General features: G+C 36.8%; 4 non-coding genes across 4 annotated transcripts; all 4 read left to right on the top strand.

Annotated features, from left to right (window-relative positions):
• The first annotated feature begins 37,253 nt into the window (after positions 1–37,253).
• On the top strand, positions 37,254–37,326 carry TRNAF-GAA. Its single transcript has one exon. It is a non-coding gene; the product is annotated as a tRNA-Phe (tRNA).
• Positions 37,327–43,480: 6,154 nt separating this feature from the next.
• Positions 43,481–43,553, top strand: TRNAF-GAA. Its single transcript has one exon. It is a non-coding gene; the product is annotated as a tRNA-Phe (tRNA).
• A 9,279-nt stretch (positions 43,554–52,832) lies between these two features.
• TRNAF-GAA lies at positions 52,833–52,905 on the top strand. Its single transcript has one exon. It is a non-coding gene; the product is annotated as a tRNA-Phe (tRNA).
• Positions 52,906–65,986: 13,081 nt separating this feature from the next.
• On the top strand, positions 65,987–66,059 carry TRNAF-GAA. The gene has a single exon. It is a non-coding gene; the product is annotated as a tRNA-Phe (tRNA).
• The last annotated feature ends 6,030 nt before the right edge of the window (positions 66,060–72,089 follow it).

Here is a 72,089-nt window from a genome sequence, read left to right as displayed (position 1 = left end):
CGGGTGCCCGGAACTTCAAGTTTATCATTATCGGCGTAGACTTTAACCGACGCGCCAGGATAGAATTCTATCCCACTCCAAGCATCTAGAACTCTTCTAGGCGCCCCGATCAAGGCTATAAATGCAGTCTTGGTCCAGAAGCTAAAGAATAACAAGCATTCTTGAATCAACACTTGTACACGCTTTAGTTTTCATTTAGCTTCTCATTTTATGTACTTCATTGCTATAACGAGGCTTCTCCGCCTAAAGGAGATCTTTAGTGCGCGTTCACTTCCTTGGATTAACAACCTCCTCGGTTATAACCAAGTAAATCGTCCAAGTCTCTGTCTTTCAGTTTATTTCTTGTTTTAATTAGTTTTATGCAAGTGTTCTTTTAAAGCCTGAGAAGGGTTTGTTTTGAATTTTTGCAGGGCAATTTACCCCTCCCGTCTTGCCGACCTCCAAGGGACCAACATAGAGTACACTTCTCTAGATCTTTTGAAATGTAGAACGAGTCTACAATTGACATCCAAGTGGTGGTTCTTGGGAAAGCATTGATGGCTTTTATCATCACATCCCAATTGGAGAGTTTCTCACCTACACTTGTTAGTTTATTTAGGATTTCCTTAATTTTAGAATGAAGTATTGATACTTTTTCTCCTTTTCAAGTTTGGCATTGTTGAGTTGATTTCGGAGGTCTCTTCTTGCCAATTTTGCTTCTGATGTTCCTTCATGAAGCTCTACTAGCTTTTCCTATAAGTCCTTGGTACTTGTGTAGTTTCCAATCCAAGTTACTTCTTGTTGGGGAAGCACATTTAGTAGATGATGCATTGCCCTTGAGTTTTCTAGGTTCTCTTCCTTTTGCTTCTTAGTCCATCTTATTTTGTCGATTAACTCATTGTTTTCATCCCTAGGCATCTCAAAACCATTTTCCTTGATTAGCATTATATCAAACTCAGTTTCAAATAATACCTCCATTCTCTTCTTTCTCCAAGTGAAATTTCCTTCGAATTTGGGTGGATGAATGCTCGAGCTGGCAATTTTGATGATGATGCTCTTCTCGGCGATTAGTCCATTGAATGGTGACCTCACTCTGATACCACTTGTTAAAGATCTTGAGCCGGCTAAAAGGGGGGTTGAATAGTCAATCACCCCAAATCAATAACTTCCTACAAGATGTTAGTTGCGTAGCAGAAATAATTAAAGTAATAAGAAAGAAGGAAACTCTAATGCTATTCGTTTAACATGGTTCGACGAAAAGAGGTCCTACTCCATGGCGTATCCTTGAGGTGGGCAATCCCTCAATCCCTCGGTGGATTAGTCCTCGACAATCTCCAGCTAATGTTTTCTCCTTCTCGATGAATCAAACCTCCCACAAGGCACTCTTCTTCTTTATAATATTGAGAATGAGGATTGGAAGAAAAGTACTAGGCTTGGAGTTTGAGAGAAAACACTTAGCAGTATTCAACAAGAATCAGTAACCTTCTTTATCCCCCAAAGCTCTTTTAAATAGAGAGAAAAGAGTTGATCTCAATACAACTAATTTCTATGCTTTCAGTCAACTGGTGTGACCTTTGGATATGACCAATGACACTCCATAGAATCCATGATTCTGTTCAACGACTCTTTACCAGTTGACTGACATCTCCATCAGTCGACTAGTCTTCACAATTGTTGGACACAAAACTATTCTATGCTTTCATGAATTTGGATCAGTCGACTGGCCTCAGTGCTAGTCGACTGATCCCCTACATTCACTTACACTCATCCTCTCAGGAGTCTTTCTTGAAGCCCTCTTCCTTAGCCATCCTCCCTCAGATACACTTGAGCTCGTGGCTCCTCTCTGTGCCATCTTTCGCGTTACCTTGAAGTCCGCTTCCCTCAGCTCCACTCCATTGCTCCTTGTCCGGCGGTCCCTCGAATGCACCATCCTTCACCGATCTCAAGGACCCGAGGTATAGGATACACTTTACTAAACTTGGTCGTACCAAGTTTCTCATGTGTGGTTCACCAAGTCCTGCACGACTCAAAACACACATATCAAACCAATGTGAAACCTAACTTAAACTCTTTGACACACATATCAAAACCATAATCATACCCTATCAAACCTAGGTTGATTGCACTCACATGGTACACCTCCACCGCCTTTGGTTTTAATGGCAGTAAAGTAGACCTGATGCGCCTCACCTACAACATCCCCACTGATCGTCATATCATAATCCCAACTGGATACGACTACCCCAACCTTCCTCCAATAGGTTACATCACACTCTTCAAAGACCATTTTTTATCGATCTGTACTTTCCTTTGCACCCTTTCTTTGTAGCAGTGCACTTACTTCTATATTCCCCTTCAACAGTTAGCCCCTAACTCTATTAGGTTATTGTGTGTGGTTATAGTACTATTTCATATGTATCGAATCCCTATAAGTACCCCGTGTTAATTTTGATATGATCAAATAAGTCAAGTTAGGCTCTGCGTTATTTTATGCCTTTCGTGTGAGTGTGCAGAGACTTAGGAACGCAAGAAGTCGAGTGGAAGATGGGATGAGATCCCTAGAAGTTGAGTGGAAGATGGCATGAGAATCGAGTCGACAGGATCGGTGCATCCGAGGGACAAGAAGCTATAGAAGAGTATGTCGGTAGAGCAAGAAGGAAGTGCGTAACGCCTCCCAGGGATGAGAAGATGGAGTGGAAGCCTACTTGAGGAGAAGGCCCGAGTTGGGTTCAGGTGAGCTCAACTCTGGAAGGCCGGAGAATCACCTATGTGACTAGAGATGAAGCTAGCCACTGGAGAAGGTGTTGGATGGTCAGCACGAAGCTAACCCATTCGGGCACCCAGACCAAATGGTTCGAATGCCCAAACAAGATGGTCCTGGGGCCTAGACTACCAGGGTGCTCGAAAGGTGCCTCGTTGTTGTAGATTAGCTTTTGGGTCCATGTCAACACTGGTCTGGGTGCTTAGACTATTGGTGCAATTTGCACTAACGGTCTATGTCAGGTTTTGATGAATGACAAGTAAGTTAAGTTAGATTTTGCTGTGATCTAACCACTTGATTAAGTGTGAAAGAGAAGTCTAGATAGGTTTACGGATTGATAGGATATCTGGTAGGAAATCTAGCTAGGTTAACGGGCTGATCGGACAGCTGGTACAAAGTCTAGATAGGGCGATGGGCTAACCAGATATCTGGCAAGAAATCTAGCTAGGTTAACGGGCCAACCGGATAGCTGGTGTGAAGTTCAGATAGTTCGACGGGTTGACTGAATGTCTGATAAATTGGTAAGTTAAGGTAAGTCACTGGAGGAGAGTGACCTTGTGAGGATGCATCCCAGTTGAGGGACAGTAGGCGTCGGTCCAGTTTAGGTCCATTTAAGATCTCTAAACTGAGACCTTACCTAGTTCCTGGTCTTGAGAGGACAGGAACTAATTACTACTCTTTATTATTAATTATTATTGTCCTAATATTTGTTTTGTAGATTATTTGGACTAACGTTGTTATACAGGACAAAAGGAGCATATTTGCCTTCAAATGAACAGTGTCCGAAGGTGCCTTCAAGCAATGAAGGTGCCTTCATACTGTTTATAGAAGGCGCCTTCCATGACTATAGAAGACACCTTCCGTAGGGTGAAATTTTGACCTCACCATGGATAAGTACCGGGTCGTTTGAGATTAAGTTTAACCCATTAGAGGTGCCTTCAGCTGCTATGGAAGGCGCCTTCCATGCCTTATATAAGGCAGTCTCGAGAAGACATTCAAACAACACTGATATACGAGCTATTTCACATCTATTTAAGCTTCCGACTGGTCTTGCTTCCTGCTATAACTCTACGACAAAGCTTCTGTACCCGATGACTGCTCCAAGGAGTTCCAATCATGCCTGGTAGACTGACATCAACACAAGTGCTCTTATTTCAATCCTTAAGTGTTGGTAACATTTTTTTTGCTTAATTATTACAAAAGACAAGAGCAGTGTGTTGCACTTGACTTAATCTTTCTTGTACTTGATTCTCTCTTCCGGAGGTACCGGAAGAGGTTTTTAGTAGATTACCCATCGATAGGTTAACAGGACCTGGGTCTTGGAGTAGGAGTTGCTTAAGGCTCCGAACTAAGCAAAAACCGCTCGTGTTTTTTTGGTGTTTTGTTTGCTTTTTATTTACTTTTCGCTGCATACACTTTGGTTTTAGAACAAGAAAATAAGTTTTTAAAAACCATGCGATTCAACCCCCCCTCTCACGTGTGCATATCGATCCAACAAGTGGTATCAGAGCAGGTTTTGCTCTGAATTGGTGCAACCACCAATCAAACCGGGGGAATCATTTTTAGACTTCTTTATTTTTCGATTCTATTTGAATTGGTAAAACTTTACCTATTCAGATAATGTTTTTTCATTCGATTTTAACTTGAAGTTGGTGCAACACCTCTCAAGTTCTTTTATATATTTTTTATAATCTCAAACTCTGCTAATCCAAGACCAAATCTTGGCATCTCTTTTTTAGTTTTCTATCTACAGCTGTGAAATGACCCAAAATGAAGGATACAACACCTTTCGTCCCCCACTCTTCAACGGGGACAACTTCAAGTATTGGAAGAAGCGGATGGAGGTGTAGCTAAAAACGGACTTCAACCAATGGTTCAACATCATCAAAGGGTACAAGACACCAATGGACAACACTGGAATTCCAATGGACCCAGAAAATTGGAATCCAAAAACGAAGAAAAAAGCATAAATTGACTTCAAGGACCTCAACACAATTCAGTGCGGGCTAACAAAAGAAGAGCTGAACCGCGTTGGACCTCACCAAAATGCCAAAGAGCTATGGGACAAACTCATAGAACTACACGAGGGTACTAACGACGCAAAGGTAATGAAAAGAGACTTATATCTAAATAAATTATTTAATATAAAATGAAGGTATGACTGCTAGTCAGTTACACGCGAGGATAAAGGATATCCTCAATGGACTTCACACTATCGACCACTAGATGAAGAACCGGGATCTAATTAGGTATGCTCTAAATGCGTTTCCTCGGAATGCAGTATGGGCATTCATCGTGGATGCCTATAAGATTGTGAGGAATTTATCAAAATTAAAATTAGATGTACTCTTTTGTGAATTAGAGATACACGAACAAACTAACACCAAAATTGAGAAAGGTATTGCTCTTGTTGCAGGAACGTTGAAAGAAAAATTCAGGAGCAAGCCAGAACCTGAAGTCGAGTCTAACCCAGAGTCAGACGATAAAGAATACTTGGTGAACTTGGTAATAAATATGTTCAGTAGGAGAAAGAAAAATTTCAACAAAAAGGACCTGCAAAAGATCAACTTCATCTCCAATTCTAACAGCAAGAATGTGACCTCCTTCGAATGCAACAAGAAGGAGCACTATAAGACCGACTGCCCGAATCTGAAGAAAAAGAAGACCCTCAAAGTGACGTGGGATGAATCATCTAAAGATGAATCATATGGTGGAGAAGCATAGTACATCAACTACCTCGCACTGATGGCTTACAAATCAGAATTGGAGAATGAATAAGAAGACGAGTCCGAACTCGAATCGAGCCACGAGTCCACACTCATTTCCGAAGGTTCCAATGAGGTATACCTTACTTTAAGCAAAATATTTTTTAAAATTATTGCATGTTTAAATAAGAAATTAACTAACTCTAAAAATTGCATAAATAAACTAACAAAAGAAAATAACAAACTTAATGAACAATTAAAATCAAGTTCAACAACTGAACCAATTCAAGTTGAAACCCCAACTCAAGTTGCAAAACTTAAGGAGGATAATTTTAGACTGAAAAATGAAATAATTGAACTAAAATAATTACTATAAAAATTTACAACTAGATATAAGTATCTCAACATGATACTTGGGTCTCAAAGAGCTATGTACAACAAGTCCAGACTTGGATACAAGTCCAGCTCAACCAACAAATCCTTTATATCCTTAGTTAATCAAAATAAGACCCAAACTAAAGTTTGGGTTCCAAAAACGTGCCTAACTACGCAAGTAGAAATCAACCAATATTATGTACCTAAAAATAAGATCCATTATATAAAATCAAATCCAACTAAAACCTTAAATTCAAACCAAAACAAATCTCCAAAACTAAATTCTAAACTTAAAAATGAAATAAAATCAAAACAAATCAAATTACCATCAAGTCCACTATAATTATAAAAGTAATCGATACAAACTGAAAACTTAAAAATCAAACTCAACAATTTAGGGGGAGACTCCAAATTAGTTGACACCTCCAAAATAATAACTTATCTTGCTGGGTAATTAGGACTAGCCAAAATAGGGACAACAGTTTAACTTGACAAATGTACTGGTGAAGTTTTGAATGATAGTAGGTTAGGGAAACTCTGTCTATGCATGCATAGGAAGATATGATTTCGACCTGGTGCATTTGACTTAGTAGAACTAACTGAAGCTACCCCTTACGAATCGTAACTAGTTAGACCAAGGTTTTGTACTAAATTCAGTAGATGGAACTATTTGAAAACCTCAAAAGCATGGTTACTCTAATGATGTCCAGGTGACTGACCATAGCTCAGAAGTTTATCTAAAGAATGCATGTTTGTTGAACCCAAAGCTAAACCTAAATCTAACACAAAGTTAAATCAAACCATGAATTAAACTTAACTTATCTAAAAAAATTATAGGATTCCCTGATTGAAAACGTAGATCGGGTGAGATGACTAAGGACTTTAAATTTAAATTTAAACTTAAAATAAAAAATAAAAATGGAACTTAAAATTAAAAATTTAAAAAAAAATAAAAAATTTAAAAAAAATAAAAATAAAAAATTTAAATTTAAATTAAAAATAAAAAAATAAAAATTAAACTTAAAACTAAAAATAAAAAAATAAAAAAATAAAAAAATAAAAAAGTAAAAATAAAAAATTAAATATTTAAAATAAAAATAAAAATAAAAATAAAAATTTAACTTAAAATTAAAATTTTAAAATAAACATAAAATTAAAATAAAAAAATTAAAATAAAAAATTTAACTTAAAATAAAAAATAAAAAATTAAAAATTAAAAACTAAAAACTAAAATTAAAACTTAAAATTAAACTTAAAAATAAAATTAAAACTTAAAATTAAAATTAAAACTTAAAATTAACCTTAAAATTAAAAATTATAAAATTAAAAATTTAAAAATAAAAATAAAAAATAAAAAAAAAAAATAAAAATAAAAAATTTAAAATAAAAAAAAATAAAAAATAAAAAATAAAAAATTTTAAATTAAAAATGTAAAATTAAAATTAAAATTAAAATTAAAAATTAAAAATTAACAATTAAACTTAAAATTAAAAATTAAAAATTAAAAATTAAACTTAAAATTTGAAATTAAACTTTAAATTAAAAAATTTTAAATTAAAATTTTATTTTTAAGGTTAAAAATAAAATTTTAAATTAAATTTAAAAATTAAAATTTAATATAAAAATTAAAATTAAAATTAAAATTAAAATTAAACTTAAAATTAAAAATTAAAAATTAAAAATTAAAAACTAAAGTTAAAATTTAAATTAAACTTAAAATTAAAAATAAAAATTAAACTTAAAATTAAAAATTAAAATTAACCTAAAAATTAAATTTAAAATTAAAATTAACAATTAAAATTTAAATTTAAAATTAAACTTAAAATTTAAAATTAAACTTAAAAATAAAAATAAAATTTTAATTTTAAAACTAAAATTAAAAATTTAAACTTAAAGTTAAACTTAACTTATTTACCCTAATCGAATTCCAAATAAAGTTTAATCTAAATTAATTTTGAACTCCTACCTGTTGTACGAAATCAAATGGATATTGGATATTGGTTGTTCCAAATATGTGTCTAGGGATCACACCAAATTCACTCAATTAACATACAAAAACTTAGGAACAATTGCTTTTAGAAACAACGACAAACTCAAGGTAATTGGGATAGGTAATATTGAACTCAAAACTAATTTTATTATTAAAAAAATATTACTTGTTGAAAATCTCAAATACAATCTTCTTAGCATTAGTCAATTGTGTGATTCTGAATATAAGATTAGGTCCCTATCCTCTGAATGCTTGATTCAGCACATAAATAACCATACCATAAAACTAAAGGGGTTTAGGAAGGACAATATCTATGTAATCAACCTAACTGCTTCCTCAGTTGAGTGTCACTTGACACAAAAAGAAGAAATCTGGTTATGACATAGAAGAATATCACACACGAACTTTAGAAATCTAAGTAAATTAAATGAATTACTTAGAGGCTTACCAAAGTTACCCAACTTAGACACAACAATTTATAATATTTGTCAACAAGGAAAATAAATAAAGTCAACTCACAAATCAACTAATCAACTTCAAACAAATTCTATACTAGAACTATTGCACTTGGACCTATTTGACTCCCATGGAATCAAATCAATAAATGGAAGCCTTTACTGCCTGGTAATAATAGATGTTTACTCTAGTTTCAACTGGGTAGAATTCTTAAAAAATAAAGATGGAATATTTAAAGTCTTTAGTAATTTTTGCAAATAAATTGAGAATGAAAAAGATAGAAAAATTAAAAGAATCAGAAGTGATAACAGAGGTGAATTTAGAAATCACAACTTTAATTAATTCTACCTTGAAAATGGGTATCATCACGAATTTTCATGTCCTAAAACACCTCAACAAAATGGAATAGTAGAAAGAAAGAATAGAACTCTACTGGAAGCCTGTAGGACAATGCTAAATAAGTATAAACTACTAAAATATTGTTAGACAGAAGCTGTTAGCACAACTTGCTATGTACAAAATAAAATCGCAATAAATAAAACTTATAATAAAACCTCATTTGAACTCTATTATAATAAACAATCTAATATTAAATACTTTAAAGTATTTGGATGCCCAGCCTACATACTAAACACAAAAGAACACTTAGAAAAATTTACCTCAAAAGTAGAAAATGGAATCTTTGTAGGCTACTCATTAAATAGTAGAGGTTACAGAGTATATAACAAAGTCACCCTAAGAATTAAAGAAACCTCAAATGTAAATTTGAAGAGACAAACCAAAACTTAGAACAAACCAGATTCAAACAATTGATTCTGTTCGAGGTAATAGTAGTCAAGAGGGGGCCAATGAAAACTTAAGTCACGAATATGAAGAAGAAGATCAACCTCAAGTAAATGAATCTACTAGAACAGTAAAAGTTAACCCAAACCATCCAATTGACCAAATAATTGGTGACCCAGACCTAGGAGTTCAGACTATATTATCCTTTAGAAATTTAAGTTAAATATCATTGATCTCAAAAATTAAACCTAAAATGATAGGAGAATCCTTACTTGACCCAGACTGGATCATAGCCATGTAGGAAGAACTAGCCCAGTTTGAAAGAAACAAAGTCTGGGACTTAGTACCACCACCTAACAATAAAACTGTAATAAAAATAAAATGGGTATTCAGAAATAAACAAAGTAAAAATGGAGAAATTATTAGAAATAAGGCTAGACTAGTGGCTAAAGGGTTTAGTCGAGTAGAAGGACTTGACTATGATAAAATATATGCCCCAATAGCTAGACTTGAGTTTATTAGAATGCTACATAGCTATGCAGCCCATAAAGGATTTAACCTTTATCAAATGGATGTTAAATCTACCTTTTTAAATGGGTTAATAAAAGAAGAAGTTTATGTAGGTCAACCACTTGGGTTTGAAAGTCTAGATCATCCTGACCATGTCTTTAAACTTAAGAAAGCCCTGTATGATCTTAAACAAGCACCTAGGCTCTGGTTTGAAAGGTTGACCTCCTACCTAATTTCCAAAGGATTCAACCAAGGACAAATTGATCCAACTTTATTTGTAAAATCAATCAACCAAGATATCTTTATAGTCTAAGTATATGTAGATGACATAATCTTTGTTTCAACCAATTCAGAATTTTTACAAGAGTTTATAACCTTAATGAAAGAAGAATTTGATATGAGCTTAGTAGGTAAACTAACTTACTTTTTAGGTTTACAAATCAAACAAACTAGTAAAGGAAATTATGTTTACCAACAAAAGTATAACAAGGAATTACTTAAAAAATTTGGAATGGAAAATACCAAGGAAATAAAAACACCAATGGCAACCAACACAACATTAGATAATGACCAAAATGGGAAATCCGTAGACCTAAAGTACTCGATAGGTAGTCTTCTATACTTAATCGCAAGTCAACCTGATATTTTATTTGTAGTTAGTATGTGTGCTAGATACCAAACCTGTGCTAAAGAATCTCACTTAACTAAAGCAAAAACAATTTTCAAATATCTAAAAGGAACATCAAATGTAGGAATTTGGTATCCTAGACTTTGAACTCATAAGTTACTCAGACTCCGACTATGCTGGATGTAAACTAGACCGTAAAAGTACAAGTGGTGGATGTCAGTTACTTGGACCATCACTTGTCAACTAGTTTAGCATAAATCAATATTGTGTTGCCTTATCTACTACTGAGGCGGAATATATAGCAATAGGAGAATGTGTTGCACAATTGTTATGGATGATGCACACACTAAAATATTTTAATTTAAACTTTATAAATACAAAAGTACTAATTGACAATGTTAACTCAATTAATTTAACTAAAAATCCTATGCATCACTCAAGAACCAAACACATCAAAATTAGACACCACTTTATCAGGGATCATGTCACTAAAGGTGTCATTGAACTCAAGTACATTGAGTCTAAGTCAAACTTTGTTGATATATTCACTAAACCTCTCCCTAAAAGTGAATTTAACAACTTACGTCGATAATCAGAAATGTGTTTAATAAACTAGGACCATTATTTTCAAAATTAATTTTCAAATTCTAGGGTAAAATTTTTTATATTTTTCTCAAAATTCCTTTATTCTTAGAATTTTCAAAATCAATTTTAGCTTTAGCCTAGATTAAATCCATAGAAAGCATGTTCCTATAGATTTAGGATTTGAGCATCTCACCAACACATTAGGGCTACCTTGTTTGTATATTGCCAAACTTAGAAAGGGGTGAGATACATAGGAAGATTGTTTGGACTTAAGATGCCTATATCAGTGCATCAACATAAGTCTGGGTGTTAAATACCAAACTTATAGTGATCAGGTTAAGTAATCCAGTTTAGTGAAACACTAACTGGATAAAAAGACTTAATCTGACTAACCAAGTGAACACTGCTATCTTCTGATAGTTAGTTAGTAACTAACAATTAGACAGTTAAGGATAATTTATAGTTGATTAGATGATTCTGAAATAATCTCAGGTTCAAGGGGAGAATTAATTTTTAAATTTTTCTAAAATTTGTTTTGAAATCACACATATACTTTTCATAAATCCACCTTTGAAAATATGTTTTGGAAAACTTTGTTATTTCTCAATTCATAAGTTTTGAAAAATAAATTTGATAACTATTTCATTTTTTTATAAAATACTTTAAACCATTCTTTTTGGAAATTGTTTTTGAAAAGTGTTACTAAAATTCTTGGAAAATGCCTTTTATTCTTGGAAAAGTTTCATTGTTGTAAGACCTAGCATTTTCATAATTTTACTTTTGGAAAATTTATTTTTTTTGGGTTGTTTTAAAAAGATTTTCCATGCTCAAAAGTCTTAAATTTTTTTAAGGTTAGTAGATTTTGGAAATTTTAACTTTATTAGCCTTGCGAAAATTATGATATAAACTGTTTTAAAATTTGTTTTAAGATGTTTTTTTTTAAAAAATCAATAACATATTTTACTCCCCCAAGTAATCCTAGAACTTATCCCGTTGTCAATTTTTTTTTTTACTTTACTTAGCATATTTTTTTCTTAGTTGTCTATTCATGTTTTTGATGAATGACAAAGGGGGAGGGTTGGAGATTAAGTTAGCAAACATTGAAATTCAAATAACTTAAATATCATTTGTCTATTGAATAACTTAAATATCATTTGTCTATTTATGCTTCTATTTGTTTCCCTAACTTAACCCAGGTTGTTATTACATCAAAAATGGAGAGATTGTTGGTGCAGTTTGCATTAATGGTCTAACTAAGGTTTTGATGAATGACAAGTAAGTTAAGTTAGGTTTTGTTGTGATCTAACCATTTGATTAAGTGAGCAGGAGAAGTCCAGATAGGTCGACGGGCTGACCGGATATCTGGCAGAAAATCCAGTTAAGTCAACGGATCGATTGGATAGCTGGTATGAAATCTAGATAGGTTGACAGACTGACTAGATATATGGCAAGAAATCCAACTAGGTCAACGGGCCAATCGAATAGCTGGTGTGAAGTTCAGACAGGTTGACGGGATGACTGGATGCCTAGCAAATTAGTAAGTTAAGGTAAGTCACTGGAGGAGAGTGACCTTGTGAGGACGTGTCCCAATTGAGGGACAGTAGGTGTCAGTTCAGTTTAGGTCCATTTAGGATCCCTAAATTGAGACCTTGACTAGTTTTTGGTCTTGGGAGAATAGGAACTAATTACTACTCTTTATTATTAATTATTATTGTTCTAATATTTGTTTTGTAGGTTATTTGGACTAATGTTGTTGTGCAGGATAAAAGTGTTGGTTACTACTCGGAAAACCTAGAGGTTCCACTGTACAAAAATTTTGTACAAAGGTCTGAACCTTTTCCTAGCTACCATGTGTTCTTTTAAATTAAATTTTGGATCGCCTGCGGAACTTAACACGTTTGATCCAAAACTTAATTTATTTGTTCTTTTAGGTTTTGACTTGGATCTCCTGCGGAACTTAACACATTTGATCCAAATCACCTAAGTTATTAATTCCATTAAATATTAATTTCTAAAATTGGTTCCCAGTACTGACGTGGCGAGGCACATGGCCTTCTTGGATATGGGAGCAACCACCACCGACTAGACAAAACCTTTTAAGGAAAGCTAATATTTAATTTCCTAAAATAACTTTAGGTCAACTGAAAAGAACAATCAAATCACAAGGAAAAGAAAAACAAAAGAACACTATATCGAAAACAAATTTGAAACACTAGAATCGTATGCCTCTTGTATTTAGTATTATTTCCAAAAATAACTAGTATGATGCGGAAAGAAAAATTACTAATTATACCTTTTAGAAAGACCTCTTGATCTTCTACCATATTCCTCTTCTAACCTCGGACGTTGTGTGGGCAACGATCTTCCGAGATGAGAACCACCTATCACCTTCTTCTTCCTTACAAGTTTCGGCCATCAAAACTTCTCCTAGGATGAAGAGGTTCGGCCACCACCACCATGCTCCAAGGGATGCTAGAAAAGTGGCTTCTTTTCTTTCCTTCTTGTCCTTCTTAGTTCCGGCCACCAAAGCTATCTCCACCATGAGAAAATTTCGGCCACACAAAAGAGAGGAGAGGAAAGAAAGGGCCGGCCACACCCAAGGAAGAAAAGAGGGAGAAAAATAATAGAGTTGTTCACCCATGAAGGCATCTCTACCCCCTCTTTTATAATCCTTGGTCTTGGCAAATAAGGAAATTTAAATAAAAACTTCCTTAATTCTTTTGCCATGAAAAGGAAAATTTATTTAATTAAAAATAATTTTTCTCTTCTCAATTTACAATGGCCGGTCATTATACAAATCTCCAAGCAAATAAAATTTTAAACACAAATTAAAACTTCCTTATTTACTTCCGGAAATTTATAAAAAATTTTCCAATAATTTTATCCCTTCATGATTGGTTAATAAAAAGAAATTTTATAAATTAAAATCTTTCTTTTAAACATGTGGATAAAAAGAAAGTTATCTCTAAAAATTAAAATCTCTTTCAATCTACAAATAAGGAAAGATATCAAATCTTTTCTTAATCTTTTGTAGAAACTTATAAAAGAGATTATTTAATTTTTAAACTCTCTTTTAAATAATGAACATGTTTAAAAAGTAAAGTTTTCTTAAAATTTAAAATCCACCTTTTAATCAATAAATAAGGAAATATTTTAAATTTTTAAACTCTCTTTTAAACATGTGGATGATTTACAAATAAGAAAAGTTTTTAATAAAAATTAAAACCATCCTTTTAATCTACAAATAAGGAAAGAGATTAATCTCTTCTCTTAATCTTTTGTAGAAAGCTATAAAAGGAAATTTTAATTTTTAAACTCTCTTTTAAATCATGATATCCACATAAGAAATAATTTTAATAAAAAAACCTTTTTAATATTCTAGTGGTCGGCCACCTAAGCTTGGGACCCAAGCTTTGGCCGGCCACCTACATGGCTCATCCACTTGGTCTTGGCCGGCCCTAGCTTGGGTTCCAAGCTAGCTTGGCCGGCCCCATTGGATGGGTTAGAAGGTGGGTATGCGGTGGGTATAAATCTCTATATACTAGAGGCTACGATAGGGACCGAGAGGAGGAATTGGTTTTGGTCGCCCGATGAAATTAAGCATTCCGTGTTCGCCCCGAACACACAACTTAATTTCATCAATAATAATTCATTCCACTAAAGAACTATTATTGAACTACCGCACCAATCCCAAATTACATTTTGGGCTCCTTCTTATTATGAGTGTGTTAGTCTCCCTGTGTTTAAGTTAACAAATGTCCACTAATTAAGTAAGTTACTGACAACTCGCTTAATTAATATCTAGCTTAAAGAGTAGTACCACTCAACTTCATCGTCATGTCGGACTAAGTCCACTTGCAGGGTTTAACATGACAATCCTTATGAGCTCCTCTTGGGGACATTCTCAACCTAGATCACTAGGACACAGTTTCCTTCTATAATTAACAACACACACTATAAGTGATATCATTTCTCAACTTATCGGGCTTATTGATTTGTCGAACTAAATCTCACCCATTGATAAATTAAAGAAATAAATATCAAATATATGTGCTTGTTATTATATTAGGATTAAGAGCACACACTTCCATAATAACTGAGGTCTTTGTTCCTTTATAAAGTCAGTATAAAAGGAACGACCTCAAATGGTCCTACTCAATACACTCTAAGTGTACTAGTGTAATTATATAGTTAAGATAAACTAATACCTAATTACACTACGACCTTCCAATGGTTTGTTCCTTTCCATCTTGGTTGTGAGCTACTGTTTATAATTTATAAGGAACCGATAACATGATCTTCTGTATGTGACACCACACACCATGTTATCTACAATATAAATTAATTGAGCAACTACATTTATCATAAATGTAGACATTTGACCAATGTGATTCTTATTTCTAGATAAATGTTTATACCAAAAGCTAGGCTTTTAGTATACACTCTAACAAAAAGGAGCATATTTGCCTTCAGATGAAGAGCGTCTGAAGGTGCCTTCAAGCAGTGAAGGTGCCTTCATACTGTTCATAAAAGGCGCCTTCCGCAGGATGAAATTTTGACCTCGTCGCAGATAAGTGTTAGGCTATTTGAGATTAAGTTTAACCCATTGGAGGAGCCTTCAACGACTATGGAAGATGCCTTCCATGCCTTATATAAGGTAGTCTCGAGAAGGTATTCAAGCAACACTAATATACGAGCTACTGTGCATCTGTTTAAGCTTTCGACTGTTCTTGGTTCTTGCTACAACTCTACGACAAAGCTTCTATGCTCGATGGCTACTCCAAGGAGTTTTGATCATGCCCGATAGACTGACATCAACACAAGTGCTCTTATTTCAATCCTTAAGTGTTGGTAACATTTTTTTTTGCTTACTTACTACACAAAGACAAGTGCAGTGTGTTGCACTTGACATAATCTTTCTTGTACTCAATTCTCTCTTCTGGAGGTACCGAAAGAGGTTTTTAGTGGATTACCTATCGATAGGTCCTCGGGGCCTGGGTCTTGGAGTAGGAGTCGCCCAAGGCTCTGAACCAAGTAAAAATCGCTCATGTTTTCTGGTGTTTTGTTTGCTTTCTTATTTACTTTTTGCTGCGTGCACTTTGATTTTAAAACAAGAAAACAAGCTTTTAAAAACCAAATGATTCACCCTCCCTCTCACGTGTGCGTATCGATCCAACACAGGCATGGTCTAGGTGCCCGGAGATGAAAAAGTCTATCATCTTGTCGTTGTGTGGAGATAGAGTTTGCCACGCTAGGGGTGCCCGAATAGGGTTTGGACGCCCGAATCGTGCCATGCTAGCAAACGATCAGATTCCACTAGTGGGCTATAAATGGATCCTTGGTCTTCTTCATTCATATAACACTTTCTGTACTCAAAGTTCTCTTTCTATTTTCATTGTTCTGCGTTGTAAACGTCCTTTCATCCTCTGACTTGTGTCAAAGAAGGAGTCTTCTAATTGAGCTACATTTGCCTTGGATTAGTAACCTCCCCGGTTGCAAACTAAGTAAATCCTTTCTTTTATCTCATACTTCTTTTATGCATTTTAGACTCTTTTATTAAAGTGTTTATCTTAATCAAAGTTGAAAGTTTTAGAAAGGGTATTCTTATCTTTTTGGGTAATTCACCCCCTCTTGTCGACCATATGGGTCCAACAAGTAGTATCAGAGTGAGGATGCTTTAGAAGGATTAACCACCGATTTAAACACACAAGAAATGGTCGTACCAAGCATCTACCCCCCCTAAGTTCGAGGGGGAGTTCACGACTTGGAAAAAGAAGATGGAGGTATTCTTCAAAACTGATTCCAAATTACTTTTAATTATGAATTATGATTTTGTAGCACCAAGTATCAGCAAGGAGTCGACAAAGAAGAATATTAATGGATGCAGAAGGAGTAAGCCGACTTCGTGGCAAACGGCAAGGTAGAATTTCATCTGTTGAACGTCTTACCACCACAAAAAGTCAATCGGATTGAAACCTATGAGTCAGCCAAAGAGTTCTAGGAGAAATTCATGGAACTACATGAAGGAACCTCGAAGGTAAAACTCGCGAGATGAGACCTACTCCAAAACTAAATCAGCAACCTCCAGATGGAAGAAGGCAAAATAGTCGCACATCTACAATCAAGGGTCAAGGAACTCATCACTGAACTCACGAATCTTTGAAAAAAGATAAAAAATCGAGATTCATTAAGGTATGCTTCAAATTCATTTTCGAGAACACTTGAGTGGGCATCGATAGTCAACTCATTTCACATCTCTAATGACCTCAAGGTGAATACCTTAGAAAATTTATTTTCAACTTTTGAACTTCATGAATCAAGATATGCAGGTCTAAAGAATAAAAAAGAAAAGATAGTTCAAAACATAACACTGAAAGCCAACCAGAAAGGCAAGCCAGATGTAGACACATCACTTGACGAGGCTACATTTATGGTAAGAAAATTTGGTAAATTTATTAAAACTAACAAATTTAACAAGCCAGGGATAAATGGGATAAGAGACATTCATGAAGCAAATGAAAGGCGAGATGTTATAGCTGCCAATAAGAAGGGCATATAAAGGACCATTACCTAAAACTGAAGGAAAATAAAAAAGAACAAAAGACTGAGCTAGACGAAGCACAAGAATCTAAAGACGACGTGGGACAGAACGTCGTTATCAGATTCAGAAATCATAGCCTATGCCGAACTTGCACTGATGACAAGTCACTAAGAAGATGACGAAGCGAGCTCATTCAAAATGAGCATCAAGAGCATCGACGAAGGGGGAACCACTTCAGAAGGAAGTAGCAATACAAGGGGAGCATCGGATAACAAGATTGACAAGATAAGTCAGGTACGATCTCTACCTCCTGACAAGTTATATAAATTTATAAAAATACTGTCTAAAATTCTTGTAAATTAGAAATTTAAAATAAACAATTTAAAAAGGAAAATGTAGAATTAAAAATAACTTTAGCAAAATCTTGTTGATTAGAAGATTTTGACAAGGTAAAAATTGAAAATGAAAAATTAAGGAATCAAATAGAAAAACTTGAAAAGAATTAATTTTAAAGTTCTAGGAACTATCAAGGGCTAAACTGGTATTATATATTTCATAAGGATGAAATCAGAAAGGTAACAAGAAAATATATACCAATTTTTTTTTCTTTAATCCAGTAGATAGAAGTTTATATTGGGTTATAAAATTATGCATAGGTTAAATTTTCATGCATGTTCTAATTTTTATTTGCTTTAATATTTTAGTTATAGCTTAAAATTTTATAACTTTTTTAATAAACTTTTTTGATTATTTTCTATTCAAAATTAATTAAGTCTTAATTTTTCTATGAAAAATAATTTTATTACTTGTCTGTAGAAATATTTTGATCACTGTATTATTTTTTATGAATTTTTGAAAAATATTATATCTCTAAAATTATTTCACATAGTTATTTTTGAATTTTTTGTATGAAATATCATGTTCTCTATAAAAAAAAATTAAATTTTTTTATTGTTTTTAATTTTCTATGAATTTTTTAAATAAAATGCTAATTTTAAATATTAAAAACTCTTAAACGCTTAATTTTTGAAAATGTATTTTTTCTCTGGATATACTTCTTATTTTACCTACTTAGAAAATTTTTCGAACTCAAAATCTATCATTTGAAACATTTTTTAAAAAATATATCTCTCTATATAGAATAATTCATTATTACTTCTTAAAGATTTTTAATTTATTGAAATTTTATTAGTATTTTTGATAAGTATTTTTAACCATTACAAAAATTTCTAGAATTTTTAATGAATAAATCTGATTTTAAAAATTTTTTCTTCTAAAACTGGTTTTTAAATCACAAAAATTTAGTTTTTCAAAAAATAATTCTTAGAATTTTTCTAAGTGTTAGTCACTATTTGTGTAACCCTTTGAATTTTTAACCATATTTTTAATAAGATCAAAGGGAGAGAATATTAAATTAATTCTAAGGGGAGGTATATTTTTTGTAGATTAATTGTCTTAATATTATATATTTATTAATTGCATTGCATGTTTATTAATTATAATGATTTTACTATTATTTTAATATTTTTTACCCTAACTTAACTTGTGTTGATCATATAAGGGGGAGATTATAAATACCTTGTGCTGGTTTTTATGTGATCAACTAAGTAAGTTAGGCTCTGCGTTATTTGATGCCTTGCATCTGAGTGTGCAGAGACTTAGGAATACAAGAAGTCGAGCGGAAGATGCGACGGATGAGAAGGATGGAATGTGAATCGAGTCGACGGGCTCGGTACATCAGAGGGGCGAGAAGCTGTGGAAGAGAATGTCGGTGGAGGGAGAAGGGCGCGCACGACACTTTTGAGGGACGAGAAGTTAGAGCGGAAGCTTACTCAAGGAGAAGGTCGAAATTGGGTTTGGGTGAGCTCAACTCTAGAAGGCTGAAGCATCACCCAAGTGACCAGAGATGAAGCCAGGGACTGGAGAAGGAGTCGGGCAGTCAGACCGGTCCAGGCGCCTGGACCATCCGGGCGCTCGAACCACCCGGGTGCCTAAAGGGCACCTCGTAGCTGTGAATAAAATTTTGGGTCCATGTTAGCACCAATCTAGGTACCCAGACATGGTCCAGGCGCCCTGAGATGAAAAAGTCTATCTTTTTGTCGTTGCGTAGCGTTACGTAGAGATTGAGTTTGCCACACTAGGGGTGCCCGTATAGGGTTCGGGTGCCCAGATCGTGCCCAGGTCTTGGGGTAATAAATATAGCCTTAATCTTCTTCATTTATACAACACTTTCTATGCTTGAAGTTCTCTTTCTGTTTTCATTGGTCTGAGCTATAAACGTCCTGTACGAGGCTTCTTCGCCTCCATCTTTTGTCAAAGAAGGAGTCTTCTAGTTGAGTTACATTTACCTTGGATTAGCAACCTCCCTGGTTGCAAACCAAGTAAATCCTTTCTTTTGTCTCATACTTCTTTTATGTATTTTAGTCTATTTTATTAAAGTGTTTGTCTTAATCAAAGTTGAAAGTTTTGGAAAGGGTATTATTATCTTTTTAGGATAATTCACCGCCCCTCTTACCGGCCACACAAGCCCAACAATCCCCATGGACCCCCCCGAATTTTTAATTACTTTTACTATCTGAATAAGTCCGAGTTCGACATCTTCATCTTCTAGTCCCGAGTGGGTGTGGTGTTTTTTGATAAGATGCCCTTGACTAATAAAGGCTAGAAGTTCCACTACTTCTACATCAGAACGGTCCCTCTTGTGACTTTCCCAACTGGTTAGCAAATGAAATTGCCCAACCCACCTGAGTTGGTCGTGTACCGATGGGAGCCGGTCTAACTTATGGCATCTGCTCAACTATCTAGTCTGAAATTTCATATCCACAAGATGTTGCTCGAGGGTGTGTTGTATATATTTGGATTGAGCCCCATCCAAGTCCAGTAGCCCTATAGTTTCGATGAGAAATTCTAACTCAATTTTTTGTTGGATCTAACTGATTTCCTTTTTCTTTGCAGCCAAAACAATGTGGAAGGCTCTGTTGAGTAGCTCCATGAAATTAGTTGACGAGAAGATGGATGCTCAAGGTGAGGTTGAGATGGAAAGCCACGAGATTATGCCAATCATCCATGACAAGGACCCTACTGGCAGAGAGGAAGCCAGCCGAGTCATGGAGAGTGATGCAACCGTGAACACAGAGGAGTTACCACCCGCCTGACCTTCCTTGTTGTCTGTAGCAGTTCGTTTAGAGTTTGTGATCTCCGGAGAACCTCTAATTCTTCACTAGTGATGCAAGAGACATTGATTGGCCTCTCTAGTCCTATTGGCTACACTTGCGCGACAAATCTTCATCAAAACTCCATACGCCTACCCAGCATCAGAGTGGGGAGATGCTTCTACACCTATCCTTCCAGAAGTTGGAGTCGATCAGACCACTCCTGCATCATCTGAAGGGATGCTCTCACTCTCTGAGATGCCAGTTGGAGAGATTTTCCCTGCACCAATTTCATTTTTGCTGCCCCCTCCAACCGAATCATCTGAACCTCACTCCAAGATAGCCTCTACTCCCAAATCAAAATCAAAATTAAAGATGAAATTCCGTGCTCCAGGGCTGAGCAGACAGTCTAAGCAGATATTAAGGTTTACAAAGGCATTAGCAATAGAATGTTGTATTCCGTTGCTATTTGCGATGGAAAATAACATTTCTATCGCTAATTAGTGATGGAATGTTAAACGTCGTCCTTAATTCCATCGCTATTAGCTATTTTTTAAGTGATTTATATGTAAATATATTTCTTAATTATACATACAATCTTCTATAAGAAAAGTCTTTTACTATAAAATATTATAAAAGTATTTTAAATATAATTCCTAATACAAAGTCATCAGTGGGGACATCTCAGTTAGCAGAGCATTAATAGATTGAAGATTTGAAGGTCGTGTGCTCGATCCACACTCGTCGTAAATCTCTATTTTTTTTTTTTTTTCATTTTTGAGAGACAATCTGACAACGATAGAGCTGAAGAATGAGAAGCCCCGGGCGGTGCATCCCCCCCCCCCCCCCCCCTTCCCTTTTTTGTTGCTCTAGTGAGCCCTATAGTTTGATCACTTTTGATTCTTTCGAGCATTTAGCTTATCTTCTTTTTACTCACTCCAAGATAACCTCTACTCCCAAATCAAAATGATAGACACCATCCTTAATTTTGTCGCTATTAGTTATTTTTTTTTAGTGAATTATATGTGAATATGTTTCTTAATTATACATACAATCTTCTAAAAGAAAAGTCATTTATTGAAAATTGTTATAAAAGTATTTAAAATATAATTCATAATAAAAAGTCATCAGTGGGGAGAGCTCAGTTGGGAAAGTGTTAGACTGAAGATCAGAAGATCACCTGTTCAATCCACGCTCACCACAAATCTCAAAATTTTTCCATTTTTAGCGACTATTTGGCGATGATAAAGCTGAAGAACGAGCTAGAAGCCCTCGGTGGTGCTTTTATTTTCCTTTTTTGTTGCTCTAGTGAGCCCCCTAGTTCGATCACTTTTTGATTCTTTTGAGCTGTTAGCTTGTCTTCTTTTTACTCACTCCAAGATAACCTCTACTCCCAAATCAAAATCGAAGATGAAATTCAGCGCTCCGGGGCTGAGTGGACAGTCTAAGCTGATATTAAGGTTTACATAGGCATTAGTGACAGAATTTGTATTCCATTGCTATTTGCGATGGAAGATAACATTTCTATCACTTATTAGTGATGGAATGTTAAATGCCATCATTAATTCTGTCACTATTAACTGTTTTTTAGTAATTTATATGTGAATATGTTTCTTAATTATACATACAATCTTCTAAAAGAAAGGTCCTTTACTGGAAACTATTATAAAAGTATTTAAAATATAATTCCTAATACAAAGTCATCAAAGGGGATAGATCAGTTGGGAGAGTGTCAGACGGATAGGGCAAGAAGCGGTGGCGGCAGTACATCTTCTACTCCGGTGGCAGTATATCAGCTCCTTCACATTCCACTAGCGAGCTTTAGAGGGTTCCTTAGCTTATAGAGCAAGGAGTTCCTTAAGAAGTTTTGGCAGCCTCTTCCATCCACCGGAGATAGCTCACATTGTTGTCTAGACTCTAACTTCATTCGATTTGACCAAGCACTCTGTGGTTTGAGAGGGCATAAGCACAGATAGACGGGGGATCAGATAACACACCTTCACCTCTTCTATTTAACTTCCATCCGAGGGGGTTCTTCGGTGGAAAATTCGTATCATCGTTGTCGAAGCGTGTAGCAGATCGACAGTGTGCTACTGTTCACTAGAGTCAGGGGTTCTTTATTCGGGCCCTTGTGTGACGGCAAGGGTAGTCCTTGGTATTGAAAGTTGATGTGTGGATTTTGGTTTGATTAATTTAGTTTAATTCATGTTGATGTTTATTAATTGTGGTTGAATGCTTGTATTGAACTTGACTTCGCATGTTTGAATTGCATGTACCATACTTAAATAGTTTCATGCACACAACAGGTTTGATGAATTATTTCAACCACTAGTTAAGCTTAATTTGATGCATTTTAGTTTGTTTAATTCTTTCTTTATCTTGTTCTTCCAATTTCTTTAAGGTCTAGTTTTGATTGAATGCAATTAGGATAGATTAACTTAGGTTTCATTACATGCTCTAGGTTTCATTCTTTGCTTGGTTCCGTTGATGCTTTACTTCATGTTGCTTTTTATTCTAGTGCAATTGTAATTATGGTTAGGTTAGCTTTCCTTTAATTGCATTATTTTTCATTTAATACTTTATAATTTCATTGCTTAGTTTAATTGTGTTGATGGTGAAACCAATAGTATAGAGTGACAATGCATTGTGAATTAATTGTTGGCACTTAGTTAGATTTCATTCAAGCATTAGATTAGTTTCCTACTTGTTTTGCTATTTTAATTGTTAGATTTAGAATCAAAATCTAAAACCCACATTTCCATATTAAAAACCCTAAAAATATGGATAACAACAATCCTAGATTACCATCCTATAATTACATTCGTTGAGAGACGACCTGAGTCATTTCTATACTGTATTAGTATAGTTATAGGGGTTTAGTACTTAAATTGTTTGATATCATTTCACGACAAAAATGATTTTATCAAGAGCATCAGACTGAAGATCTGAAGGTCGTGTGTTTGATCCTTGCTCATTGCAAATCTCTATTTTTTCATTTTCGAGCAACAATTTGATGAGGATAGAGCTAAAGAACGAGAACCCCTCGTCGGTGCTTTTTTTCCTTATTCTTTGCTTTGGTGAGCCCCCTAGTTTGATAACATTTTGATTCTTTCAAGCTTTTAACTTGTCTTCTTTTTATTCACTACAACATAACCTCTACTCCCAAATCAAAATTGAATACAAAATTTAGCGCTCCGGGCTGAGCGAATAGTCTAAGTGGATATTAAGGTTTACAAAGGCATTAGCGACAAAATGTTGCATTCTGTTGCTATTTGCGATAGAAGATAATATTTTTATTGCTAATTAGCGATGGAATGTTAAATGTCATCGTTAATTTCATCGCTATTAGTTGTTTATTTTATTGATTTATATGTGAATATGTTTCTTAGTTACACATAAATTTTTTTAAAAGAAAAGTCTTTTACTGAAAACTGTTATAAAAGTATATAATTTCTAATAAAAATTCATCAGTGGGGATAGTTTAGTTGGGAGAGTGTTAGATTGAAGATCTGAAGGTTGTGTGTTCAATCCACATTCATCATAAATCTTTGTATTTTTTCCATTTTCGAGCGACAGTCTGGCGACGATAGAGCTGAAGAACGAGAAGCCGTCAACGATGCTTTTTTTTTCGTGCTGCTCTGGTGATCCCGCGAGTTCGATCACTTTTTGATTCTTTTAAGCTTTTATCTTGTCTTCTTTTTGCTCACTCCAAGATAACCTCTTTATTGGATATAAGTGATGTCAATGGAGAAGAGGTGGAAGGAGAAAGAGACTCTATTATGAATGAGACTTTAGTCCCACATTGGAAGTTTCTAGGCATATTGGTTGGTTTATATTGATTCACATGCATTGATGATATGAACTAACACATGAGGAGAGGCTCTCTCTCTCTTACATGTGGGTATATAGGGGGTTGCAAATCCAGAGTTCGAATTTCATGTGTCGAATGTTGAACCTGTAAATCTTTTTGCTGAATGTGTAACAGATGCATTAAAGTAAGATTAATGCAAAATCAAAACAGTCTAGTGAAACGTTGGTGTTTCACATCTCGGCAAGTAATGATCATTAATCGATCATTAACGTTGTCGTTGATCTGATGGCAAAAGGCGAATACGCTACCCCCCGCGCCCTCGCCAGCCCGTCCTAGGGTCAACACAGAGGAGGTAAATAACGGGCGGCTACTAGCCTTTGAAATAGTGACTGGCACATAAGGGAGGCATTTACCTCAGCTATGCCGAGATTCGAACCCTAGACCTCATGATGGCAACACCTCATGCGCTAGCCACTAGACCATCATGAGGGGATCATTGTCATTGATTTGAGCTCCTATATAAGGAGACTGCGATCATAGATAAAGTGACACACATAGAAAAGTAGCACAAGCTCTCCACCTACGTTCCCTCTTCCTCTATTATACAAACTCTTGCTCGGCAGAGTGCCCATGATAGTAGTCGAGTACCACTCAATTCACCGTGACCACTAGTGCTTGGTGTGCGCCGCAGTTAACCGTTGTATCATGGGAAATAGACAACCCAAGAAAACCTCGAAGCATAGCCAAAGGTGGGGCAAATCTGTTTCAAGGAAACTACAACTCCTACAGGCCTCGGTCCAATCGCCCGTTCAGATTCTTCGACTGCTCGATTTCTCAGCTCACTCAGCTACCCAACTCGCCTGCTTGGATGCTCGGCTTCTCCGCCAAACTGGCTACTTGGCTGGTTCACTCTACTACCCAGCTGGTCACATGCTCGCTCAGCCTCTACGCCTGCTTGGCTGCTGCCCGGTCGACCTCTCTGTCCGCCCAGCTGACCTCTCTGTCCTCCCAACCGGCCGCTCTGCCCGCTTGATCGCACTGCTCAGTTGACCTCTCTGATCGGATGGCCGCTCTGCCCGATCGAACTCTGTGCTCTATCTGTGACTCAATCGCATTGCTCACTCGACCGATTGGCTCCACTCTCGCTCGACCTTATTGGGTTGGACGCTCACCCGCATGACCTTACTGCCCGACCAGTGTCTTTGCTGCCTTACTTGGCCAAGCATTCAGCTGCTCTGCTGGCTGAGCCACTCTGCAGTCCGTACTTGGTAGAAACAAATCCATGCTGGCAGCCTGAGATTATCAGCTCGGGTCATCTCGCCAGATAAATAAATTTAATTCAGTGTAATTTAAATTCAGCTAATACCCCGTAAATCTCCGACAATATATTGTTTTATCCAACACTCTACTCCTAAATCAAAATCAAAGATGGAATTCGACACTCTAAGGCTGTGTGGATAGTTTAAGCAGATATTAAGGGTTACAAAGGCATTAGCGATAGAATGTTGCATTTCGTTGCTATTTGCGATGGAAGATAATATTTCTATCGCTAATTAGCGATGGAATGTTAAACGTCGTCATTAATTCCGTCGCTATTAGCTGTTTTTTTAGTGATTTATATGTGAATATGTTTCTTAATTATACATACAATCTTCTAAGAGAAAAGTCCTTTACTGGAAACTATTATAAAAGTATTTAAAATATAATTCCTAATACAAATTCATCAGTGGGGATAGCTCAGTTGATAGAGCATTAGACGGACAGGGCTAGAAGCTGCGATGACAGTACATCTTCTACTCTAGTGGCTATATATCAGCTCCTTCACATTCCACCAGCGAGGTTTAGAGGGTTCCTTACCTGAGTGGTTGCAAAGGGAAGGAGTTCCTTAAGAAGTTTCATTGTCTGGTGAGCCTCCTAGTTCGATAACTTTTTGATTCTTTCAATACTTTAACTTATCTTCTTTTAATTCAGTACAACATAACCTCTACTCCCAAATCAAAATCGAAGACGAAATTCGGTGCTCTGGGGCTGAGTGGAAAGTCTAAGCGGATATTAAGGTTTACAAAGGCATTAGTGACAAAATGTTGTATTTCGTTGCTATTTGCGATGGAAGATAACATTTCTATCACTAATTAGTGATGGAATTTTAAACGCCGTTGTTAATTTCATCGCTATTAGCTTTTTATTTAGTGATTTATAAGTGAATATGTTTCTTAATTATACATAAAAGTTTTTAAAAGAAAAGCCTTTTATTGAAATTATTATAAAAGTATATAATTTCTAATATAAAGTTATTAGCGGGGATAGCTCAGTTCGGAAAGTGTCAGACTGAAGATCTGAAAGTCATGTGCTCGATCCACGCTCACCGTAAATCTTTGTATTTTTCTCATTTTCGAGCGACGGACTGACAACGATAGAGCTGAAGAACAAGAATCCCTTGGCAATGCTTTTTTTTTTTTCCCTTTTTCACTGCTCTGGTGAGCCCCCTAGTTCGATCACTTTCTAATTCTTTCGAGCATTTAGCTTGTCTTCATTTTACTCACTCCAAGATAGCCTCTACTCCCAAATCAAAATCGAAGATGAAATTCAGTGCTACAGGGCTGAGTGGGTAGTCTAAGCGGATATTAAGGGTTACAAAGGCATTAGCGGCAGAATGTTGTATTCCGTTACAATTTGCGATGGAAGATAACATTTGTATTGCTAATTAGCGATGAAATGTTAAACACTATCATTAATTTCGTCTCTATTAGCTATTTTTTAGTGATTTATATTTGAATATGTTTCTTAATTATACATACAATCTTCTAAAAGAAAAGTCCTTTACTGGAAACTATTATAAAAGTATTTAAAGTATAATTCCTAATACATGTCATCAGTGGGGATAGATCAATTGAGAGAGCGTCAGACGAACATGGATAGAAGCTACATCAACAGTACATCTTCAACTCAGGTGGAACTATATCAGCTCCTTCACATTCCACCGATGAGCTTTAGAGGGTTCCTTACCTGAGTGGTTGCAAAGGCTAGGAGTTTCTTAAGAAGTTTCGGCAGCCTCTTCCATCCATCGGAGATAGCTCATATTGTTGTCTAGACTCTAACTTCATCCGATTTGGCCAAGCACTCTATGGTTCGAGAGGGAAAAAGCACAAATCGACGGAGGATCAGACAGCACACCTCCACCTCTTTCGATCAACTTCCATCCAAGGGGGTTCTTCGGTGGAAGATTTGTATCATCGTTGTCGAAGCGTGCAACAAATCGACATTGTGCTACTATTCACCGAAGTCAGAAGATCTTTCTTCGGGCCCTTGTGTGATAGCAAGGATAGTCCTTGGTATTGAAAGTTGATTTGTTGATTATGGTTTGGTTAACTTAGTTTAATTTATGGTGATGTTTATTAATTATGGTTGAATGCTTGTATTGAATTTGACTTCACATGTTTGAATTTCACGTACAATGCTTAAATAGGTTCATACACACAATGTGTTTGATGAATTGTTTCAACCACTAGTTAAGATTAATTTGATGCATTTTAGTTTGTTTAATTCATGCTTTGTGTTGTTCTTCCAATTTTGTTAAGGTCTAGTTTTGATTGAATGCAATTAGGATAGATTAGCTTAAGTTTCATTACATGCTCTAGGTTTCATTCTATGCTTAGTTTCATTGATATTTTGCTTTATGTTGCTTTTTATTCTAGTGCAATTGTAATTATGGTTAGGTTAACTTTCATTTACTTGCATTATTTTTTATTTAATACTTTGCAATTTCATTGCTTAGTTTAATTGTGTTGATAGTGAAACCAATAGTGTAGAGTGACAATGCGTTGTGGTTTAATTGTTGACACTTAATTAGATTTCATTTCAGCATTAGATTAGTTTCCTACTTGTTTTGCTATTTTAATTGTTAGCTTTAGAATCAAAATCCAAAACCCACATTTCCATATTAAAAATCCCAAAAATATGAATAAGAAACAATCCTAAATTACCATCCTATTGTTGCATTCGTTGGGAGACGACCTGAGTCATTTCTATTATGCATTAGTGTAGTTAGAGGGGTTCAGTACTTAAATTCTTTGATATCATTTCACGACAAAAATAATCTAATCAAGAGTGTCAGACTGAAAATCTGAAAGTCGCGTGTTTGATCCACACTCACTGCAAATCTCTATTTTTTTTTCATTTTCAAGCAACGATTTGACGAGGATAGAGCTAAAGAATGAGATTCCCTTGATGGTGCTTTTTTTTCCTTATTCGTTGCTCTGGTGAGCCCCCTAGTTCGATAAGTTTTTGATTCTTTCGAGCTTTTAACTTGTCTTCTTTGTTTTTTTTTTTCAGTACAACATAACCTCTACTCCCAAATCAAAATTGAAGACGAAATTCAGTGCTTTGGGGTTAAGAAAATATTAAGGTTTACAAAGGCATTAGCGACAAAATGTTGTATTCCATTGCTATTTGCGATGGAAGATAACATTTCTATTGCTAATTAGCGATGGAATGTTAAATGTTGTCATTAATTTTATCTCTATTAGTTGTTTCTTTTAGTGATTTATATGAGAATATGTTTCTCAATTATAAATAAAATCTTTTAAAAGAAAAGTCTTTAACTGGAAACTGTTATAAATGTATATAATTTCTAGTAAAAAGTTATTAGTGGGGATAGCTCAATTGGGAGAGCGTTAGATTGAAGATTTGAAGGTTGAGTGTTTGATCCATGCTCATTCTAAATCTTTGTTTTTTTTTCATTTTCGAGCAACGGTCTGACGATAGAGCTGAAGAATGAGAAGTCTTCAGTGATGCTTTTTTTTTTTTTTTCCTTTTTCGCTTCTATGGTGAGCCCCTAGTTCAATCACTTTTTTATTTTTTCAGCCTTTTAGCTTGTCTTCATTTTACTCACTCCAAGATAACCTCTACTCCCAAATCAAAATCGAAGATGAAATTTGATGCTCCGTGGCTGAGCAGATAGTCTAAGCAGATATTAAGGGTTACAAAGGCATAAGAGAAAGAATGTTGTATTCCGTTGCTATTTGTGATAGAAGATAACATTTCTATCGCTAATTAGCAATGAAAAGTTAAATGCTATCATTAATTCCGTCGCTATTGGCTATTTTTTTAGCGATTTATATTTGAATATGTTTCTTAATCATACATACAATCTTCTAAGAGAAAAGTCCTTTACTAGAAACTGTTATAAAAGTATTTAAAATATAATTCCTAATAAAAAGTCATCAATGGGGATAGCTTAGTTGAGAGAGCATCAGACGGACACGGCTAGAAGCTGCGGCAGTAGTACATCTTCTACTCCAGTGGTAGTATATCAGCTCCTTCACATTCCACCAGCGAGCTTTAGAGGGTTCCTTACCTAAGTGGTTGCAAAGGTAAGGAGTTCCTTAAGAAGTTTCGGCAGCTTCTTCCATCCATCGGAGATAGCTCACATTGTTGTCTAAACTCTTGACTTCATTCAATTTGGCCAAGTTCTCTGTGGTTTAAGAGGGCAGAAGCACAGATCGATGGGGGATCAGACAGCACACCTCCACCTCTTCTGTTCAACTTCAATCCAAGGGGGTTTTTCGGTGGAAGATTTGTATCATCATTGTCGAAGCGTGCAGCAGATCGACAGTGTGCTACTGTTCACCGGAGTCAGGGGTTCTTTCTTCGAGCCCTTGTGGGACGACAAGGATAGTCCTTGGTATTGAAAGTTGACGTGTGGATTGTAGTTTGGTTAACTTAGTTTAATTCATGTTGATGTTTATTAATTGTGGTTGAATGCTTGTATTGAACTTGGCTTCCCATGTTTGAATTGAACGTACCATGATTAGATAGTTTCATACACTCAACTTGTTTGATGAATTGTTTCAACCACTAGTTAAGATTAATTTGATGCATTTTAGTTTCTTTAATTCTTGCTTTATATTGTTCTTCCAATTTCTTTAAGGTCTAGTTTTGATTGAATGCAATTAGGATAGATTAGCTTAGATTTCATTACATGCTTTAGGTTTTGCTCTATGCTTAGTTTCGTTGATGTTTTACTTCATGTTGCTTTTTATTCTAGTGCAATTGTAATTATGGTTAGGTTAGCTTTCCTTTACTTGCATTTTTTTTTCATTTAATACTTTGAAATTTCATTCCTTAGTTTAATTGTGTTGATGGTGAAACCAAAAGTGTAGATTGACAATGCATTATGGATTAATTGTTGGCACTTAGATTTCATTCAAGCATTGATTAGTTTCCTACTTGCTTTGCTCTTTTAATTGTTAGGTTTAGAATCAAAATCTAAAATCCACATTTTCATATTAAAAATCCAAAAATATGAATAACAAACAATCCTAGATTACCATCCAATCGTTGCATTCATTGGGACTGCATTAGTGTAGTTATAGGGGTTCAGTATTTAAATTCTTTGATATCGTTTCATGACAAAAATGATTTTATCAAAAGCGTCAGACTGAATATCTGAAGGTCGCATGTTTGATCCACGCTCACTATAAATCTCTATTTTTTTTTCATTTTCTAGCAATGATTTGACGAGGATAGAGCTAAAGAACGAGAATCCCTCGACGGTGTTTTTTTTTCCTTATTCATTGCTCTGGTGAGCCCCCTAGTTTGATAACATTTTGATTCTTTCAACCTTTTAACCTGTCTTCTTTTTATTCACTACAACATAACCTCTACTCCCAAATCAAAATCGAAGATGAAATTCAGCACTCTAGGCTGAGCAAATAGTCTAAGTGGATATTAAGGTTTAGAAGGCATTAGCGACAAAATGTTGTATTCTGTTGCTATTTTCATTGGAAGATAATATTTCTATGGCTAATTAGCGATGGAATGTTAAACGTCGTCATTAATTTCATCGCTATTAATTGTTTATTTTAGTGATTTATATGTGAATATGTATCATAATTATACATAAATTTTTTTTAAAAGAAAAGTCTTTTACTGAAAATTGTTATAAAAGTATATAATTTCTAATATAAATTCATTAGCGGGGATAGCTTAGTTGGGAGAGTGTTAGATTGAAGATTTGAAGGTCGTGTGTTCAATCCACACTTACCGCAAATCTTTGATTTGTTTTCCATTTTCGAGCGATGATCTGATGATGATAGAGCTGAAGTACGAGAAGCCCTTGATGATATTTTTTTCCCCTTTTTTGTTGCTCAGGTGAGCCCACTAGTTTGATCACTTTTTCATTCTTTCGAGCTTTTAGCTTGTCTTCTTTTTACTCACTCCAAGATAATCTCTACTCCCAAATCAAAACCAAAGATGAAATTCGGTGCTATAGGGCTGAGTGAACCGTCTAAGCAAATATTATTGGTTACAAAGGCATTAGCGACATAATTTTGTATTCTGTTGCTATTTGTGATGGATGATAACATTTCTATTGCTAATTAGCGATGGAATGTTAAACGTTGTCTTTAATTCCATCGCTATTAGCTGTTTTTTTAGTGATTTATATGTGAATATGTTTCTTAATTATACATACAATCTTCTAAATGAAAAGTCTTTTACTGGAAATTGTTATAAAAGTATTTAAAATATAATTCCTAGTAGAAAGCGATCCGTGGGGATTGTTCATTATAGAGACCATCAGTCGGATAGGCAAGAAGCGGCGACAGTACATTTTCTACTTCGATGGTAGTATATCAGCTCCTTCGCATTCCACCAGCAAGCTGTAGAGGGTTCCTTACTTGAGTGGTTGTTCCTTAAGATGTTTTGGTGGCCTCTTCCATCAACCGGAGAAATCTCACATTGTTGTCTAGACTCTCACTTCATCCGATTTGGCTAAGCACTATGTGGTTCGAGAGGGCAGAAGCACATATCGACGGAGGATCAGATAACACACCTCCACCTCTTCCGTTCAACTTCCATCCGAGGGGGTTCTTCGGTGTAAGATTCGTATCATCTTTGCTGAAGCATGCAGCAGATCGGCAGTGTGCTACTGTTTATCGGAGTCAGGGGTTCTTTCTTCGGGCCCTTGTGTGATGGCAAGGGTAGTCCTTGGTATTGAAAGTTGACGTGTGGATTGTAGTTTGGTTAACTTAGTTTAATTCATGTTGATGTTTATTAATTGTGGTTGAATGGTTGTATTGAACTTGACTTCCCATGTTTGAATAGCACATACCATGATTAAATAGTTTCATGCACACAACTTGTTTGATGAATTGTTTCAACCACTAGTGAAGATTAATTTGATGCATTTTAGTTTGTTTAATTCTTTCTTTATCTTGTTCTTCAAATTTCTTTAAGTTCTAGTTTTGATTGAATGAAGTTAGGAAAGATTAGCTTAGATTTCATTACATGCTCTATGTTTTGTTCTATGCTTAGTTTCGTTAACACTTTACTTTATGTTGCTTTTTATTCTAGTACAATTGTAATTATGGTTAGGTTAGCTTTTCTTTACTTGCATTGTTTTTCATTTAATACTTTGCAATTTCATTCCTTAGTTCAATTGTGTTGATGGTGAAACCGAAAGTGTAGTGTGATAATGTGTTGTGGATTAATTGTTGGCACTTAGCTAGATTTCATTCAAGCATTGATTAGTTACCTACTTGTTTTGCTATTTTAATTGTTAGGTTGAGAATCAAAATCCAAAATCCACATTTCCATATTAAAAACCCCAAAAATATAAATAACAAACAATTCTAGATTATCATTCTATCATTGTATTCGTTGGGAGACGCCCTGAATCATTTCTATACTGCATTAGTGTAGTTAGAGGGGTTCAGTACTTAAATTCTTTGATATAGTTTCACGACAAAAATGATTTTATCAAGAGCGTCAGACTAAAGATCTAAAGGGCGCGTGTTTGATCCATGCTTACTGTAAATCTCTATGCAGCGGAAATACAAAGAAACAATCACACAACGCTAACACGGTTGGTTTACTTGGTATCCACCTCACAAGAGGTGACTAATCCAAGGATCCACACCAACACACACACCCTCCACTAAATAAAACTCTCCTTTATGGTAACTACCAAGGGCGGAGAAGCCCTACAAGACTCAATACAAGAAGAGAGGGAAAGGATACAAGAAATACAAGCTTACAATGAGTATAAACCCTAACCCTAGCTTCTCTTCTTGGCTTTGATCCGCCTCTTGACTTGGAAAACTTCCAAGATCCTTCAAGAACTGGCGATCTGAGCTTTGTGAGTGCTGTGGAGGAGCTAGCGAGAAATCTGGAGTGAATCGGAGAAGAGATGCCGAAGGAAATGAACGCCTGCGGCCTTTATCGACGCCAACGGTCGGATCCCGATCGATTCAATGTTCCCAATCGATCGGGAGGCTTTGATCGACTCACGGATCGATCCAGAGTGCCTCGCGTCCACGGATCGATCCACGGATCGATCCAACGCTTATCGCGCGAAGCCTCCCCAATCGATCCAGCGATCGATTGAACATCCGATCGATCCCGGATGCTCCGATCTGCTCGCTGAGAAGCCCGGATCGATCCACCGATCGATCAGCCGGATCGATCCACGATCGATCCAACACTTGGTTTTGCCTAAAACCAAGTTCCAAGCCTCTCAAACCAACATCCGGTCAACCTTGACTGTTGGTACATCATGCCTAGCATCCGGTCACTCCTTTGACTGCTAGGACTTCCCACCAAGTGTCCGGTCAATCCCTTTGACCCACTTAGACTTTTCTATTCATGCCAAGTATCGGTCACTCCTTGACCTACTTGGACTTCCATCGATGTCCGGTCAATCCCTTTGACCTAGTTTTCCTCGTGCAAGTATCCGATCAATCCTTTGACCTACTTGACTTCCCAACACCGGATGTCCGATCATCCTGATCCATCTGGATTTTCCTCTTCGCTTCACTCACCGGGACTTTCACCTAGCTTCACTCACTAGGGTTTTCCATCCTAGCTTCACTCACTAGGGCTTTCACCGGCTTCACTCACGGGACTTTCACCTAGCTTCACTCACTAGGGTTTTCCTTCTGCCCGGCTTCACTCACCAGGACTTTCACCTAGCTTCACTCACTAGGGTTTTCACCTGGTTTCACTCACCAGGACTTTCACCTAGCTTCACTCACTAGGGTTTTCCTTCTGCCTAGCTTCACTCACCAGGACTTTCACTTAGCTTCACTCACTGGGGTTTTCACCTGGTTTCACTCACCAGGACTTTCACCTAGCTTCACTCACTAGGGTTTTCCTTCTGCCTGGCTTCACTCACCAGGACTTCCCTGTCAAGTATCCGGTCAACCTTGACCTACTTGACTCTTCTTCAATCAATTTCTTATTGTCAAACATCTAAACTCAAACCAAGACTCAGCTTGGTCACCCAGGTCAACCTTGACCTGAGGGATGTTGCACCAACAAACATAACCTCTACTCCCAAATCAAAATTGATGATGAAATTCAACGCTCTGGGGCTGAGCGAACAGTCCAAGAGGATATTAAGATTTACAAAGGCATTAGCGACAAAATGTTATATTTTGTTGCTATTTGCAATGGAGGATAACATTTCTATCACTAATTAGCGATGGAATCTTAAAGGTCGTCATTAATTTCATCGCTATTAATTGTTTATTTTTGTGATTTATATGTGAATATGTTTGTTAATTATACATAAAAATTTTTAAAAGAAAAGTCTTTTACTGAAACCTGTTATAAAAGTATATAATTTCTAATATAAATTCATCAGTGGGGATAGCTTAGTTGGGAGAGTGTCATACTGAAGATCTAAAGGTCGTGTGTTTGATACACGCTCACCGCAAATCTTTGAATTTTTTTTATTATCGAGCGACGATCTGATTATGATAGAGTTGAAGTACGAGAAGCCCTCGACGATGTTTTTTCCTTTTTCGCTGCTCTGGTGAGCCACCTAGTTCGATCACTTTTTCATTCTTTCAAACTTTTAGCTTGTCTCCTTTTTACTCACTCTAAGATAACCTCTACTCCCAAATCAAAATCGAAGATGAAATTCCGCACTACGGGGCTGAGCGAACTGCCTAAGCGGATAGTATTGGTTACAAAGGCATTAGCGACAGAATGTTGTATTCCGTTGCTATTTGCTTTGGAAGATAACATTTCTATTTCTAATTAGTGATGGAATGTTAAACGCTGTCATTAATTCCGTCGCTATTAGCTATTTTTTAGTGATTTATATGTGAATATGTTTCTTAATTATACATACAATTTTCTAAATGAAAAGTCCTTTACTAGAAACTGTTATAAAAGTATTTAAAATATAATTCCTAATAGAAAGTCTTCAATGGGGATTGCTCAGTTTAGAGAGTGTTAGTCAGATAGGAAAGAAGTGGCGGCAGTACATCTTCTACTCCGGTGGCAATATATCTACTCCTTCACATTCCACCAACGAGCTTTATAGGGTTCCTTACCTGAGTGGTTGCGAAGGCAAGGAGTTCCATAAGATGTTTTGGCAACCTCTTACATCCACCGAAGATAGCTCACATTGTTGTCTGGATGCTCACTTCAACCGATTTGGCTAACCACTCTATGGCTCGAGAGGACAGAAGCACAGATCGACGGGGGATCAAACACACACCTCCACCTCTTCCATTCAACTTCCATCTGAGGGGGTTCTTCGGTGTAAGATTCGTATCATCATTGTTGAAGTGTGCAACATATCGATAGTGTGCTACTATTCACCGAAATCAGGGGTTCTTTCTTCGGGTCCTTGTGTGACGGCAAGGGTAGTCTTTGGTATTGAAAGTTAACGTGTGGATTGTAGTTTGGTTAACTTAGTTTAATTCATGTTGATGTTTATTAATTATTGTTGAATACTTGTATTGAACTTGACTTCCCATGTTTTAATTGCACATACCATGATTAAATAGTTTCATGCACACAACTTGTTTGATGAATTGTTTCAACATTAGTTAAGATTAATTTGATGCATTTAAGTTTGTTTAATTCTTGCTTTGCATTGTTCTTCCAATTTCTACAAGGTCTAGTTTTGATTGAATACAATTAGGATAGATTAGCTTAGGTTTCATTACATGCTCTAGGTTTCGTTCTATGCTTAGTTTCATTGATGCTTTACTTCATGGTTCTTTTTATTCTAGTGCAATTGTAATTATGGTTAGGTTAGCTTTCCTTTACTTGTATTGTTTTTCATTTAATACTTTGCAATTTCATTCCTTAGTTTAGTTGTATTGATGGTGAAACCAAAAGTGTAGAGTGACAATACGTTGTGGATTAATTGTTGGCACTTAGTTAGATTTCATTAAAGCTTTGATTAGTTTCCTACTTGTTTTGCTATTTTAATTTTTAGGTTTAGAATCAAAATCCAAAATCCATATTTCTATATTAATAATTCCAAAAATATGAATAACAAACAATCCTAGGTTACCATCCTATCATTGCATTCGTTGGGAGACGACCTGAGTCATTTCTATATTGCATTAGTGTAGTTAGAGGGGTTCAGTATTTAAATTCATTGATATTGTTTCACGAAAAAAATGATTTTATCAAGAGTGTCAGACTAAAGATCTGATGGTGCACGTTTGATCCACGCTCACTGTAATTCTCTATTTTTTTTCGAGCAACCATTTGACGAGGATAGATAAAGAACAAGAATCTCATGGCGGTGCTTTTTTTTTCCTTATTCGTTGCTCTGGTGAGCCCCCTAGTTTGATAACATTTTGATTCCTTCAACCTTTTAACTTGTCTTCTTTTTATTCACTACAACATATCCTCTACTCCCTAATCAAAATTGAAGACGAAATTCATTGCTCTGGGGCTGAGCGACCCGTCTAAGCCGATATTAAGGTTTACAAAGGCATTAGCGACAAAATGTTGTATTCTGTCGCTATTTCTGATGGAAAATAATATTTCTATCACTAATTAGCGATGGAATGTTAAATGTTGTCGATAATTTCATCGCTATTAGTTGTTTATTTTAATGATTTATATGTGAATATGTTTCTTAATTATACATAAAATTTTTTAAAAGAAAAGTCTTTTACTAAAAATTGTTATAAAAGTATATAATTTCTTATACAAATTCATCAGCGGGGATAGCTCAATTGGGAGAGCGTCAGATTGAAGATCTGAAGGTCGCGTGTTTGATCCGCGCTCACCGCAAACCTTTGATTTTTTATTTTTTCATTTTTGAGCGACGATCTGATGATGATAGAGCTAAAGTACGAGGAGCCCTCGACGACGCCTTTTTTCCTTTTTCACTGCTCTGGTGAGCCCCCTAGTTTATTCTTCCGAGCTTTTAGATTGTCTTCTTTTTATTCACTCCAAGATAACCTCTACTCCCAAATCAAAATCAAAGATGAAGTTCGATGCTACGGGGCTGAGCGAACCGTCTAAGCAGATATTATTGGTTACAAAGGCATTAGCGATAGGATGTTGTATTCCATTGCTATTTGCGACGGAAGATAACATTTCTATTGCTATGTAGCGATGGAATGTTAAACAACATCATTTATTCCGTCACTATTAGCTATTTGTTTTAGTGATTTATATGTGAATATTTTTCTTAAGTATACATACAATCATCTAAATAAAAAGTCTTTTACTGGAAACTGTTATAAAAGTATTGAAAATATAATTCCTAATAGAAAGTCATCAGTGGGGATTGCTCAGTTTAGAGAGCGCCAGTCGGATAGGCAAGAAGCGACGATAGTACTTCTTCTACTCCGGTGGCAGTATATCGGTTCCTTCACATTCTACCATCGAGCTTTAGAGGGTTCCTTACCTAAGTGGTTGTGAAGGCAAGGAGTTCCTTAAGATGTTTTGACAGCCTCTTCCATACACCGGAGATAGCTCACATTGTTGTTTGGACTCTCACTTCATCCGATTTGGCTAAGCACTCTGTGGCTTGAGAGGGCAGAAGCACAGATCAACGGGGGATCAAACAACACATCTCCACCTCTTCTGTTGAACTTCCATCCGAGGGGGTTCTTCGGTGTAAGATTTGTATCATCATTGTTGAGGCGTGCAGTAGATCGACAGTGTGCTACTGTTCACCGGAGTCAGGGGTTCTTTCTTCAGGCCCTTGTGTGACGGCAAGGGTAGTCCTTGGTATTGAAAGTTGACATCTGGATTGTAGTTTGGTTAACTTAGTTTAATTCATGTTGATGTTTATTAATTGTGGTTGAATGCTTGTATTGAACATGGCTTCCCATGTTTTAATTGAACATACCATGATTAAATAGTTTCATGCACACAACTTGTTTGATGAATTGTTTCAACCACTAGTTAAGATTAATTTGATACATTTTAGTTTGTTTAATTTTTTGCTTTGTCTTGTTCTTCCAATTTCTTTAAGGTCTAGTTTTGATTGAATACAATTAGGATAAATTAGCTTAGGTTTCATTACATGCCCTAGGTTTCGTTCTATACGTAGTTTCGTTGTTGCTTTACTTCATGTTTCTTTTTATTCTAGTGCAATTGTAATTATGGTTAGGTTAGCTTTCCTTTACTTGCATTGTTTTCCATTTAATACTTTCTAATTTCATTCCTTAGTTTAACTATGTTGATGGTGAAACCAAAAGTGTAGAGTGACAATATTTTGTGAATTAATTGTTGACACTTAGTTATATGTCATTCAAACATTCATTAGTGTACTACTTGTTTTGCTATTTTAATTGTTAGGTTTAGAATCAAAATCTAAAATCCACATTTCCATATTAAAAATCCCAAATATATAAATAAGAAACAATCCTAGATTACCATCCTATCATTGCATTCGTTGGGTGATGACCTGAGTCATTTTTATACTGCATTAGTCTAGTTATAGGGGTTCATTACTATAATTCCTTGATATCGTTTCATGACAAAAATGATTTTATCATGTGCATCAAATTGAAGATCTGAAGGTCATGTGTTTGATCCACGCTCACTGTAAATCTTATTTTTTTTTCCATTTCGAGCAACGATTTGATGAGGATAGAGCTAAAGAACGAGAATCGCTCAGCGATGCTTTTTTTCCTTATTCGTTGCTCTGGTGAGCCTCCTAGTTTGATAACATTTTGATTATTTCAACCTTTTAACTTGTCTTATTTTTATTCACTATAACATAACCTCTATGTAACGACCCAAATTTCCTCATTTTGAGCCCCAAAAATAATTCCAAAATATTTAGAAATGCTATATAAAAATTCTAGAGATTTTTAGAAATTTTTAGAGTATTTTTATGCAATTTTTGGAGTTCGTTTGGTATTTTTACCAAGGAGAATAAGTTTTAAAAATAAACTAAAATAAAAAAAAAAAGGATTGTAGAAGCTGGGTTTCGAACCCAGCACCCCGGACCCAAGCAAAACCGGCCTAACCAACCGAGCTACGCTCGATTTGTTAATCATATGGAGCGATATATATTTAAGTAGTAGTTAGGAACAGTAAAATAAATTGGAAATAAAAGTGCGCGGCTGAGGAATCGAAGCCGAGATCTCAGACTTGGTTAAAGCCGGGCTGACCAAGTGTGCTAGTGATCGTTTGTTATTAAAGTAGAAGAAAAATTCTATTTAAGCAGTAGTTAGGAAACAGAGAATAAAAAGGAAATAAAATGGTTGCAGCCGAGACTCGAACCCACGAACCCCATTTTAAGCGAAACTCAGCCAACCAACCGGTCTGCAAGAGTTTTGTTAATAAATTATGGAATAAATTGTATATAAGCTATAGTTGGAAACGAAAATAACCTTAACTATAAGATTTAAATCTTTTTCCTAAAACCTAAAAATTTCTCTCAAAATTCCTCCTCTCGCGACGGCGCGCGGCGTTTCTGTTCGGGCGAAAACGAAGACGACGAAGCCGCAACTAGGGCTCATCTCCGGCGGCCGGCCAAGGACCTAATCCGAGAGGGTTCTCTGCCATCGTGATCATCTTGTCGAGGAGAACAAGTGGAGGTGAAGGAGTTGCCGAGAGCTTGAGTCCTCTGCAAGCCCTAGAAGTATTGGAAGCCACCTTTTCCGGCTGTGAGTTCAAGGATACAAGGAGTGAGTTGCTTCTCACCTGCAGTAGGAGTAGTTCCGCGAGCTTTGAAGTTCCCTTCGATTGGTTTTCGATTGGTTTGGTTTCTTGCCACGATTATGGGTTTTCCGTGTAGCCTTGCCATGTTCCCTTTTTGGTTAGGGTTCTATTTTGTTGAAGTTTTAGAAGCATGCGTTTTTGTTTTCCTTGCTTTTAAATTCTGTAGTAGCAAGAATTAGTGTCCTGTTGTAGCATACTTAAGGAGGAATTCGATTGTTTCTGTGTAGTCCCATTGTAGCAAGCTTAAGGAAGATCTGATTACTCCTTTGTAGTTCTGTTAAAGTGTGTCGCCATGAAATCTATTTCAGAACAGTTTTGTTTTGTAAAGCTTTGATTGTTAGGGATTTTTAGAATAGCCCCAAGATTTGTTGTTTCCTTTGCAACTCTATTGAAGCATGGTTAAAAGATTTCAGTTTTGATTTGGATTTGAGGTTTTAGTGGTGATGGGTGTTTGATTTCTGAGTTGGTTTCAGTTTGCTGGATAATTGGAATTGATGTGTGAGTTATAAGATGGTTAATGAAGAAACTAGAATTTACTAATACCTGGGATTGCTTTATGCATCTAGATCAGTATACACCCTAAGAAAGCATAAAATTCTAGTTTATCATCAGCTGTTTCAAAGGCATTCCAACCAGTAATGCATTTTAAGTTTCAATTCAGCAAGTTGACTTCTTGAGGATTCTATTGCTTTATAAAGTATGAGATTTCAGTTTTAGATTTAGTTTCTTATGCTTCCTTAATTAGTTAGAACAACCCATTCCTCTTGTGCTATATGATGAACAAGAACAACTCATTAATCCTATACTAGTTTTAGAGCTTGCATGCAGATTTGATGCAGTTTAAGGATATGCTGCTTTGTGTTCCTTGCATTGTTTAAATAACAGAGATTTAGAACTGAAAAAGAAAAAGGTTGTAAGTATAACAAGTTTTTTAAGCATATAGTGATTTCTATAATAAGCTTGAAACCATGAATTGAGATAGATATCATATTGATTGATTTATGGGAAGAAAATGCATAGATTTAAGGGATTGTTGGATTTTGAAAAGATGATGATCAAATGTTGATGATGTAAATTAAGGATGGAAACTTTACCTTCGGATTTAGCCATAAAGAATTTCGGAAGTGCTAGAGTTTCAAGTTCTAACAAGTTTAGACCTTTTTAGTGTTATTTAATGGGCAAGGACAGCTCTTTGTTAAAGTATAAGTAATAGCTCTAGCTATGAAATGGGCACAAACAACCCCACTTTGGAGTTTCTGTTTAGATAATCTGCTTATGTTAAATCTGAGCATGAGGTTTAGATAATTTGCTTACATTAAATCTGAGCATGAGGTTTAGATAAATTGTTTATGTTGAATCTGAGTTTGAGGTTTAGTTATGCTACTTCCATTCAAGTATATGGATAACATCTGTGCTTGGCTGATTCTGGAATTTTAAGTGGAATACGAGTTATAATATCTTTATTGAGTGAATTCCAGATAAGCTGTGTATTAGTCATATTATGGAGAGGAAGTTTGAGAGACGATGAAAATCTGTACTAGCCAGAATATGTTTCTTTTGTTAAGTTGCTTTGCAGAATTTCTATTAAGCAAGTGCAGATTTTGTTAAGCTAGTATGCAGATTTCTGTTAAGCTATTATGCAGATTTTTATCAAGCTAGTATGCAGATTTTTGTTAAGCATTAGTGCAGATTTTTGATAAGTATTGTATGTGCAGATTTCTTTTGTATTCTATGCATGATTATGTGTTACATAGTTAGTTTCATTCATAGATGCATAAGAAAGATAAAGAAAAGTATAAGAAAGATAAAGAAAAGAAAGAAAAGGCCGAGGCCTTAAGTAGATCCCAAAGTCAAGACTTTAGGGATTTTTGGCACACAAGGTGTCTATTAAAATGCCAAGGCATTTAAAGAAGTAGTAAATAAGATAATAAGTATTTTACTTTTAAAGGGCATGTACCGGACACAAGGTCCAAGGGATGGGCTCCAAGTTGCCCCTAGGCACAAGGCCTAGAAGTATCTTAGTAGTTTCGGGATTAGCTACCTCGATTCTTATTAAGAATGCGCGCAAAGTGGTACAATGCCGGGCCCAAGAGAAGTTGATTATTATTTTCAAGTATTAAAGTATAAATTTTAAACAAGTGAAATAAAAGAATAAATTTAGAGTAAATGAAGTAAGTTTCACTTTGTTTTAAAAGATCAGCAAGTTTAGCTTTCTTTTATGCTAGCAGCTTTTCCATGTTTAGTTTCTTACATGTTATTTATTTGCTATTTATGAGCATGAGTAGCTATACATGTTAGCTTTTCTGTTAGTTGATTTCTTTACTATTTATGAGCATGAGTAGCTTTACATGTTAGCATTCAGTTTTAGCATGTTTTTATTTGTATACATGCATATCGAGTTTTTGTGAGTAGATAGCGCTCACTAAGCTTGATGCTTATAGACTGCATTTCCTCCTACTGCAGATAAAGGAAAAGCTAAGGTATGAAAGGAAGGCGACAAGGTGGTGGTGATGAAGGTGTGTGATGGCTGGACTATGGAGAGATCAAGAGTCTGCTATGGAGTTGTTAAAACTTACCTGATTAGAGTTTCCTTTTCTTTTCTCCTTAATGCTATGATGAAGTTGAGATTGTAATTGAGTCTATTCCGCACTTTGTTATGTTTTATTGTTGGAGTGTTATCTGTTTACTATTGCTAGAGTAGTTTCATTCTTCTTATTGAGTTATTATACTGCGTGGTTGAGTGATTATATGTTCCAGCCACCTGTGGCTGAGTATATTATGCTTGTATTATGGGAAATGGTCACCGGTACAGGGGAGATTCTGTCGAAATTTTTCGGTAGGGTTTTCCTAGAGATTTTTTAATAAACCGGTTAAGTAGAGTAGTAGATAAGTAACGGTCACTCTTAGAGAGTAGTAGTAGTAGTAAGAAGGGTGGTCGTTACACTCTACTCCCAAATCAAAATCGAAATGAAATTCGCCGCTCTAGGACTGAGCGAACTGTCTAAGCCGATATTAAGGTTTACAAAGGCATTAGCGATAAAATGTTGAATTTTGTCGCTATTTGTGATGGAAGATAATATTTCTATCACTAATTAGCGATGGAATGTTAAACGTCGTTGATAATTTCATCGCTATTAGTTGTTTATTTTAATGATTTATATGTGAATATTTTTCTTAATTATACATAAAATTTTTTAAAAGAAAAGTCTTTTACTGAAAACTGTTATAAAAATATATAATTTCTTATACAAATTCATCAGCGGGGATAGCTCAGTTGGGAGAGCGTCAGACTGAAGATCTGAAGGTCGCGTGTTCGATCCACGCTCACCGCAAACCTTTGATTTGTTTTTTTTCATTTTTGAGTGACGATTTGATGATGATAGAGCTAAAGTACGAGGAGCCCTCCACGACGCCTTTTTTCATTTTTCAATGCTCTGGTGAGCCCCCTAGTTCATTCCCTCGAGCTTTTAGATTGTCTTCTTTTTATTCAATCTAAGATAACCTCTACTCCCAAATCAAAATCAAAGATGAAGTTCGATGCTACGGGGCTGAGCGAACCGTCTAAGCAGATATTATTGGTTACAAAGGCATTAGCGATAGGATGTTGTATTCCATTGCTATTTGCGACGGAAGATAACATTTCTATTGCTATGTACCTATGGAATGTTAAACAACATCATTAATTCCGTCACTATTAGCTATTTGTTTTAGTGATTTATATGTGAATATTTTTCTTAATTATACATACAATCTTCTAAATGAAAAGGCTTTTACTAGAAACTATTATAAAAGTGTTGAAAATATAATTCCTAATAGAAAGTCATCAGTGGGGATTACTCAGTTTAGAGAGCGTCTGTCGGATAGGCAAGAAGCGACGATAGTACATCTTCTACTCCGGTGGCAGTATATCAGCTCCTTCACATTCTACCATCGAGCTTTAGAGGGTTCCTTACCTAAGTGGTTGTGAAGGCAAGGGGTTCCTTAAGATGTTTTGACAGCCTCTTCCATCCACCAGAGATAGCTCACATTGTTATCTGGACTCTCACTTCATCCGATTTGGCTAAGCACTCTGTGGCTTGAGAGGGCAGAAGCACAGATCAACGGGGGATCAAACAACACATCTCCACCTCTTCTATTGAACTTTAATCCGAGGAGGTTCTTCGGTATAAGATTTGTATCATCATTGTTGAGGCGTGCAGCAGATCGACAGTGTGCTACGGTTCACCAGAGTCAGGGGTTCTTTCTTCGGGCCCTTGTGTGACGGCAAGGGTAGTCCTTGGTATTGAAAGTTGACATGTGGATTGTAGTTTGGTTAACTTAGTTTAATTCTTGTTGATGTTTATTAATTGTGGTTGAATGCTTGTATTGAACATGGCTTCCCATGTTTTAATTGAACATACCATGATTAAATAGTTTCATGCACACAACTTGTTTGATGAATTGTTTCAACCACTAGTTAAGATTAATTTGATACATTTTAGTTTGTTTAATTTTTGCTTTGTCTTGTTCTTCCAATTTCTTTAAGGTCTAGTTTTGATTGAATACAATTAGGATAAATTAGCTTAGGTTTCATTACATGCTCTAGTTTTCGTTCTATACGTAGTTTCGTTGTTGCTTTACTTAATGTTTCTTTTTATTCTAGTGCAATTGAAATTATGGTTAGGTTAGCTTTCCTTTACTTGCATTGTTTTCCATTTAATACTTTCCAATTTCATTCCTTAGTTTAACTATGTTGATGGTGAAACCAAAAGTGTAGAGTGACAATATGTTGTGAATTAATTGTTTACACTTAGTTAGATTTCATTCAAACGTTCATTAGTGTACTACTTGTTTTTCTATTTTAATTGTTAGGTTTAGAATCAAAATCTAAAATCCACATTTCCATATTAAAAATCCCAAATATATAAATAAGAAACAATCCTAGATTACCATCCTATCGTTGCATTCGTTGGGTGATGACCTGAGTAATTTTTATACTGCATTAGTGTAGTTATAGGGGTTCATTACTAAAATTCTTTGATATCGTTTAATGACAAAAATGATTTTATCATGTGCATCAAACTGAAGATCTGAAGGTCATGTGTTTGATCCACGCTCACTGTAAATCTTATTTTTTTTCCATTTCGAGCAACGATTTGATGAGGATAGAGCTAAAGAACGAGAATCGCTCAGCGATGCTTTTTTTTCCTGATTCGTTGCTCTGGTGATCCCCCTAGTTTGATAACATTTTGATTCTTTCAACCTTTTAACTTGCCTTCTTTTTATTCACTACAACATAACCTCTACTCCCAAATCAAAATTGAAGATGAAATTCGCCGCTCTAGGACTGAGCGAACTGTCTAAGACGATATTAAGGTTTACATAGGCATTAGTGATAAAATGTTGAATTATGTCGCTATTTGTGATGGAAGATAATATTTCAATCACTAATTAGCGATGGAATGTTAAACGTCGTTGATATTTTCATCGCTATTAATTGTTTATTTTAATGATTTATATTTGATTATTTTTCTTAATTATACATAAAATTTTTTAAAAGAGAAGTCTTTTACTGAAAACTGTTATAAAAGTATATAATTTCTTATACAAATTCATTAGCGGGGATAGCTCAGTTGGGAGAGCGTCAGACTGAAGATCTGAAGGTTACGTGTTCGATCCATGCTCAACGCAAACCTTTGATTTTTTTTTTTCATTTTTGAGCGACGTTCTGATGACGATAGAGCTAAAGTACGAGGAGCCCTCGACGACGCCTTTTTTCCTTTTTCACTGCTCTGGTGAGCCCCCTAGTTTATTCTTCCGAGCTTTAAGATTGTCTTCTTTTTATTCACTCCAAGATAACCTCTAATCCCAAATCAAAATCAAAGATGAAGTTCGATGCTACGGGGCTGAGCGAACCGTCTAAGCAGATATTATTGGTTACAAAGGCATTAGCGATAGGATGTTGTATTCCATTGCTATTTGTAATGGAAGATAACATTTCTATTGCTAAGTAGCGATGGAATGTTAAACAACATCATTAATTCTGTCACTATTAGCTATTTGTTTTAGTGATTTATATGTGAATATTTTTCTTAATTATACATACAATCTTCTAAATGAAAAGTCTTTTACTAGAAACTGTTATAAAAGTATTGAAAATATAATTCCTAATAGAAAGTCAGCAGTGGGGATTGCTCAGTTTAGAGAGCGCCAGTCGGATAGGCAAGAAGCGACGATAGGACATCTTCTACTCCGGTGGCAGTATATCAGCTCCTTCACATTCTACCATCGAGCTTTAGAGGGTTCCTTACCTAAGTGGTTGTGATGGCAAGGAGTTCCTTAAGATGTTTTGACAGCCTCTTCCATCCACCGGAGATAGCTCACATTGTTGTCTGGACTCTCACTTCATCCGATTTGGCTAAGCACTCTGTGGCTTGAGAGGGCAGAAGCACAGATCAACGGGGGATCAAACAACACATCTCCACCTCTTCTGTTGAACTTCCATCCGAGGGGGTTCTTCGGTGTAAGATTTGTATCATCATTGTTGAGGCGTGCAACAGATCGACAGTGTGCTACTGTTCACCGGAGTCAGGGGTTCTTTCTTCGGGCCCTTGTGTGACGGCAAGGGTAGTCCTTGGTATTGAAAGTTGACATGTGGATTGTAGTTTGGTTAACTTAGTTTAATTCATGTTGATGTTTATTAATTGTGGTTGAATGCTTGTATTGAACATGGCTTCCCATGTTTTAATTGAACATACCATGATTAAATAGTTTAATGCACACAACTTGTTTGATGAATTGTTTCAACCACTAGTTAAGATTAATTTGATACATTTTAGTTTGTTTAATTTTTGCTTTGTCTTGTTCTTCCAATTTCTTTAAGGTCTAGTTTTGATTGAATACAATTAGGATAAATTAGCTTAGGTTTCATTACATGCTCTAGGTTTCGTTCTATACGTAGTTTCGTTGTTGCTTTACTTCATGTTTCTTTTTATTCTAGTGCAATTGAAATTATGGTTAGGTTAGCTTTCCTTTACTTGCATTGTTTTCCATTTAATACTTTCCAATTTCATTCCTTAGTTTAACTATGTTGATGGTGAAACCAAAAGTGTAGAGTGACAATATGTTGTGAATTAATTGTTTACACTTAGTTAGATTTCATTCAAACGTTCATTAGTGTACTACTTGTTTTTCTATTTTAATTGTTAGGTTTAGAATCAAAATCTAAAATCCACATTTCCATATTAAAAATCCTAAATATATAAATAAGAAACAATCCTAGATTACCATCCTATCGTTGCATTCGTTGGGTAATGACCTGAGTAATTTTTATACTGCATTAGTGTAGTTATAGGGGTTCATTACTAAAATTCTTTGATATCGTTTCATGACAAAAATGATTTTATCATGTGCATCAAACTGAAGATCTGAAGGTCATGTGTTTGATCCACGCTCACTGTAAATCTTATTTTTTTTCCATTTCGAGCAACGATTTGATGAGGATAGAGCTAAAGAACGAGAATCGCTCAGCGATGCTTTTTTTTCCTGATTCGTTGCTCTGGTGAGCCCCCTAGTTTGATAACATTTTGATTCTTTCAACCTTTTAACTTGCCTTCTTTTTATTCACTACAACATAACCTCTACTCCCAAATCAAAATCGAAGATGAAATTCGTCGCTCTAGGACTGAGCGAACTGTCTAAGATGATATTAAGGTTTACATAGGCATTAGTGATAAAATGTTGAATTATGTCGCTATTTGTGATGGAAGATAATATTTCAATCACTAATTAGCGATGGAATGTTAAACGTCGTTGATATTTTCATCGCTATTAATTGTTTATTTTAATGATTTATATTTGATTATTTTTCTTAATTATACATAAAATTTTTTAAAAGAGAAGTCTTTTACTGAAAACTGTTATAAAAGTATATAATTTCTTATACAAATTCATTAGCGGGGATAGCTCAGTTGGGAGAGCGTCAGACTGAAGATCTGAAGGTTGCGTGTTCGATCCTTGCTCAACGCAAACCTTTGATTTTTTTTTTTTTCATTTTTGAGCGACGTTCTGATGACGATAGAGCTAAAGTACGAGGAGCCCTCGACGACGCCTTTTTTCCTTTTTCACTGCTCTGGTGAGCCCCCTAGTTTATTCTTCCGAGCTTTAAGATTGTCTTCTTTTTATTCACTTCAAGATAACCTCTACTCCCAAATCAAAATCAAAGATGAAGTTCGATGCTACGGGGCTGAGCGAACCGTCTAAGCAGATATTATTGGTTACAAAGGCATTAGCGATAGGATGTTGTATTCCATTGCTATTTGTAATGGAAGATAACATTTCTATTGCTAAGTAGCGATGGAATGTTAAACAACATCATTAATTCCGTCACTATTAGCTATTTGTTTTAGTGATTTATATGTGAATATTTTTCTTAATTATACATACAATCTTCTAAATGAAAAGTCTTTTACTAGAAACTGTTATAAAAGTATTGAAAATATAATTCCTAATAGAAAGTCAGCAGTGGGGATTGCTCAGTTTAGAGAGCGCCAGTCGGATAGGCAAGAAGCGATGATAGGACATCTTCTACTCCGGTGGCAGTATATCAGCTCCTTCACATTCTACCATCGAGCTTTAGAGGGTTCCTTACCTAAGTGGTTGTGATGGCAAGGAGTTCCTTAAGATGTTTTGACAGCCTCTTCCATCCACCGGAGATAGCTCACATTGTTGTCTGGACTCTCACTTCATCCGATTTGGCTAAGCACTCTGTGGCTTGAGAGGGCAGAAGCACAGATCAATGGGGGATCAAACAACACATCTCCACCTCTTCTGTTGAACTTCCATCCGAGGGGGTTTTTCGGTGTAAGATTTGTATCATCATTGTTGAGGCGTGCAGCAGATCGACATTATGCTACTGTTCACCGGAGTCAGGCGTTCTTTCTTCGGGCCCTTGTGTGACGGCAAGGGTAGTCCTTGGTATTGAAAGTTGACATGTGGATTGTAGTTTGGTTAACTTAGTTTTATTCATGTTGATGTTTATTAATTGTGGTTGAATGCTTGTATTGAACATGGCTTCCCATGTTTTAATTGAACATACCATGATTAAATAGTTTCATGCACACAACTTGTTTGATGAATTGTTTCAACCACTAGTTAAGATTAATTTGATACATTTTAGTTTGTTTAATTTTTGCTTTGTCTTGTTCTTCCAATTTCTTTAAGGTCTAGTTTTGATTGAATACAATTAGGATAAATTAGCTTAGGTTTCATTACATGCTCTAGGTTTCGTTCTATACGTAGTTTCGTTGTTGCTTTACTTCATGTTTCTTTTTATCCTAGTGCAATTGAAATTATGGTTAGGTTAGCTTTCCTTTACTTGCATTGTTTTCCATTTAATACTTTCCAATTTCATTCCTTAGTTTAACTATGTTGATGGTGAAACCAAAAGTGTAGAGTGACAATATGTTGTGAATTAATTGTTTACACTTAGTTAGATTTCATTCAAACGTTCATTAGTGTACTACTTGTTTTTCTATTTTAATTGTTAGGTTTAGAATCAAAATCTAAAATCCACATTTCCATATTGAAAATCCCAAATATATAAATAAGAAACAATCCTAGATTACCATCCTATCGTTGCATTCGTTGGGTGATGACCTGAGTAATTTTTATACTGCATTAGTGTAGTTATAGGGATTCGTTACTAAAATTCTTTGATATCGTTTCATGACAAAAATGATTTTATCATGTGCATCAAACTGAAGATCTAAAGGTCATGTGTTTGATCCACGCTCACTGTAAATCTTATTTTTTTTCCATTTCGAGCAACGATTTGATGAGGATTGAGCTAAAGAACGAGAATCGCTCAGCGATGCTTTTTTTTCCTGATTCGTTGCTCTGGTGAGCCCCCTAGTTTGATAACATTTTGATTCTTTCAACCTTTTAACTTGCCTTCTTTTTATTCACTACAACATAACCTCTACTCCCAAATCAAAATCGAAGATGAAATTCGCCGCTCTAGGACTGAGCGAACTGTCTAAGACGATATTAAGGTTTACATAGGCATTAGTGATAAAATGTTGAATTATGTCGCTATTTGTGATGGAAGATAATATTTCAATCACTAATTAGCGATGGTATGTTAAACGTCGTTGATATTTTCATCGCTATTAATTGTTTATTTTAATGATTTATATTTGATTATTTTTCTTAATTATACATAAAATTTTTTAAAAGAGAAGTCTTTTACTGAAAACTGTTATAAAAGTATATAATTTCTTATACAAATTCATTAGCGGGGATAGCTCAGTTGGGAGAGCGTCAGACTGAAGATCTGAAGGTTGCGTGTTCGATCCATGCTAAACGCAAACCTTTGATTTTTTTTTTTTTTCATTTTTGAGCGACGTTCTGATGACGATAGAGCTAAAGTACGAGGAGCCCTCGATGACGCCTTTTTTCCTTTTTCACTGCTCTGGAGAGCCCCCTAGTTTATTCTTCCGAGCTTTAAGATTGTCTTCTTTTTATTCACTCCAAGATAACCTCTACTCCCAAATCAAAATCAAAGATGAAGTTCGATGCTACGGGGCTGAGCGAACCGTCTAAGCAGATATTATTGGTTACAAAGGCATTAGCGATAGGATGTTGTATTCCATTGCTATTTGTAATGGAAGATAACATTTCTATTGCTAAGTAGCGATGGAATGTTAAACAACATCATTAATTCCGCCACTATTAGCTATTTGTTTTAGTGATTTATATGTGAATATTTTTCTTAATTACACATACAATCTTCTAAATGAAAAGTCTTTTACTAGAAACAGTTATAAAAGTATTGAAAATATAATTCCTAATAGAAAGTCAGCAGTGGGGATTGCTCAGTTTAGAGAGCGCCAGTCGGATAGGCAAGAAGTGACGATAGGACATCTTCTACTCCGGTGGCAGTATATCAGCTCCTTCACATTCTACCATCGAGCTTTAGAGGGTTCCTTACCTAAGTGGTTGTGATGGAAAGGAGTTCCTTAAGATGTTTTTACAGCCTCTTCCATCCACCGGAGATAGCTCACATTGTTGTCTGGACTCTCACTTCATCCGATTTGGCTAAGCACTCTGTGGCTTGAGAGGGCAGAAGCACAGATCAACGGGGGATCAAACAACACATCTCCACCTCTTCTGTTGAACTTCCATCCGAGGGGGTTCTTCGGTGTAAGATTTGTATCATCATTGTTGAGGCGTGCAGCAGATCGACAGTATGCTACTGTTCACCGGAGTCAGGGGTTCTTTCTTCGGGCCCTTGTGTGACGGCAAGGGTAGTCCTTTGTATTGAAAGTTGACATGTGGATTGTAGTTTGGTTAACTTAGTTTAATTCATGTTGATGTTTATTAATTGTGGTTGAATGCTTGTATTGAACATGGCTTCCCATGTTTTAATTGAACATACCATGATTAAATAGTTTCATGCACACAACTTGTTTGATGAATTGTTTCAACCACTAGTTAAGATTAATTTGATACATTTTAGTTTGTTTAATTTTTTGCTTTTTCTTGTTCTTCCAATTTCTTTAAGGTCTAGTTTTGATTGAATACAATTAGGATAAATTAGCTTAGGTTTCATTACATGCTCTAGGTTTCGTTCTATACGTAGTTTCGTTGTTGCTTTACTTCATGTTTCTTTTTATTCTAGTGCAATTGTAATTATGGTTAGGTTAGCTTTCCTTTACTTGAATTGTTTTCCATTTAATACTTCCAATTTCATTCCTTAGTTTAACTATGTTGATGGTGAAACCAAAAGTGTAGTGACAATATGTTGTGAATTAATTGTTGACACTTAGTTAGATTTCATTCAAACATTCATTAGTGTACTACTTGTTTTGCTATTTTAATTGTTAGGTTTAGAATCAAAATCTAAAATCCACATTTCCATATTAAAAATCCCAAATATATAAATAAGAAACAATCCTAGATTACCATCCTATCGTTGCATTCGTTGGGCGATGACCTGAGTAATTTTTATACTGCATTAGTGTAGTTATAAGGGTTCATTACTAAAATTCTTTGATATCGTTTCATGACAAAAATGCTTTTATCATTTGCATCAAACTGAAGATCTGAAGGTCATGTGTTTGATCCACGTTCACTGTAAATTTCATTTTTTTTCCATATCGAGCAACGATTTGATGAGGATAGAGCTAAAGAACGAGAATCGCTCAGCGATGCTTTTTTTTCCTTATTCGTTGCTCTGGTGAGCCCCCTAGTTTGATAACATTTTGATTCTTTCAACCTTTTAACTTGCCTTCTTTTTATTCACTACAACATAACCTCTACTCCCAAATCAAAATCGAAGATGAAATTCGCCGCTCTAGGACTGAGCAAACTGTCTAAGCCCATATTAAGGTTTACAATGGTATTAGCGATAAAATGTTGAATTCTGTCGCTATTTGTGATTGAAGATAATATTTCTATCACTAATTAGCGATGGAATGTTAAACGTCGTTGATAATTTCATCGCTATTAGTTGTTTATTTTAATGGTTTATATGTGAATATTTTTCTTAATTATACATAAAATTTTTTAAAAGAAAAGTCTTTTACTGAATATTGTTATAAAAGTATATAATTTCTTATACAAATTCATCAGCGGGGATAGCTCAGTTGGGAGAGCGTCAGACTGAAGATCTGAAGGTCGCGTGTTCGATCCACGCTCATCGCAAACCTTTGATTTTTTTTTTTCATTTTTAAGCGACGATCTGATGATGATAGAGCAAAAGTACGAGGAGCCCTCGACGACGCCTTTTTTCCTTTTTCACTGCTCTAGTGAGCCCCCTAGTTCATTCTTTCGAGCTTTTGGATTGTCTTCTTTTTATTCACTCCAAGATAACCTCTACTCCCAAATCAAAATCAAAGATGAAGTTCGATGAAGTTCGATGCTCAGTTGGGAGAGCGTCAGACTGAAGATCTGAAGGTCGCGTGTTCGATCCACGTTCATCGCAAACCTTTGATTTTTTTTTTTCATTTTTAAGCGACGATCTGATGATGATAGAGCTAAAGTACGAGGAGCCCTCGACGACGCCTTTTTTCCTTTTTCACTGCTCTAGTGAGCCCCCTAGTTCATTCTTTCGAGCTTTTGGATTGTCTTCTTTTTATTCACTCCAAGATAACCTCTACTCCCAAATCAAAATCAAAGATGAAGTTCGATGCTACGGGGTTGAGTGAACCGTCTAAGCAGATATTATTGGTTACAAAGGCATTAGCGATAGGATGTTGTATTCCATTGCTATTTGCGATGGAAGATAGCATTTCTATTGCTAAGTAGCGAAGGAATGTTAAACAACATCATTAATTCCGTCACTATTAGCTATTTGTTTTAGTGATTTATATGTGAATATTTTTCTTAATTACACATACAATCTTCTAAATGAAAAGTCTTTTACTAGAAACTGTTATAAAAGTATTGAAAATATAATTCCTAATAGAAAGTCATCAGTGGGGATTGCTGAGTTTAGAGAGCGCCAGTCGGATAGGCAAGAAGCGACGATAGTACATCTTCTACTCCGGTGGCAGTATATCAGCTCCTTCACATTCTACCATCGAACTTTAGAGGGTTCCTTACCTAAGTGGTTGTGAAGGCAAGGACTTCCTTAAGATGTTTTGTAGCCTCTTCCATCCACCGGAGATAGCTCAAATTGTTGTCTGGACTCTCACTTCATCCGATTTGGCTAAGCGCTATGTGGCTCGAGAGGGTAGAAGCACAGATCATCGGGGGATCAAACAACACATCTCCACCTCTTCTGTTGAACTTCCATCCGAGGGGGTTCTTCGGTGTAAGATTTGTATCATCATTGTTGAGGCGTGCAGCAGATCGACAGTGTGCTACTGTTCACCGGAGTCAGGGGTTCTTTCTTTGGGCCCTTGTGTGACGGCAAGGGTAGTCCTTTGTATTGAAAGTTGACATGTGGATTGTAGTTTAGTTAACTTAGTTTAATTCATGTTGATGTTTATTAATTGTGGTTGAATGCTTGTATTGAACATGGCTTCCCATGTTTTAATTGAACATACCATGATTAAATAGTTTCATGCATACACAACTTGTTTGATGAATTGTTTCAACCACTAGTTAAGATTAATTTGATACATTTTAGTTTGTTTAATTTTTGCTTTGTCTTGTTCTTCCAATTTCTTTAAGGTCTAGTTTTGATTGAATACAATTAGGATAAATTAGCTTAGGTTTCATTACATGCTCTAGGTTTCGTTCTATACGTAGTTTCGTTGTTGCTTTACTTAATGTTTCTTTTTATTCTAGTGCAATTGTAATTATGGTTAGGTTAGCTTTCCTTTATTTGCATTGTTTTCCATTTAATACTTTCCAATTTCATTCCTTAGTTTAACTATGTTGATGGTGAAACCAAAAGTGTAGAGTGACAATATGTTGTGAATTAATTGTTGACACTTTGTTAGATTTCATTCAAACATTCATTAGTGTACTACTTGTTTTGCTATTTTAATTGTTAGGTTTAGAATCAAAATCTAAAATCCACATTTCCATATTAAAAATCCCAAATATATAAATAAGAAACAATCCTAGATTACCATCCTATCGTTGCATTCGTTGAGTGATGACCTGAGTAATTTTTATACATCATTAGTGTAGTTATAGGGGTTCATTACTAAAATTCTTTGATATCGTTTCATGACAAAAATGATTTTATCATGTGCATCAAACTTAAGATCTGAAGGTCATGTGTTTGATCCACGCTCACTGTAAATCTTATTTTTTTTCCATTTCGAGCAACGATTTGATGAGGATAGAGCTAAAGAACGAGAATCGCTCAGCGATGCTTTTTTTTCCTTATTCGTTGCTCTGGTGAGCCCCCTAGTTTGATAACATTTTGATTCTTTCAACCTTTTAACTTGCCTTCTTTTTATTCACTACAACATAACCTCTACTCCCAAATTAAAATCGAAGATGAAATTCGCCGCTCTAGGACTGAGCGAACTGTCTAAGCTGATATTAAGGTTTACAAAGGCATTAGTGATAAAATGTTGAATTCTGTCACTATTTGTGATGGAAGATAATATTTCTATAACTAATTAGCGATGGAATGTTAAACGTCGTTGATAATTTCATCGCTATTAGTTGTTTATTTTAATGATATATATGTGAATATTTTTCTTAATTATACATAAAATTTTTTAAAAGAGAAGTCATTTCCTGAAAACTGTTATAAAAGTATATAATTTCTTATACAAATTCATCAGCGTGGATAGCTTAGTTGGGAGAGCGTCAGACTGAAGATCTGAAGGTTGTGTGTTCGATCCACGCTCACCGCAAACCTTTGATTTTTTTTTTTTTTCATTTTTGAGCGACGATCTGATGATGATAGAGATAAAGTACGAGGAGCCCTCGACGACGCCATTTTTCTTTTTTCACTGCTCTGGTGAGTCCCCTAGTTCATTTTTTCGATCTTTTAGATTTTCTTCTTTTTATTCACTCCAAGATAACCTCTACTCCCAAATCAAAATCAAAGATGAAGTTCGATGCTACGGGGCTGAGCGAACCGTCTAAGCAGATATTATTGGTTACAAATGTTGGTGCAGATATTATTGGTTACCTTTGATTTTTTTTTTTTCATTTTTGAGCGACGATCTGATGATGATAGAGATAAAGTACGAGGAGCCCTCGACGACGCCATTTTTCTTTTTTCACTGCTCTGGTGAGTCCCCTAGTTCATTCTTTCGAGCTTTTAGATTTTCTTCTTTTTATTCACTCCATGATAACCTCTACTCCCAAATCAAAATCAAAGATGAAGTTCGATGCTACGGGGCTGAGCGAACCGTCTAAGCAGATATTATTGGTTACAAATGTTGGTGCAACCTTAGGTCATGGTTGACCTGGTTGACCCGACTCGAGTTGACTTGATTCGGGTTGTATTTTGATGTTTGACGAGAATAGAAAAGTTCTATTCTGATGTTTGACAAGAGAGAAAAGTTGTATTCTGATGTTTGACAGAATACAAACTTGGGAGATTGTGGGTGCAATCTTTGGTCAAGGTTGACCTGCTTGACCCGAGGTGAGTCGACCTGATTCGGGAAATCCTGGTGAGTGAAGCCAGGTGAAAGTCCTGGTGAGTGAAGCCAGGCAAGGGAAAGTCCTGGTGAGTGAAGTCAGGCAGTTGGAAAGTCCTGGTGAGTGAAGCCAGGCAAGGGAAATCCAGATAGGTCAAGATTGACCAGACATCTGGTGAAAAGTCCAAGCAGGGAGCTTGGCACGAGAAAAGTCCAAGTATGGAGACTTGGCACAGAAAAGTCCAAGTATGGAGACTTGGCACGGAAAAGTTCAAGTATGGAAACTTGGCATGGGAAGTCGGAGAGGGCTTGGGAGCTCGTTCTCCTAACTGTTGTCAGAGAGGGCTCGGTAGCTCGTTCTCTGGTCCGGATGGAGTCGGAGAGGGCTCGGTAGCTCGTTCTCCGGACTAGGTCAGAGAGGGCTCGGTAGCTCGTTCTCTGGACCGGACGAAGTCAGAGAGGGCTCGGTAGCTCGTTCTCCGGACTAGGTCAGAGAGGGCTCGGTAGCTCGTTCTCTGGACCAGACGGAGTCGGAGAGGGCTCGATAGCCCGTTCTCTGGACTAGGTCAGAGAGGGCTCGGTAGCTCGTTCTCTGGACCGGATGAAGTCGGAGAGGGCTCGGTAGCTCGTTCTCCAGACTAGGTCTGAGAGGGCTCGGTAGCTCATTCTCTGGACCGGACATGGGAAGTCGGAGAGGGCTCGGTAGCTCGTTCTCCGGACTAGGTCTGAGAGGGCTCGGTAGCTCGTTCTCAGGACCAGGTAGGGTTTAGGGCTGGGAGCTCTAAACCTGGATCGGTCTGGTGACCGATCCAGTGATACGCTGGTTGACTGATCGGTCTGGTGACCGATCAGTAATCATACAGAAGCGAAGAAGATCGGGAGAAGAAAGAGGGGGATCGGTCTGTAGACCGATCCACCTGAGTCCTCATCGGTCCACAGACCGATTAGAGAGTTCGGCAACTCTCTGTGAAGCGTGCTGATCGGTCTGGGGACCGATCAGCATAGGTCCTGATCGGTCCCCAAGACCGATCAGGGTGGAGCCTGATCGGTCCAGCTCTAGCCGTTGAGTCACAACGGCTAGCTTTCTGCTGTATCCTCTGCCCTCTTTGCAGGTTCGCAGGTTCAGGGATATAAAGGGGCCGAGTGCCTCTACAGTAGTAGGAGCCTCTCTTTTCTTTCTGATTTTACTGCAATCAGAGCTTTGCTGAGCTCTCATTTTCCTGAAGCTTCGTGGAAGCTTCCTTTGGCTGGTTCCTACTGTTGTAGGTGTTTCGTGAAGTTGCTGCTTCATCCAGTCGACGAGAAGGCAAGCTATGTTTTTACATTCTTACTGCCTTTGTATTGTGCTGTATCTTTGTACTCCTATCTTGCTGTTGCAAGAAGTTTGTGGCGAGGTTTCTCCACCCAGAAGGAGTTTCTATTAGCCGATTTTCCGGGGTCTCATCCACCGACGGATTGATATGCTTCGTCCACCTTACGGACACGCCGAGGAGTAGGAGTATCATCTCCGAACCTCATTACATCATCGTGTTTGAGGTTTGATTTTCTCCACTTTCATTTCTACATTGTATTTCCGCTGCGCTAACCTAAATTGTAGGAAGAAACGAAAATTTGGGGTCGGCTATTCACACCCCCCTCCCTAGCCGCATTCGAAGATCCTAACAAGTGGTATCAGAGCGAGGTTGCTCTTCGACGGATTAACACCCGAGGGAGCACAAGCTAGAGAATGGATCGACTTGGAGAGGACATCACGATTCCACCCTTCTACGATCGCGACGACTTCGCGTATTGGAAGGTAAGAATGAAGTATTTTCTTATGACTAACCTAGTAAATTGGAATTGTGTACAAGTAGGTTTTATTCCTCCGGTGGATAAAGAAGGAGAACCTCTTGAGAAGAAGAAGTGGACGAAGGAACAAATCCGCCGATCCATGATCAACGACGAGGTAACGAAAATCTTTGAATTTTCATTACCTAATGATGTCTTGCGTAAGATAGGTGGATACAACGATGCCAAGGAGTTGTGGAACAACTTGGCTAAGTTCCATGAGGAGAGCTCCAATTCAAGTCATGAAGAGGAGTCAAGTGAGCCAAGTAGCTCACATCATGGAGGTATGGAATTAGAAGTTGAGGGCTACTCAACATCTAAGGAAGAAGAGGAGGAGAGTTCTTCATCAAGATTGGTGCAAGAAGAAGCCTCTACCTCCGGAAGGGATGAAGAAGAGAGCGTATATCCATCCTCAACCCTAGGTAACTCAAGCAACTTAATTTCAAATAAATTACATATAATGTGCTTTGAGTGTAGGGAATATGGGCATTACAAGAGTAAATGTCCAAAGAGGATTAGGAAGACTCCACCGGCGCCAAAGGTCAAGGAAGTCGGAGTCCCGATACGCAAGGGCAAGGAGCACGTGGTGTGCTTCTAATGCAAGCAAAGGGGACATTATAGGAGCCAATGTCCGAGGGGGAGGCAACCTCACAAGGACAAGAGACCAAGCACATCTATGGGGGGAGCTAAGGCAAACCCTAAGGTACCCTTTAAGGCATATCCTTGCAATTCTAATAAGACACATGCTAGTAGCTTTATTGCATTTGTCAATAATGATAAGCATGATAACTATAGAAACCGATACATGTGCTTAGGTGCCAAACATGTTAGTCTAGATAAGGACAATACTAGAAGTATCAACCCTAGAATTAATTCATCTAAGGTTAAGGAAAATCTAGATAGGAATCCCAAAACAACTAGACATATGCCTAGGAATACCTCAAAGAAAAATGACAAATTAAAACTTGAGGTATTAGAGAAGGAAAATCAAGTCTTAAGGTCAAGACTTGACACTTTAGAAAAGGCCTTTAAGAATTTGGAGAAGTCAACTCTAGTGTCTAAGGGTCAAAAACAAGAGCCCAAGGACATGAGAGGTTTGAGTCACAAACCTAAGTCTCAAGTGGTCAAGCCCACTTATCATAATGTTCCATTCGATTATGGAACAAGACCTAGGGCTAGGAAGACCATCATCAAGGTCACAAGGGGAGTCACCCCTAGAGTTGATCTTGATGAGTCCCAAATGACCAAGGCTTTAAAGCCTAGGAGGGTCATTAGGAGGGTTGCTAGGGAAGTCATCCCTAGTGAATATTTAGTGAACCCAATGAGCTCAAATAGGTTTTGGGTTCCTAGGAGCGTGATTTCATCACGCTAGATGGTTTAAGGTGTGCTCACCTTATTTGGATAGGTAGTTAACCTAATCATGGCAAAATGTGGCATTTTAGGAAGTTTCAAGGTATAACCAAGCCTTGAAAATGAAATTAAAAATTATTCCTAAGGTGATTAGGATGTGCCAACCACATTTGAGGAATTTTCTAGGGTCAATCTAATTGGCACATAGTGATCTAAAAATCTTTAGTATATGATTTTAGGTCTATTACACTTAGGAATATAGAATTTATGGCAAAATGATCAAAATTATCAAAATGGCAACTAAGGCTAGAATTAAGTATTTTCTATACCTTTATATGTTATTTGTCATATATTGTTTGCCATATTCCATGTCATGACATCATATTTAGTTTATTGTCATTTGAAATGTCATGATAATGCATAGGTTAGTTATATGTCATGCCTTATTTAAGTTTCATACTTTATTGCATGACATCATGACATTGGTACATATGTTCACTTATGATATTATTTTATGTTATGTCATCATCTCTTGCATTTATGATCAATTAAATTGATTTAAGGATAAAAACTCAATTTGATATGGAAATCAAATTGTTGTCTAGAAAATGCATGAGAACTTAGCTTAAGATGACCTAAACCCATATCTCACATCAAAATTGACTTGGATGTATTTGATACACCTTAGATGTGTGTGAGATATTAGGATTATGAGTTAGGATCAAGGTGCATAGCTCTTGTACCTAGATGAGCCTAATTCTAAATTGAGGATCATAGGGAAAGCTTGTGTACAAGTCATGTACATTTAGCCCTAAGATTGTGATCCTAAATTGAATGGTTTAAAATCATTTCAAAATTGATTTGAAAAACCTTGATGAAGCTTTTCTAGTGATAGCATTCATCATTGAGCAAGTTGATACAAAGATGGATTAACCTTGAACTATTTCAAAGTTTTTCGAACTTTGTATCAAGATTTAAAAATGAAACTTATTTTCATAGAAAACTATTTTTCCATGATAATATATGTTATGAGGAATGTATCCTCAAAATTTTACAATTTTTGGAATTTTCTGTGATTTTTTAGGGGTTTCTGAATTTCGGGAGAAAAATCAGAAATTCCTATCAGAGCTTTGTGGACCGATCAGAGGGGATACTGATCGGTCCAGGGAGGTCTGGATCGGTCACTGGACCGATCCAGGGAAGTGTGGATCGGTCTGGTGACCGATCCAGTAAAGGGCTGAGCATGCCAAAATGCTGATTTTCGACTGATTGTCTGAAATTTCAGCTGGAAGTTGGTATTTTAGTTTTCTAAAGGATTGAAACTCTCCAAGACATTGTTGGTGCAATGGTCAAGGGGGAGTTGACCTTTAGGGGGAGGTTTACCTATTGGTCAAGCGGGAGTTGACTTTTAAGGGGAGTTTTTACTCGTAAAGATTAGTGATATGGGGATTGTCACTATGTTGATTATTGTCTTTAGTATCAAGGGGGAAATTAAGGGTTTCAATGAAAGGTATGTGACTTTCATTAGGAAGAAACTCTTAACCTTGATTCACTATTTTTGATGTGTATCAAAAAGGGGGAGAAATGTCTAGAGAATGTTCAAGGAAGAACATTGGAGTTTGGGGAGAATGTTCAAGGAAGAACATTGATTGGAGAACTATTGGAAAACCTAAGTTAGGTTATCGGGTTAACCTAATTTGATTATGGTTTTTGTCAAACATCAAAAAGGGGGAGATTGTTGGTGCAACCTTAGGTCAAGGTTGACCTGGTTGACCCGACTCGAGTTGACCTGATTCGAGTTGTATTTTGATGTTTGACGAGAATAGAAAAGTTCTATTCTGATGTTTGACGAGAGTAGAAAAGTTGTATTCTGATGTTTGACAGAATACAAACTTGGGAGATTGTGGGTGCAATCTTTGGTCAAGGTTGACCTGGTTGACTCGAGGTGAGTCGACCTGATTCGGGAAATCCTGGTGAGTGAAGCCAGGTGAAAGTCCTGGTGAGTGAAGCCAAGCAAGGGAAAGTCCTGGTTGTTGGAGCAATCCCAATGGTCCGCGGGACCATGTGTTTTGGTATTTGGGCAAAGGGTTTAAGTTAGGTTTACCCTCGTTATTTGATATGTGTACTTGAGTTGTGCAGGACTGCAGGTGACACATGTGACTCAGGTTGACGGCTTCGGGTCCGATGAAGGATGGCATTGAGGACAAGCCGCGGGCTTGAATGCATCTGAGGGATCGTGGACAAGGCAGCAAGGACAAGGGTCGAGGGAAGCGACTTCGAGGCATACGCGAAGGATGGCATTGGAGACAAGCCGCGGGCTTGGATGCATCCGAGGGACGAGAGCCAAAGGAAGTAGGCTTGAAGGCAAGAGGTCAAGGCTGCAAAGAAGAGTCAAGTGAGTCGTGAGGGTCCGAGTGCGAGTGAAATGTACTCGGGATGGGAAACCCTAAGTTTAGGGTTGTACCCGATCGTCTTGGGACCCGATCGGTGGTGAGCATGTAGCATTCGTGCGAATGAGTTGATCAGATCGGTGGTCATGGGACGACCGATAGATAGCCGCTTGGAGTGCCGTTGGTGGCACTAGTCGTGGTGCATGGACCACCGATTGGTAACGCAAATCAGGTTTTGATTTGTTCCAAGCTCTATAAGAAGGAGCTTGGTATGGCGGCTGACGAAATTAGACTGGGTTAAGGTCTAATTAGTAGTCTACAAGTGCTCAAGTGTTTGTGGAATCCAAGAGGTCTTGGTGTGTTGTGGTGAGGTTTCTCCACCCACAAGGAGCGACTTGAGATAGCCGGAGTTTCCGGGGGCTAATCCACCGAAGGATCGGGATTGTCCACCTTACGGACAGCCGTGGAGTAGGAGCATCATCTCCGAACCACGTTACATCGACGTGTATTGGTTTGCTTGTTCTTTTCTTTGTCTTTAGCTTTCGTATTCGTAATTAGTATTTGTATTTCCGCTTGCGCACTAACGAATACGTAGGAAGCGAGTTATTGGGGGCGCCGTCCATTCAACCACCCTTCTAGCTGGCCACCGATCCTCCAACACTGGTGAGTGAAGCCAAGCAAGGGAAAGTTCTGGTGAGTGAAGCCAGGCAGTTGGAAAGTCCTGGTGAGTGAAGCCAGGCAAGGGAAATCCAGATAGGTCAAGATTGACCAGACATCTGGTGAAAAGTCCAAGCAGGGAGCTTGGCACGAGAAAAGTCCAAGTATGGAGACTTGGCACGGAAAAGTCCAAGTATGGAAACTTGGCATGGGAAGTCGGAGAGGGCTTGAGAGCTCGTTCTCCGAACTATGGTCAGAGAGGGCTCGGTAGCTCGTTCTCTGGACCGGATGGAGTCGGAGAGGGCTCGGTAGCTCGTTCTCCGGACTAGGTCAAAGAGGGCTCGGTAGATCGTTCTCTGGACCGGACGAAGTCGGAGAGGGCTCAGTAGCTCATTCTCCGGACTAGGTCAGAGAGGGCTCGGTAGCTCGTTCTCTGGACCGGATGAAGTCGGAGAGGGCTCGGTAGGTCGTTCTCCAGACTAGGTCAGAGAGGGCTCGGTAGCTCGTTCTCTGGACCGGACATGGGAAGTCGGAGAGGGCTCGGTAGCTCGTTCTCCGGACTAGGTCTGAGAGGGCTCGGTAGCTCGCTCGGTTCTCGGGTTTAGGGTGAGTTTAAACCCGATCGACGGATTACGGTGACGGATCTGAATCGATTGACCGAGTTTAGAAGTGTGTTTACAGTGAATTACCGATCGGTGCGGTGACCGATCAGTAATCATCTGAATGAAGAAGATCGGGAGAAGAAGAGGGGCGGCCTGGACCGATCCACTGAGTCCTCATCGGTCCACAGACCGATTAGAGTTCGCACAACTCTCTGTGAGCGTCTTGATCGGTCCGGGGACCGATCAGCTAGGTCTGATCGGTCCCAAGACCGATCGAGGTCCGACCGATCGGTGGGCCCGATCGGTTCAAGCCGCTGAGTCACAACGGCTGGCTTTCACCGTATCCTCCGCCTCTTTGCGAGTTCGCAGTTCGAGGATATAAAGGGTGAGTGCCTCTGGTGGTAGGAGCCTCTTTCTTCGATCTTCATCGCAATGAGCTTTGCTAAGCTCATTTTCCTGAAGCTTCGTGGAAGCTTCCTTGCTGTTGTAGGTGTTTCGTGAAGTTCTGCTTCATCCAGTCGACGAGAAGGCAAGCTGTGTTTTTACATTCTTACTGCCTTTGTATTGTGTTGTATCTTTGTACTCCTATCTTGCTGTTGCAAGAAGTTTGTGGCGAGGTTTCTCCACCCAGAAGGAGTTTCTATGAGCCGGTTTTCCGGGGTCTCATCCACCGACGGATTGATAGGCTTCGTCCACCTTACGGACACACCGAGGAGTAGGAGTATCATCTCCGAACCTCGTTACATCATCGTGTTTGAGGTTTGATTTTCTCCACTTTCGTTTCTACATTGTATTTCCGCTGCGCTAACCTAAATTGTAGGAAGAAACGAAAATTTGGGGTCGGCTATTCACACCTCCCTCTCTAGCCGCATCCGAAGATCCTAACAACAAAGGCATTAGCGATAGGATGTTGTATTCCATTGCTATTTGCGATGGAAGATAAAATTTATATTGTTAAGTAGCGATGGAATGTTAAACAACATCATTAATTCCGTCACTATTAGCTATTTGTTTTAGTGATTTATATGTGAATATTTTTCATAATTATACATACTATCTTCTAAATGAAAAGTCTTTTACTAGAAACTGTTATAAAAGTATAGAAAATATAATTCCTAATAGAAAGTCATCAGTGGGGATTGCTCAGTTTAGAGAGCGCCAGTCAGATAGGCAAGAAGCGACGATAGGACATCTTCTACTCCGGTGGCAGTATATCAGCTCCTTCACATTCTACGATCGAGCTTTAGAGGGTTCCTTACCTAAGTGGTTGTGAAGGCAAGGAGTTCCTTAAGATGTTTTGACAGCCTCTTCCATCCACCGGAGATAGCTCACTTTGTTGTCTGGACTCTCACTTCATCCGATTTGGCTAAGCACTCTGTGGCTTGAGAGGGCAGAAGCACAGATCAACGGGGGATCAAACAACACATCTCCACCTCTTCTATTGAACTTCCATCCGAGGGGGTTCTTCGGTGTAAGATTTGTATCATCATTGTTGAGGCGTGCAACAGATCGACAGTGTGCTACTGTTCACCGGAGTCAGGGGTTCTTTCTTCGGGCCCATGTGTGACGGCAAGGGTAGTCCTTGGTATTGAAAGTTGACATCTGGATTGTAGTTTGGTTAACTTAGTTTAATTCATGTTGATGTTTATTAATTGTGGTTGAATGCTTGTATTGAACATTGCTTCCCATGTTTTAATTGAACATACCATGATTAAATACTTTCATGCACACAACTTGTTTGATGAATTGTTTCAACCACTAGTTAAGATTAATTTGATACATTTTAGTTTGTTTAATTTTTTGCTTTGTCTTGTTCTTCCAATTTCTTAAGGTCTAGTTTTGATTGAATACAATTAGGATAAATTAGCTTAGGTTTCATTACATGCTCTAGGTTTCGTTCTATACGTAGTTTCGTTGTTGCTTTACTTCATGTTTCTTTTTATTCTAGTGCAATTGTAATTATGGTTAGGTTAGCTTTCCTTTACTTGAATTGTTTTCCATTTAATACTTTCCAATTTCATTCCTTAGTATAACTATGTTGATGGTGAAACCAAAAGTGTAGAGTGACAATATGTTGTGAATTAATTGTTGACACTTAGTTAGATTTCATTCAAACATTCATTCGTGTACTACTTGTTTTGCTATTTTAATTGTTAGGTTTAGAATCAAAATCTAAAATCCACATTTCCATATTAAAAATCCCAAATATATAAATAAGAAACAATCCTAGATTACCATCCTATCGTTGCATTCGTTGGGTGATGACCTGAGTAATTTTTATACTGCATTAGTGTAGTTATAGGGGTTCATTACTAAAATTCTTTGATATCGTTTCATGACAAAAATGATTTTATCATGTGCATCAAACTGAAGATCTGAAGGTCATGTGTTTGATCCACGCTCACTGTAAATCTTATTTTTTTCCATTTCGAGCAACGATTTGATGAGGATTGAGCTAAAGAACGAGAATCGCTCAGCGATGCTTTTTTTTCCTTATTCGTTGCTCTGGTGAGCCCCCTAGTTTGATAACATTTTGATTCTTTCAACCTTTTAACTTGTCTTCTTTTTATTCACTACAACATAACCTCTACTCCCAAATCAAAATCGAAGATGAAATTCGCCGCTCTAGGACTGAGCGAACTATCTAAGCCAATATTAAGGTTTACAAAGGCATTAGTGATAAAATGTTGAATTCTGTCGCTATTTGTGATGGAATATAATATTTCTATCACTAATTTGCGATGGAATGTTAAACGTCGTTGATAATTTCATCGCTATTAGTTGTTTATTTTAATGATTTATATGTGAATATTTTTCTTAATTATACATAAAATTTTTTAAAAGAGAAGTCATTTCCTGAAAACTGTTATAAAAGTATATAATTTCTTATACAAATTCATCAGCGGGGATAGCTCAGTTGGGAGAGCGTCAGACTGAAGATCTGAAGGTCGCGTGTTTGATCCACACTCATCGCAAACCTTTGATTTTTTTTTTTCATTTTTGAGCGACGATCTGATGATGATAGAGATAAAGTACGAGGAGCCCTCGACGATGCCTTTTTTCCTTTTTCACTGCTCTGGTGAGCCCCCTAGTTCATTCTTCCGAGGTTTTAGATTGTCTTCTTTTTATCCACTCCAAGATAACCTCTACTCCCAAATCTAAATCAAAGATGAAGTTCGATGCTACGGGGCTGAGCGGACCGTCTAAGCAGATATTATTGGTTACAAAGGCATTAGCGATAGGATGTTGTATTCCATTGCTATTTGCGATGGAAGATAACATTTCTATTGCTAAGTAGCGATGGAATGTTAAACAACATCATTAATTCCATCACTATTAGCTATTTGTTTTAGTGATTTATATGTGAATATTTTACTTAATTATACATACAATCTTCTAAATGAAAAGTCTTTTACTAGAAACTGTTATAAAAGTATTGAAAATATAATTCCTAATAGAAAGTCATCAGTGGGGATTGCTCAGTTTAGAGAGCGTCAGTCGGATAGGTAAGAAGCGACGATAGTACATCTTCTACTCCGGTGGCAGTATATCAGCTCCTTCACATTCTACCATCGAGCTTTAGAGGGTTCCTTACCTAAGTGGTTGTGAAGGCAAGGAGTTCCTTAAGATGTTTTGACAGCCTCTTCCATCCACCGGAGATAGCTCACATTGTTGTCTGGACTCTCACTTCATCCGATTTGGCTAAGCACTCTGTGGCTTGAGAGGGCAGAAGCACAGATCAACGGGGGATCAAACAACACATCTCCACCTATTCTGTTGAACTTCCATCCGAGGGGGTTCTTCGGTGTAAGATTTGTATCATCATTGTTGAGGCGTGCAGCAGATCGACAGTGTGCTACTGTTCACCGGAGTCAGGGGTTCTTTCTTCGGGCCCATGTGTGACGGCAAGGGTAGTCCTTGGTATTGAAAGTTGACATCTGGATTGTAGTTTGGTTAACTTAGTTTAATTCATGTTGGTGTTTATTAATTGTGGTTGAATGCTTGTATTGAACATGGCTTCCCATGTTTTAATTGAACATACCATGATTAAATAGTTTCATGCACACAACTTGTTTGATGAATTGTTTCAACCACTAGTTAAGATTAATTTGATACATTTTAGTTTGTTTAATTTTTTGCTTTGTCTTGTTCTTCCAATTTCTTTAAGGTCTAGTTTTGATTGAATACAATTAGGAGAAATTAGCTTAGGTTTCATTACATGCTCTAGGTTTTGTTCTCTACGTAGTTTCGTTGTTGCTTTACTTCATGTTTCTTTTTATTCTAGTGCAATTGTAATTATGGTTAGGTTAGCTTTCCTTTACTTGAATTGTTTTCCATTTAATACTTTCCAATTTCATTCCTTAGTTTAACTATGTTGATGGTGAAACCAAAAGTGTAGAGTGACAATATGTTGTGAATTAATTGTTGACACTTAGTTAGATTTCATTCAAACATTCATTAGTGTACTACTTGTTTTGCTATTTTAATTGTTAGGTTTAGAATCAAAATCTAAAATCCACATTTCCATATTAAAAATCCCAAATATATAAATAAGAAACAATCCTAGATTACCATCCTATCGTTGCATTCGTTGGGTGATGACCTGAGTCATTTTTATACTGCATTAGTGTAGTTATAGGGGTTCATTACTAAAATTCTTTGATATCGTTTCATGACAAAAATGATTTTATCATGTGCATCAAATTGAATATCTGAAGGTCATGTGTTTGATCCACGCTCACTGTAAATCTTATTTTTTTTTCCATTTCGAGCAATGATTTGATGAGGATAGAGCTAAAGAACGAGAATCGCTCAGCGATGCTTTTTTTTCCTTATTCGTTGCTCTGGTGAGCCCCCTAGTTTGATAACATTTTGATTCTTTCAACCTTTTAACTTGTCTTCTTTTTATTCACTACAACATAACCTCTACTCCCAAATCAAAATCGAAGATGAAATTCGCCGCTCTAGGACTGAGCGAACTGTCTAAGCCGATATTAAGGTATACAAAGGCATTAGCGATAAAATGTTGAATTCTGTCGTTATTTGTGATGGAAGATAATATTTCTATCACTAATTAGCGATGGATTGTTAAACGTCGTTGATAATTTCATCGCTATTAGTTGTTTATTTTAATGATTTATATGTGAATATTTTTCTTAATTATACATAAAATTTTTTGAAAGAAAAGTCTTTTACTGAAAACTGTTATAAAAGTATATAATTTCTTATACAAATTCATCAGCGGGGATAGCTCAGTTGAGAGAGCGTTAGACTGAAGATATGAAGGTCGCGTGTTCGATCCACGCTCACCGCAAATCTTTGATATTTTTTTCCATTTTTGAGCGACGATCTGATGATGATAGAGCTAAAGTACAAGAAGCCTCGCCGACTCTTTTTTTTCCTTTTTCACTACTTTGGTGAGCCCCCTAGTTCGAACACTTTTTCATTCTTCTGAGCTTTTAGCTTGTCTTCTTTTTATTCACTCCAAGATATCCTCTACTCCCAAATTAAAATCGATGATGAAATTCGGCGCTACGGGGCTGAGCGAACCATCTAAGTAGATATTATTGGTTATGAAGGCATTAGCGACAGAATGCTATATTCCGTTGCTATTAGCGACGCACAATGCGGTCAATGTCGCAGAATGTAACCCTTTGGCAACTCTTGGAGCATTTTGCGTCGCTAAAAGATAACATATTAAGAGGAAATTTTCCCATATGTATTTGGTGTCATTTAGCGACGTGTTAAATCTTACGCGTTGCCAAAAGAAGGTCTTCCGCAACGTGTACATCATTCCACGTCGCTTAAAGGACACAACATAGAAAATACGTCGTCAAATGTGATACTTTGGCAACACACTCCTCATTCAACGTCGCTAATATTAGCGGGAAGTTTTCCCGCCTTAAATTATGGTCATTTGGTGACGTGGAGACATTAAGCGCCGCTAAATCCAAGAATAAAAAATTTCTAAATATGTGAAAACTACCACTTAATTATAATTTTAAAATTTTCCATATTATATATTTATTTTTTAAAAATTATGTTTTAATAAAACTTTAATTTATTATGGGGGTTTATTTAAAGTTATTAAAAAAATCGCATTCTTATACTTTATGTTAGATCTTTTATTATATTTTAATGCGAAATTTTATAAAATAAAATTTATTTATATTAATGTTACTAATTTCTATAATTAGGATTGCGCACTTAATCCCTAATCGCCGCCCTCAGTATCTTCTCCCGCTACGCGACGTTCTTCTCCCGCAGACCGTGACGCCTCATCTTCTTCTCCTGCGGACCAGCCGACGACGCCTTATCTTCTTCTCTTGCGGACCAGGCGACGCTAGAGAACCTCCATCGTCGTCATCGTATGATTCATCTTGAGGTAATTTCTCTCCCACCCAAACTATTTCTCTTCCGCCTCATCAAAATTGCCAAATGGTTGATATTTTTTTCCTTGCGATTTCATAGCTCCCTCTACATATATGTTTGGGTTTTTGTTTAGTCTCAAATTCTCAACCAATGTGTTTTATGAGAACAGAACTAACTATAGCTTATTTGATGGAAAAAAGGATGGGTGGAGAAGTTCCAAATAAGCATCAATATAAAGAAACCACGTTTCTTACCGAGACAAGATGAATCTGTCCATTTAGATATGCATGAACAGTGAAAAGAATGATTGCAAATTGTTGTGAGACTGCCACTAGTATCTTGATCTAGTTTTTTTGTAAATTGATGAAAACAAGATGTAAAGATTCATATCTCAACAAAATGTAAGTCGCGAAAATAATTTGGGTTGAACAATAAGTGAACTGAAAACAAGCGAGCTAAACTAATAATAAACTAGAGAACCATACCTTCAATGTTAAGCAAAGATCTCTAGATAATTTACATAATCATTCATGAACTCAGGATTACATTAAAAATGCGTTAAAACTTAAAAGGTGGTGGGATATTTATGTCCACATTTACTTATTTGTCAACATTCAAAATCTAAAAGAGATAAGATATGAGAATTTTCACGCAATGAGCTCTGACAGTGAATATCCTAGCTAGATTCTTTCTGAGAGGTTTCAACCTAAAAATAAACTATATTTCTTCTTTGAGTTAGTATTATCGAGCTAGATAGTATTGTATGAATTTTGATTGATTTTCATAGCATGTATACTTAATGTATATTTTTTCCTTACTCTAGTTTTACAAAATGGCGATTGACAAAAGTTGGATGAGTGTGAGGAATCGAATCTCTCCTGAATATAAAAATGATGTTCGGATGTTTGTGACACGCGCTCTCGAGTATGCCAATGAAGATGGGAAAATAAGATGTCCATGTAATAATTGTTTGAATCATCGGTATCAACCACTAGGCTTAGTAGAGATACACCTAATGCGACATGGGATACAACAATCATACAAAGTGTGGGATTATCATGGTGAGCAATATGAACATCCACCATTGGAGAATGAAGTTTTATTTGATAGTGATGCCCAAGATGAAATGCGAGATGTTTTGAATGATTTGACTAGACCAGTGGAGATAGGAGAATCTAGTGAGCCTACTCAACAAAGAGATTTCCAAACTGAAAGTTTTAATGATATGTTGAGAGAAATTGAGAAAGAACTGTATCCGGGATGTGTAAATTTCTCTGCGATTAATTTCTTGGTAAAATTAATGCATGTGAAAGTACTGAACAAGTGGAGTAACAAATCTTTTGATATGTTACTTAAGTTATTGAAGCAGGCATTTCCTCAAGCAATATTACCTGGCTCACACTATGAGGCAAAGAGGAAGCTCGGTGAACTGGGACTGGGATATGAGTCAATTCATGTATGCGAAAATGATTGTGCTCTTTTTTGGAGAGAAAATGTCGGGCTTGAGAATTGTCCTATTTGTGGCATGAGCAGATGGGTTGACAAAAATATGAAAGGGAGAAAAATACCAAAAAAAGTGATGTGATACTTTTACCTAACTCCTAGATTAAAGCGTTTGTATAGTTCTAGGCACACTGCAAGAGATATGAGATGGCATGATGCTGAGCGGCTAAAAGAGAATGGTGTTTTGAGACACCCAGCAGATGGTTCAGCTTGGAAGATGTTTGATGAGAAATTTCCAACATTTGCCATGGATCCTAGAAATGTACGTTTTGATTTGGCAACAGACGGTTTTAATCCATTTGGTAGGATGAGCACTACTTATAGTATGTGGCCTGTCATGGTTGTTCCATATAACATGCCACCTTGGAAGTGTATGAAGTCCGAAAACATGATGTTATCTTTATTAATACCTGGACCGACATCTCCTGGAAAAGACATGGATGTTTTCCTTCAGCCACTAATTGAAGAGTTAAAACAATTGTGGGAAGGCGTGAATATTCGAGATACCGTGACTAATGATATTTTCTTAATGCGTGCAGCAGTTTTGTGGACAATCAATGATTACTCGGCATATGCTTTAATGTCGGGATGGAGTACAAAAGGGTATAAAGCATGTCCAACTTGTAACGAAGAAACTCCTTCAAAATGTAAAATACCAAAAAATAGAGAATAATAATAAGGGAATTTTCCGGAATTTTTGGAAATTTTTCGGAAATTTTTCAGAGCTCGTATGGACGAGTTAACGGGGATAAAATGGGGCCCGGGAAAGCCTGTTTAGGCTATCCCATTTAAGTGAGGAAAAGTTATTTTTCTTTTCCTTTTTATTTGTTTTTCTTTTATTCTTATTTTCTTTTTGCCGTTTTCTTTACCTCCTCGCGCCTTCTCTTCTCTCACGCCCGTGCCCTAACCGACGCCCTTTCTTCTTCTCCACTTCTCATCTTCTCCGAGCCGATTTCTCTTCTCTGCCTGTTCTTCTCCTCCTCTATTTCTTTTTTCCTCACTGACGCCGTGACACCCAGAGCCTCTGCACAGCGCCGACGCCGCGTGGAACTGCCGCCGGTAGCCCTAGCTGACGCCTTCTCCCCTTTGTGCTGCCACTGACACCCTACAGCCGATGCGACTCACAACCG

This window comes from Zingiber officinale, chromosome 2A (assembly GCF_018446385.1).
Source record: "Zingiber officinale cultivar Zhangliang chromosome 2A, Zo_v1.1, whole genome shotgun sequence".
NCBI lineage: Eukaryota > Viridiplantae > Streptophyta > Magnoliopsida > Zingiberales > Zingiberaceae > Zingiber > Zingiber officinale.
Note: the sequence above shows the minus strand (reverse complement) of the source record. Positions and strands in the feature narration are given on the sequence as shown.